Source organism: Leptosomus discolor, chromosome 2, assembly GCF_034619465.1.
Source record: "Leptosomus discolor isolate bLepDis1 chromosome 2, bLepDis1.hap2, whole genome shotgun sequence".
In the NCBI taxonomy this organism is placed as follows: domain Eukaryota; kingdom Metazoa; phylum Chordata; class Aves; order Leptosomiformes; family Leptosomidae; genus Leptosomus; species Leptosomus discolor.
Genome location: NC_141392.1, coordinates 86,153,532 through 86,214,479, shown reverse-complemented (window position 1 = coordinate 86,214,479; position 60,948 = coordinate 86,153,532). Strand labels below are relative to the sequence as shown.

Genomic DNA, 60,948 nt, shown 5'->3' with positions numbered 1-60,948 from the left:
TTTTCCACTACCTTTTTGTTCCAGAATCAGCTTGCAATGAGCTTTAATTGTGTTCAAGGCACCCCCAGAGAACGCAGAGAAACAAACACATTATATAGTGTAGTACTCACCCGACAAAGCATAACAAGCCTAAATGAAATGAGGTTTCCCGGTGATACAAGTATCGCAGTGGCAAAGGAAAAGGAGGACTAGATACAGACTGGACAAAGCTTCAAGGACTCGCACGCCCCTGAGAGCGGTGCAGTGCCCAGAAGGGAGATGGGGCCTCACCACGCCATTCCCAAGCAACGCCCGGCAGGACCGATGCTGCATGTATCCTCTTTGTCAACAGCAAAGGGATTCTTACTTGAGATCATGGTGACCGCCGGCCAATCTCTTAAAATTCATAAATACTGAAGTCAGCTGCTTTTTTTTTCCCTTTCCAATGGTATTCTTGTGGTCAGTTGTTTTGACCTCATGAGGCAAGAATGGCTGGGTATGTCAACTGGCGTCCAGATCTGCAACTAATTCTCCCAATGTCCTCCTTTAATGTTAGCCCAGTAACAGCTTTGAGAGCCGTGTGGTTCGAGATAGCAAAAAAAAACCTCAAAACAAAATAGAAACAAAAAACAACCACCACCACCACCACCACCAAAAAAACCCCACTGAAAAACCATGGTACATGTAAATATAGGAAGCAATGACACAAAATCAGCCACTTCTAATGGGAAAGAATGAAATCAAACATCTAGAAAAGCTTGCGAGGGAGGGAAAGAGAGAGAGAGACGAGAGAAAGTTTGAGGAAGAGACACTTATTTGAGCAGTGGTTTTAAATATCAGTTCCCAAGGTAGAGGAAATCAAGAGACCCAGCACCAGTATGAAGCCAGGTCAAACCTAAGAGCTGCAGCGCAATGGGTTGTGTGGGTGGGTTTTTTAAACCGTTGGAATGAGGTCAAGAGTACCAGTTGCACATGAGTTGTTAGTAGAGTAAATCTTCATGTCAGGAAGCAAGTTAGAACTTGGTTTTATACTCATAAAACATTCTATCTATTCATATATATAGGAGGTCACTTAAAAATAAAAAAGGCAACAGAAAAACATCTTTAAAATACTGTGTCAGTTGACCCTTCCCTCCCACCCGCCCCCAGCCCCCCAAGTAGCTATGACTCTATAATGTGATTCACATTTAGTTTTAAATTCTAGCTTTCACCATGGTCTCATAGAAACAAAACTTCTCTGCGAAGCACAGAACTGCTTTGCAACGTCAACAAATTCAAAGGAAAACCAAATCCACCCCCTGCCAAAGAGCTTCTCAGCCAGTTACCTGCAAAAGATGGCTGAGAGGGGGGTTCAGATATTTTTAGGTTAAGCTCTTTTAAAAAGAAAGGATGACTCCCCCCCCTTTTTCAACCGTGTGAACTAGGAGTTTATGGCATTTGTATATTTTTGAACATTTAAAGGTAAAGATTTTGTACAGTAATGATTAATACTTAAACATAAATATTCTCCTACATTATATACTAGTTTTTCTTTGTACATGCGGGGAAAAAAAAGTATTTTCAACAAACATGGCACATGCTATATGCATTTCCTCCTCGGTAGCTTGGCTACAATAGTTTGGGTGAAGAGGATAAAAGCAAGACTTTGTGGCAAGTGGGCGACGGTCCATGAGCACAGTCTGAGGATGGAAGAAGTGGAGAGAGGGAGCTGATTCCTCCTCCAGGGTCAAGATGCTGATCTACTGAGTGCCTCAAAAAACCACCAGTGCACACCTCTAGTGTAAACGTTAGCGCAGAAGACCACATTATCGCTTAGTGCTTCTGAGAAGCTGCTTCCCCACACTTTTTTTTTTTTAAAATAGGTGTAAACAGCTGGTCATTTTTTTTCAGCAAGAACAAACAATATCAGCCAGTAAAGCACACGACAGTTGTCATCGATAAAGCCACGCAACCTGGCACACGTAGGGCAAAGAACCACAAAATAAAAACTCAGTACACTTAGAATAATAATAATAATAATAATAATAATAATAATTATTAAAAAAGCATTAGGAGGGTGTTCTTCTGTCTACACTGTACATACAGATGTTATGCTTGGAAAGCTGCTGTCTCACACAGTCATAACATGAGTCAACATTGCTTAAGATACAAATCCAATACAGTTACAACTAAGCCAATTCACTGAGTAGTCTCCTTTGAGACAGCGCTCTTCTAGCTGCAGTTTGTGCTGAGAGGATCCTGGAACACAAGAATCTGACGGGTAAGCGACCGAATTGGCTGTTGGCAGGTGTATGTTTTGCCCTTAGTGGATACAGTGCTAACTTGACTTCTGCAAGGAAACCAAAGCCAACAACTAGGGGTCTGATCCTGCAATTCTGCCTACCCAGGCAGGATCACTGACTTCACCAGACCCACCTCTGCCACTCGGGTCTGGTGAGGAAAACATGTAACGTCTGAAGACAGCTGAGGTGAGGCTCTGGGGACTAGCCAGAGCAGCAGTTGCTTCCATGAGTAAAGGATGCAGAGCAGGGCTGGAGAAAAAGCCCCCCTCAAGTGTATTGATGTGATCTCCGTTTGCTTTACTTTGTGGAACGTATGATGAACTGATCCAGTTGTCAAATACTTTTTTCTCTAAAGAGTGAAATACACTTTCCCCTATAAGAATCCAAAACCATCATTAACAGCACTTAAACTTGGTTTGTGAAACAGAAAGAAGTCTGAATATAAAAATAATTCAAGCAGATTCTCTTTACAAATTGTATAGTGAATTCAGTATTTGGCAAGACCGTTTTTACTACATAATGAGCTCCTGAGTGTTTGTCTATTAGCTAAAACTTTTCTATTTTCTTTAAGCCATAAAGCAAAGAAAACCATATACTCAAGTTATACTGAAGTCATGACTTCATTAATGAAAAGAGGTTTGACCAGAAACTCAGTGCAAGTGGCAAAGTTGACCATTACTGTACAGTATCTGCAAGAAAATAAAATAACTCCACATTGCTCAAGTGGCACGAAATGGCTGTGCCAAAAAAACTGTCTACAATAAAATCTCAAATAAGTTTCCAACATTAAAATTTTATAAATAAGTACAAATCGAATGATATTGCTGAACTGCGAACCGAGGAAAAAAAATTATCGTGTAACAAGTTACCAAACTAGTTCTAGCATCGAAGACAAAAAGGAATGTTGGAACTTGTTTATACAATAGAAATGAAAGCTTCCAGTTTGTAGGATGAGAAAAATTGAGGCATGCAGGGACTTTTGCATATGGATATATATATTTTATATATATTATATATAGTATGTACAGTTTAGCTATAAAACTTTGATGTGTAAAGAAGCTGTCTTCAATGAAAAATTGAACATTCAGAGGAAATTCCTGAGTTAGGGTTTTGTGACATGGGCCACTGAGAAAAAAGCTGCGGTTGGGTCCTCAGAGGTGTTATGTCCATCCCTGTTAAGATTGAAATCAACATACAAAAACAGACAGTGTTGCCACTGCTTCGTTCCCTGCCTGAGCAAGGGATAGCACCATTGTGAAGAGAACTCCTGCTTGTAGAGAGGAGGGAATACTTAAAAACAGTATTGCTGCTAAGACCACTGTAGTGTGCACCAAATACGTTCTTCTAGACAACAAATGAACACTGCCACTGGCTGACTGAAGAACACCTGACCAGGTGTAACGTTAAGGTTACAAGTCACTAGGTGTAATCTTTCCTAGGTTGTTCATCTGTTGTACATTTATCAGTCATTTCCTGACAGAAGTCTACCGTGACCGTTTGGCTGCTCTGCTCTGGTGGAAGCTCTCTCTCGGGGTAAGTACCTGTGTCGGCTCCATCCAACCCCCCGCCCGCCGAACAATTTTCTGAGATGTTGTTGGGCAGCCAGGGCGCCCCCAGCTGCACTGAGCCTTGCTCCGAGCAGCACTGCATGCTTTCCCCGACGCACTGGGAGGTCACCAGGCTCTGCTCCACACCAGCTGGGGAGGGGCTGATGGTGGTGGCTGGCTGTAGATCCATGGGTCTGAGAACGGGGCAGTATCGGTGGAGAGCTTGGATCTGTTCTGGGCTCTGCATGTCTCTACACACTTCTTGGGAAAGACACGAGAAGTTGTCTAACAATTCTCCCATGCTTGCTTTCAGCTGATTCCTTTCTGAGAGCAATTTCTCTTTCTCACACACCTGAAAAAGAAAGACAGCATCTCAGGCTGAGGAAGGGCCATCCGCCGGCTGCACAGCCCAGGCACATATGCAGCAGTACCCAAGAACACCAACACGTCACAGTTAGTTTTATGTGAGTGGAGGAAAAGTCACAAAGACATCAGGTATTTCACCATGAGGCCTGTGTGGACTGCAGTTTGGGAAACACCTGGAGAAAAACATTTGAGTTGGAAGAGGATAGAGTCACAAGTTATCCCCAAGAGACTGTTAGTTCCCTTCACAGACTAAGGCTGCTTGATGGATGACACAAAAAACCTCTGAAAGAAACATTTTGATGTGGAAATTCATTACCCATCTGAACATCAAGAAAACAGGGCTTAGCTCCTGAAGTTAGGATATGTTACAGAAGTTGGGTTCACCCTCTAACTGCTGGGTCAGTTGGTCATGCTGGGTGTACCCACTTTGGCCCATGTGCCAGCCAAACCCCCGTTACCACTGAGAGGTGTGTTATTCAGAGAAGAGGACTGGAGTGTGTGCTCTGTGGCCTGCACCATGGCTTGTTTTCTGCTGTCCTGGTGCTTAATGGTTTGGGTTTGACCTAATCAAGATATCTTTATGAAGATGTATGTGAAAACCCTGAAGGCCGGTGGGCTCCTTAACACTTAGTACAAGCTCAATGTCATTTCCCTTTTGTTCTGCTCAGGCTATGCCTCTTGTGCTCCCAAATGTCCTGCCCTACCAACACCCAGCTCAAGCATTTTCAGAGTTTCACTGTGTCAGCGGGCTGCTCTAGGAAGGGGCCAGGTGACAGGCAGGACAGTACTGGTGAGGAGGAAGACTGACAGAATCCGGTGGGGCTTATTTTTTCATGCAGGATTCAAGACCTGGGAAAAGGAGCTCAGGTGATTCTGTATCCAACAAAGCACCGGTAAGGCCCCCAGCCCTAGCTAGCACAGGGTGCTGTGCGACATGCTGTGGTGGGAGTCAGCTCCACCTTAGACCTCATGTGGCCAGCAAGACCCCCGTGGGGTGAGCGCTGCCTTCCCCGTGCTCAGGAGGCAGACTCGGGGGAGGGGGTTAGGCACAGAGCCAGACCCGGTCTGGGGTTACACCTCTGAAAACCAGTGTTGACTCAGTGCAGACTGATTGGGATGGTCCTGCTGCATCACTTTCTGTCCCAGGAAGGTCGGCATACTGCTTGAGGAAGTAGATAAGATTTTGTAGAGCACCAGAGCTATTTCTAGACCTGAGCTGGCCCCAAAAGCAGCTCAGCTGTGTACCTCACCTAGTAACACCGCTAAACCCAAGCTGCCTTGGCATCTGAGGTGTAAAAACTCCACAACTCAGATAATCCAACTATGGGTGGCTGTTGACAGCTGATAGTATTGCCCTGGGTCTGCAGCCTGCACTGGAAGCCTACAGCTGTGCGGATGAGAAAGAGAGCAGTGTAGATGAAAAGAACCAACTGCTAAAATATTGATAAATCTATCAAGAAAGCATAAAAATAATAAAAAAATAAACAGATGCTCAAGTACATCTTGAAATAATGAATTATGGAAGAGAATATGCTGTGAGTTTGCAGGGAAAAAAGGGAATGTGAGTGGGCAGACGGACGACTGAGGAAAAGCAGGCAAAAAAACCTACCTATCAAAGTTTGAGGATACGACCATTTCACTGTCTGCTATATGGTTTCAAGAAGATGGGTGACTTACAGGAAGTAAGTGCAGGGGGGGTAAGGGGTCTTTCATAAAAAAGACCTAGCCAAGTGAAAAACCTTAAACCCTAGTACCATTACTTAACTCAGGAGACTGGAAATTACTGGTCACAAAGTGGACAGCAGATGACAAGGAGTCTCCAGTGGTCACGTATTGTGTAGGAGTTTCACTGCTGGTTCTCCTAAAAGTAAGATCTTGAAGCAGATGACCTGCTTGGACAGCATGTGTGTGGGGGGAGGGCCAGAGCACTTCAGAAGCGAAGTTAAAGTTGCATGAGTTTAATTTTGCAGCTTTTTACTCCTGCAAACCTTGTGACTGTCTTTTTTACTAATGCCCTTTTTCAGAATGATGCACCAGATACCATAGTATATCACAGAATGACAGAATCGTTCAGGTTGGAAAAGCCCTTTAAGATCATTGAGTCCAACTGTTAACCTAGCACTGCCAAGTCCACCACTACACCACGTCGCTATGCACCACATCTACATGTCTTTTAAATATCTCCAGGGATTAACCACTTCCCTGGGCAGCCTGTTCCAGTGCTTGACAACCCTTTCAGTGAAGAAATTTTTCCTAATGTCCAATCTAAACCTCCTCTGGTGCAATTTGAGGCCATTTACCCTTGTCCTATTGCTTGTTACTTGGGAGAAGAGACCAACACTCACCTTGCCACAAGCCTCCTCTTCTCCAGGCTAAACAACCCCAGCTCCCTCAGCCGCTCCTCACAAGACCTGCTCTCCAGACCCTTCACCAGCTTCATTGCCTTTCTCTGGACACGCTCCAGCACCTCAATGTCCTTCTTGCAGTGAGGGGCCCAAAACTGCACACAGCATTTGAGGTGCGGCCTCACCAGTGCCGAGTACAGGGACACGATCCCCTCCCTGCTCCTGCTGGCCACACTATTTCTGATACAGGCCAGGATGCTGTTGGTCTTCTTGGCCACCTGGGCACACTGCCAGCCCATGTTCAGCTGGCTGTCGACCAGCACCTCCAGGTCCTTTTCCATCAGGCAGCATTCCAGCCACTCTTACAGAAGTAAGAGTATCATAGAATAGTTTGGGCTGGAAGGGACCTTTAAGGTCATCTAGTCCAAGCCCCCCTCCAGTAAGCTTTAGCTAGGTCAGGTTGCTCAGAGCCTGCATGTTTTGAGGGATGGGACTTCTAGCACCTCTCTGGGCAACAGTTCCAGTGTTTAATCACCCTCATTGTAAAAAATGTATTCCTTATATTTAGTCTAAAGCTATCCTCTTTTAGTTTAAAACCATTTCTCCTTGTCCTATTGCTACAGGCCCTGCTAAAAAGATTGCCCTCATATTTCTTATAGGCCACCTTGAAGTACTGGAAGGCTGCAATAAGGTCTCCCTGGAGCCTTCTCTCCTCCAGGCTGAACAACCACAACTCTCTCAGCCTGTCCTCACAGGGAGGTGCTCCATTCCTCTGATCATCTCCGTGGCCCTCCTCTGGACTCACTCCAACGGTTCCATGTCTTTCCTGTGCTGAGGACTCCAGAGCTGGACACAGTACTTCAGGTGGGGTCTCACCAGAGCAGAGCAGAGCAGAGGGGGAGAATCACCTCCCTTGACCTGCTGGCCATGCTTCTTTTGATGCAGCCTAGGATATGGTTGGCTTTCTGGGCTGCGAGTGCACATTGTTGGCTCATGTCCAGCTTTTCACTCAAGCCTGTAGTGTTGCATGGGATTGTTGTGATCCAGGTGCAGGACCCGGCACTCGGCCTTGTTGAGCCTCTTACAATTGGCCTCAGCCCATCAATTCAGCCTGTCCAGATTCCTCTCTAGAGCCTTTCTATCCTTGAGCAGATCAACACTCCCGCCCAGCTTGGTGTCATCTGCAAACTTACTGAGGCTGCACTCAATTCCCTTGTCCAGATCACTGATGAGGATATTAAACAGAACTGGCCCCAATACTGAGCCCTGGGGAACATGATTTGTGATCGGCCACCAACTGGATTTAACTGAATTCACCTCCGCTCTTCGGCCCTGGCCATCCAGCCAGTTTTCTACCCAGCGAGGAGCACGCCCTTCCAAGCCATGAGCAGAGTTTCTCCTGGGGAATACTGTAGGAAACAGTGTCAAAGGCTTTACTAAAGTCTAGGTAGACAACATGCACAGCCTTTGCCTCATCCACTAAGCGGGTCACCTTGTCACAGAAGGAGATCAGGTTAGTCAAGCAGGGTCTGCCTTTCACAAACCTATACTGACTGGGTCTGATCACTTGGTTGTCCTGTACGTGCCATGTGATGGCACTCAAGATGACCTTCTCCATAGCCTTCCCCAGCACTGAGGTCAGGCTGACAGGCCTGTAGTTCCCCCGATCCTCCTTCTGTCCCTTCTTGTAGATGGGCATCACATTTGCTAACTTCCAGTCAACTGGGACTGCCCCAGTTAGCCAAGACTGCTGGTAAATAATGAAAAGGGACTTGAAACAGGCTGCCCAAAGAGGTTGTGGAGTCTCCTTTTCTGGAGACATTCAAAACCCGCCTGGATGTGTTCCTGTGTGACCTACTGTAGGTGGTCCTGCTCTGGCAGTGGGGTTGGACTAGATGATCTTTCAAAGTCCCTTCCACCCCCTAACATTCTGTGATTCTGTGTGATTCCCTCAGTACCCTTGGGTGGATCTCATCCAGTCACAGAGACTTGTGTGTGTCTAAGTGGTGTAGCAGGTCGCTAACCATTTGCTCTTGGATTATGAGGACTACATTCTGTCCCCTGTCCTCCAGCTCAGGGGCCTGGGTACTCCAAGAACAACTGGTCTTGCCATCAAAGACTGAGGCAAAGAAAGCATTAAGTGCCTCAGCCTTTTCCTCATCCTTTGTCACTGTGTCTCCCCCCACATTCAAGAAAGGATGGGCATTCTCCTTAGCCCTGGTTTTGTTGCTAATGTATTTAAAGAAACATTTTTTACTGTCTTTTACAGCAGTAGCCAGATTAAGTTCTAGTTGGACTTTGGCCCTTCTGATTCTCACCTTGCATAACCTCAGGACATCCCTGTAGTCCTCCTGAGTTGCTTCTCCTTACAACCTGGCCAAGGAGCCGCTCTTTCACCCTGCAGAACCTCTGACTCATCCCACATGTAGTGTGGATTATGCTCAGTGCAGGAAGCAGTTGCTCACTGTTTTGTTTATCTTTGATGTTTTGTTTGTTTTGCATCAGTGGAGCACTACTTTGAACAATGTTTTGATTTTAATTTCTTTTTTTTCCCCCCCCCAGGGCTTCAGCAGCATGGTATCTGAAGGCTTCGCCAGTCTCAATGACTTAAGCCTCCCAACCAGCTTGTGGGGTCAGTGTCACCTCCATGTTACAGATGGGAAGCAGACAGGCACAGGCAGTGAGTAAGTAACTCAAAGTCATGCAGCTTTCTGCAATTTGTGAGGTGACGGTAACTCAGCTTCTTCTAACAGATCCCTGCCTCTTTCACACTATGTTTGCTAAAGCTTGGGCAGAGAATGAAGCATGACGAAGCCTACACCAAAGGCCACTTTCAACACACAGCCTGTTGCGACAAGAAGTACCACGCTCCCCAGACCCACTAAGTTCAACCTACAACTAAGTGTGTTTTAAATGTGCACACAGACGTTTAAATAAAAGACTCCAAATAACCTTTAATTTTAACGGAAAATGGGTACACAGAGATCTCAGTAAGGAAATCAATTTCAGCTCCTTTTGTTTTACCTATGTGACTGAACTCAAACTCTTGGATATTTAAAGGCTGGGTTTAATGCTGGACACCTAAATCTATACTGTGTAATGCAACTAAACTGTCCAGTCCTGCATGCTGCACACCCACACTTCTCACAACAGCTGAACTGGGACTATTACATTATTTTTGATGCCTCAGAAAGCTTTTAAGACTTTTAACAGATGAAGAGGTGCTAACCCATTTTGAAGCTCCAGTGTTGCTTTTCTCCCGCTGAGTGACACCCTGTAGACATGTCTTCCTCCATGCCCCTTGTCTCAAGCCTTTTTTTCGTTGTGTACCAGCTTGCTTTCTTAACGGGCAAGGGATGTCGGGGAAGAGAAGCAGCGCCCTCAGACCACAAGGGCACCATCACAAAGGAGGGGAGTTTCTTCAGATAAGGTGCTTATAGCTAAGATGTCTAACATATGCCATGGTTCTCCATGTTTTGTTTAGCTATGGAGAGAAACGGGCACTTCTGGGCTGTATGTCACCTCCTCTGCTGCAGGATGAGACAAATAAGACCCGACAGATATCTACTTCTCTTTACTGACTATAAAGGAAGCCAGGACAACTAGCTGCAGTGCAGGAGTCTGTATTGTAGACATTAGTGTTTAGCCACCCAAACCACATCTGAGGTGTCCATACTATGACTGAAAGGGAATTTCCTGAGAAGCCATTTAGCCTCGCTCCAGTCCCTCATTGCCTCAGATTAAAATGTGATAGCATTGTCCACCAACACCTTGGCACACAGGAGACCTGTCCCAGACATGCTCTGGCCATTGAGCAGGGCATGCTTTGCTCTTCTCTCTGCAGAAGACTACTGTGAGAGACACACATCAAGGAGGGTTTGGGCAAACCAACAGTTGCCGCCAGAATCCAGTGCACGGGACGTGAAGGCCTTCTAGGTTGCGAGCACACATCGCCGGGCCATGTCCAGCTTTTCATCCACCAGTACCCCCAAGTCCTTCTTGGCAGGGCTGCTCTCAATCCCTGCATCTCCCAGCTTGTGTTGATATTGGGGATTGCCCCGACCCAGGTGCAGGACCTTGCACTTGGCCTTGCTGAACCTCATAAGGTTCAACATTCTCATTCCTGGCTTTTCACTTCTCTTGCCATTTCTGCCACTTGCTCAGTGAATAAAGAGCTGAGGAAAAGGCATAGTGAGCTGAAACGTCCTGAAAACGCTGAGCTGCCTTCTAGCACACCAAAGAGAAAGAAAATCTCTATGTAGAGGAGAAGCTGGCCCTGCCACACCACTGCTTGGACCAGACAACCTCTGAAGGTCTCTTCATGCCTATGTCTTTTGAGCACTCCACAAATCCCTGACCAAGAGGTTGTTACGGCAGTTAGGCATGGAAATGGGGCTTGGATGAGAAAATGCCTTTGTGGAAGCATTGTAAGGACTGGAGGTAAGTTAAACTGCAAGAAAGGAGCTGTGATACAGGCTTCCCTCCTCTTCCAACTCATTCAACAATCTGTTCTTGAGATACCAAAATAAAGAGATACCTAGGCCTCATTCCACAGGAATTTTATGTTTTTCTTATATATTATATACACATACCTATTAACATATTTTTGTATATCAAATTTTCACCCTACTGGGTCCACTTACTTATGTACAAACTGAGTGAACCCACTAAACTCTGGACAGGAATTGCTGTTGGTGCCCTGCAAGCTGCGGTATGAGGCGAGCAGGGCCACATTGAGAGTGCACAACTCACCAACTTGCGGATTTCACATTCTAGGTTCTGAATACAGTCCAGTTTCCTCTTGCGGCAGCGCTGAGCTGCAATTCGGTTCTTGCTGCGCCGGCGGACGTCGTGGATGAACTCGAGCTGCTCTGAGGTTAGCTTGTGCATCTTTATCATCATCTGGAAATCATTCCTTGGAAGATCTGTGATTTGATCAACAGGAAAAGGAAGTTTCACCTAAAACAAACAAATACAAGACAAAAGCAAAGAGTCATATTTTGCTTGCTGAATGCAAGCTGAACAACAGTGAGCGGAAGGACAATTACCTATGCTGGCGCCTCCCAAATAAACAACACACCAAGTTTTACATTGAGCAAGTTTTTAACACTCCCTTGTGGCACATTGTGCAGGTCCAGCTGGTAACGATCAGATTACAATTGTACTGAAATTAGCAATATAGATGAATCCCAGGCAAAAATTTCATCTTTCTAAAAAGCTCTAATAATAGATCTCCTTGCATTAAAAGAGGGCTTCAACCACTGTCAGACACGGCATTTTGGAAACAGGGAAGTACTTTGCTGCTATTAATTTCAACCTAGTTTCAAGGAACAGGCTATTACTGCTATTACCTGTCTCTGTACAGCCTGTAGGACTGAAAGTTTGATTAGGTGTGAGGTCAAAAATGCAACCTGACACTTCAAGCGGATGAAAAATACCATATCACAATCAGGAAAGGTCGCCTCATCAGCATTTCAACTGAGCAGTACACCATATAAAAAAAAAAAGGATCAGAGGAGTATGATGCAACATACCCTACCCTGCTAAAATATATGCACTTTGACATAAACCAGTATTTGCTGACATTCTAATATTTTTGTAGATTGAAAAACACTCAAATTGAATTTCTTGAAAAAAACCCCAAGTAGTCTAAAACCTCAGTTACTTGCAGGAAAACATTCTTCCTTGAGGCCACGAACTGCCATCCTATTTTGACCATAGACCATACAACAGCAGCTCCAGGTTTTGACTTCAGGAGTTCCACCCATCTCTCCAACTCCTACCGATTATTTGCATTAAAGCAAAGCAAAACACAAAGCTCCTGACAGCTTGGAGCAACAAACACACACTGTCTCAAAACCATGAGAATGGCAGATGTGCTCAAAGACTTCTGTTAGGTTTTTTCCCCCAAATTTAGCAGCTTGCTCAAATCAAAGTGAGCACCTCTCCCCACAAACCTTGCTTCACTTATAGCTTGAGACTGATAACATGACTATCAAAAAATAATGTTCCTGGGTGGACTGCTGTGTTTGGTGGTCAAATAAGAACCAGTTGACAAAGCTGAAGGAGATGACAACTGACCCCTTCTTTTTTTGAGTCATACCCACACTGCCCAAAAGATGGCAGTAAATATTTACATTTCTGTCCCCATTTGGTACAAACCAGCCTCTCAAACAAGGAGACTATTCTGCATGCAGGCTACCAAGAAGATACGACTTAAATTGTTACAGCCAAGCAAAAGATACAGGTTGAAAAGGTTCTTTTGATATTTAGAACATGGTCATCGTCTTCAAACGGTGCAGTTTAATTATTTGGAGATAAAGAATATAACAGCACAGATTAGAAATAAGTTATTCTCATTGGAGAGATGATTTTGCTTATGCAGAACAGTTTGCTAAGGACACATACAAACACACAGCAGTGGCCTCTGGCATTGAGTCATGGACCCTCGCCAGGGACCCGGACCTGCCAATAAGCAGTTCCTCGCCTTGTTCATGAGCTTGTGTTTTCTTGTGCTCTTCTATCATTGCTCTGTGCATCTCCAAGCCTCAGCCATGTGAAATTCAGTACAAACACCTATCACATCCTTTCAGATGGTTTCGTGCCCTGAACATTGCCCCTCTGCCCCACGCGTCCAGGCACTGCTTCATAACACACTACTTGACAGGTCAATTTAAACCAGCAAGAAACACTAAACACTGCCCTAATCCCCCCAGATTCCTGCTTGTACACACAAAGGCTGACCTTAGGCACGGTGATGTGGACTACCTTGTTTACAGACTGCTAACTAATGACAGAAACCTGTTTGATTTCCCCACCATAGCCTTTGGACGGTCAACATAAACTTGGCGTCACCTGCTTTTCTCTCAAGCTTCAACCAGGGTCTGAAAACGAAAACAGCCTCTGCTTTCCTCTGAAAGACATCACAGTTTCACTGCAGAAACACTCCTTTCACGTTCCTAGTTTTTCCTTATTTTCTTAAGTCCGAAGCGGAAAGCAATGTTAACTTCATTTCTCCCTCCCTCTCCCTTTCAAAACATATTTACCTGCAAGGAGGAGATGTGCTTGCAGCTGGAATGGGAATGAAAGGGAAGCAACTTAAATCTGTCAGGTAGAAGTCGCTGAAGGGAAATGGGAAAACAAATAGAAACACATTCATAAAAAAAAATAATGGATTGAAAATAAAACCATCTACACAGCAGGCCAGAGACTGCTATCAGTAAACCCAGCATAATCCCACTCCTGTCATAGGCAGCACTGCGCAGGATTAAAAACGTGAAAGGGAGAGTGGAAGTGAGTCAGACTCATTTCCTTCACCATTCACAGCATTTTTATTGCCTGTCTCCCTGTCCACAATTAGCTGTCAACTGAAAAAAAAACCACCAAACCTTTGGCACCAACACAGTGAGTAACTGCACTAGGGCATTGCTGCAGAGAGAGGCTAATGGTGTTTTACATGAGTACAAGGCAAGATTCTCACCTGGAATTTATCACAACAGAGCAGTAAGTTAATCTGTAAGAACTGATGACTGTGCCATGGGTGGGATTCATCTGACCCACCTGGAATTGTCTGAAATTATGGGTTGGGACTAACTAGTGTCCAGGTCCCTGCTGTTAGCAACGAGGACAGAGAGGCCTTCAGATGGCAATGCATCCCGCATGGCTTCTCCCTTCTCCTGGCAGAAGAAGGAGCAGAGATAAGACTTAGAAAAGATGCTGCACCTTACTGTATCTAAAGTAGGTGAGAGAAACCTTACCTGAGGACAGTCAATCTTTCCTAAGATGTGTAAGAAAAACCCAGCAAGTATGTTTTCTTGTAACTTTTCTTTTTAATAACTATGAATTTTATATAGGAAATGACTGTGTACTCTTTGGTTCGAACTATTTCAAATTAGAAATGTAAGTGGGATCCCTACTCCTTGCAGGAGTTACTCCAGCCAGAGCTAACCTCACAGCGCTCTAAAACCTTCCCTATCAGCACAACTACTCTTTCCCTGCATTTTTACACCAACAGCAGAAGCTCTGTTTCCACCACACAACAAATCAATTGGTATCGCTGCAGCCTCTATTGCCCCTGACTCTGGCTGATGCACCCCTGAGAGGACAGTCAAGCCACCCTGGTGAAAAAGAAAACTTGTTTATGATTTTGTGGCATTTTTTCTCCTGTATTAGCATTAGGATGCCAGTGTAAATGTCATTGCTTTGAGTGGCTAAGTAACAGCAGCGATCTAGACAGACAGGGACTGTCAGCCATTGACTCAGCACATAAAAGGCTCATATATAACCAATTAATTCCTTCAAGCTTCACTAGTTAGTGCCAGCTTGGATCATATGCCAGTTACCGCTGTGCCACTCATGTACTGTACTACTGCTGATGCTGCTCTCCCCCTTCTCTTTTTCTCTGGAATAAAGGACCAAGGCTCCATACTCACTCACATTAAAATATAAATGTCAAGTGTTGGGAATTTCCTTATCTCATGAGTAACATTAGCTTTTTTGCTCTTTTTTATATCTAAATTCCAACATCACCTTCCTTGAGCTGCCACGCGCTAGTAAAGACAACGCACTTCCCAAGCCTGGCTTAATATCACAATAGCTAAAAGGATTCATACATTATCCGTAAGAAAAATTAATCATTATGTATTGGGCATGGGAGGGGGGAACTCAAGGTACCAGCTTGACCTTTATAAACAGTTCAAAATCTTCAAGTTGCTCTAGAGTTGTAAGAAATAAAACTGTTGCCTTAATGCCCTTAAATTGAAAGCCAGAGTTACTGAAAGCCTCTGACACTTAAAATTGCCCAGCCCTCGGAAAGCTCTTGGGACCCACCCAAGCAGTCTAACAGAGGGAGCTGAATCACGTCAATGCTTTTTTTGATGTAGAAAGGAGTCATGTGCTTCACAGAGAAGAGCCCAACACATTAATGCTGTTTTTCCTAGTATCTTCCTTAGCATGCAAGTCTGTGTTTCACAAATGCTCAGGAAGAAATTCATCCCAGGACAGGAGCTGAGGCGCGTCCACCTGTGTTAGGGGCGTGATTGCCTACACACTATTTCAGGTATGACTTGTGGTCCCACAGAATAGGGACCTACCTGATTTCACTTGGACAGAGTCTATCTAAGAAGCACAAAGCCAATGGCCCACACTTCGGGTAATATAGAGGACAGGCAGGATGCACTCTCATTTGTTTCCTCACCCTGCTGACTACTGGCATAGGTAAAGCCTTCAAAGTACCTCTTCTTTTCAGGTGTTAACCACATCAAGATGGCAGAGGACTGCAAGGGGAGAACAGCGAGCCCAGGCACCAAAGATCTACCATTGTGTCAACAAACAGGGTCTGAAATGGCCTTGATCAGCAGGTCCCACTGCAAACAGCTTGTCCTATCTGCCACAACACAACTGATGGCCACGCTGTTGCCTGAGTCAACTCCAGCCTCACCTCCTGAGGGCCACAAGAGGTGTTTGGGCCAGCAAATGCTGCCTGAGAGAGCACTGCTATGCACTTAGTCGAGGCAGCCTGGGTAACCTTTTGATTTGCCAGCTGCCTCAGTGAACTGGGGGAAGGGACTAGTCCCATGGCTGAGGGCTTTAACCCAACAATCAGGAGATGTGGTCAGAGTTCTCATCCTTTAGCCATGACTTGGACTTTTATTCAGATCACACGTGCTGGTGCTTAAAAGGCTGGGCCGACCTCTTCCTGTTCACTGCTTGCAGTATGCCTAGCTTCCAGCCCTTCAAAGGGCACACAATATCATACCCCTGCCCATGAACAGGCTTTTCTGAGACCAGGGATAGCATAGAGACCCCGACAGAAGCTGTAGGTGCATTTGAAAAGGGCAGATAGGCAGTGAAATGAGGGGGGGATAAAGTGCAGTATCTGCCTGAAGAATCTGCTTTTGCAGAAAAAATTCAAGAACTGGGGAGTCCCTTCAGGAGCTCCAGCAAGGTCTTCAGCTCAGGCCATAAATGAATTGATTGTAGGCTGCAATGAAATAATACAGTGTTTAAAAGGACCTTCCTGAAATTTCAGGCTTGTAATGGAACACTCTCACTGTTGTAATCCAGTAATTCTCTGCTACCAGCATGGATACTGCTCCTACTGAAGAGAGGAAAAAACCCCAAACTGCCATGAAGTTTATCTTGGAAGACTGATGTTTGACAAGACTCCATTTAATCAGATGTTGCCAAATACAACTCCCAGTGCTCTGCTTATGCCGTTCAGGATCCCAGTCAGGAGAACATCCACCAGAGAAGAATGTGGGGAGTAACCTTCTCATTTTTGTAAACCTAATAAGATCAGGAAAGCTGGGGTGACCGATGACCAAATTCTGGGGAGGAACTACACACAAAAGCAAGTTAACACCTTAACATATATTTTTCTTGGTTGTCCTTCTTTCTACGTAATACTCTTGACTAAGTAGAAATATTAAGCAGTGAAGAAGACTCAGTTTAGGTGACTCAGCACAGCTCCAGTAGACTTCTAGTCAGTCAACAGTCAGAGCAACTTTGGTTTACTCCCTTTTACTGGGGACTTCTAGTACTTTGCTAAGCATCAGCAGACAAACAGAGAAAGGGTGGCTGCCTGTTGCTTAACATGGAGGGGTTTGGACTCTCTCTCAAAGTTATTTGCCCACAGTGTCCTCAGTGGTCCAACTGCATTAGCTTTGCCTTTATGAAAATTTCCTCTGAAAAGTGAGTCACTAACCCAGGTGGGAAATTCTTTTGAAATACAAATTAAAGACACACTGAATACAATTCTCTAGATAGTAATAGTTCTTGAAAACTCCACCTCTTACCTCTTCCTACCCTTGTTTATTCTTTTCCTAAGAAAACTCACTTGTCAAATTAGACTGAGCTGAGATTTCTTTTTAACTGGTTTAGTAGTACAATATTTTTTACAAGTTTTCCAGCAGAAAAAAAAAACCCATAGATACTTGCTGAAGAAAAGGAATATCAAGAAAAGTAGGCAGTGCTGAAGTTTCTGTTCCAAAGCAGGTTAACAGATTGACAGACTACTTCCTTCTCAACAATTCACTATTTCAGGGCTTATTGTTTTGTTGTTGCTATTTTAAGCAGGACTGTCAGAACCTGCATGCAAGCACTGAGCATAAGTCTCCTTTCTAGTACTATATCCCTATAATTGATTTTTAACAACCTGTTGAGAAAAGTAACACAAACTGTTAAATATTTCTGCAAAGTCCCAGCAGCTCAAGTAACAGCCCCATTCCTGAAACATGGGGACACCCCACATTGTACTTGCTGCTTCTATCACGAAGCCTTAAGAAAGGGAACTCCCAGAAGATTGTAAGCGGCTCTCTTAACAGGAAGGAAAACGAAAGGCAGAGACATCCCAGAGAGGATTTACCAGGGGTGTTATAGGGACCACCACCTCCTCTGACACTGGCAACTGCAGTCTACACACCCTATGGGACAAGGAGGCTGGCCACAGAGTGAAGTCACCTTCACCCACATGGCATTCATCCAAAGTCCTAGCACCCCACTTTTGGCACCAAACAACTTGGGCAATACTCTTGAATGGTATCCATCTGCAGGAAAGCAGAGTGCCCAAAGAAAGCAGAGAGAAGCCTTTCACCTACTTCTCACACAATCAATACACCAGCAAATGATGTTTTGTCACATTAATTCTGGCACCGACAGCATTCCAGGACCCAAATCAAGACCAACAAGGTCCAAATTCCAGGGGAACTGAGCAGCCCCATGAGATAAGCAAGGGTCAGAGTCCATCAGGCTTATTCCCATCAGGCCGTCCCACCCAAACACAAGCCCACCTGCAGCAGAAGAGCCTGCATGGCTGCTCTCTGGAGGGGTGAGCGCCTGTGTGCCGCCCCCAGCTATCTTATCAGGTGCTTTTTGAAGAGAAGCCCAGCAAACATTGTGATCTGATATGGCAGAGGGCAAGGGACCCGTCTGGGAAGTTGTCAGGTCAGCAAGGGCAAACACAATTTTGGGAATAGAGAAAGATTCCCATGCAGCTTGCAGGGAGGGGAAGGACAGAAAGCAGTCCATTTCAGACTGCTGTGAGTCTCTCCTGCTGTTTTAATGGCAGCCAAACTGCTAAAAGTAGGTAGAGCGACTTCTACAAGAACTTCCTGCTGCTATTAAGTATTTTCTACTGCCTGGTTTAACATATCCTTCACTGAGGTTTCCACAGTGGCAGATCTTGCAGGATTGCAGGATACACACCCCAAGTAGCTGTATAAATACAACATTGTTTAATGAGGCTGTAATGTCCTTTCTTGTATTGGTAACAACCTCTACAAATTCATTTTTCAGACAAAATCTATACCGTATCACTGGTGTGTTCTGTTTAACCTTGGCTTATTCAGGATAGTGCAGTGCAACCGCATGGAGCACTAATTTCCTCACCACATTTTAAATGCCTTAGCAGTCCTAATCAAAATGCCCTAAAAAAAAAAAAAAAAAAAAAAAAAAAGCCTTATCAGCAGTCCCAGGGAGAAAACTTGTTCACAACAGTGCAGAAAAAATTCTCTTCTCGGGAGGAAAGTAGCAGCAAAACCAGGAGTGGAGCAAATCCTTCCTAGCTCTGCCCCAAGCCAGACAGGTCTGCCTGCTGGCAGCACACCAAGATGGCCTCCTGTAGCCCACCCATTTGCTCCTCTCGTGAATGTCCATCCTCTCATCCACTGTCTCCTGCACACAGTCAAATACTTTCTTCGGGAAACCACCATCAGTCCCCTATAACCTTCTCATTTGACTCTTCCAGGCTCATTTCTGCTGCAGCATCTCCACACAATTAGCCGATTACGACAGCTAATTAATCACCAAACCCCAAAAGGCTAACCTCGCGCCCTCTTCGCTGCCTCACGCTGCGCGTTAGCCCTTGCTGAGCAAGCATCACACATGGGCTGAAATCCGACGCTCCTCTCGGTCCCACTCCCGGTTCCCTGACACCCCTTGTAAAGGCAGGACTTCACTGAGTAACCTTGGCATGGCCAAGCAGAGTGGTTCTGCTGTAGGCCTTCCCGAATGAGGTTCTATGCACAGTATCCCAGGCAGCCTCCCAAGGAGACTCCTCACCCTTCTGCATTGTCCCCAGCTCTGGACATGGGGACAAACCAGAACCACTGGTACAGCGTGACAGGGATTAGGACACCAGAGGCTCCCCAGGCTTTTCAGCCCGTCCTTAGAGCTAGCAACCAACTAAAGGAACCACCCACATCTGTCTGAAAGGTCCAGAGCCTGGGATGTAGTTGGAATAAAGATTGAGGGATAAAATAATGTTCACTCTTTTCATCCCTAGCCCACACCTAAGCCCACCTGGTTCCGAACTAAGTGCTCACAGCACGTGAACTGCCCAACCTTGCACTTGCTGCTCCCTGTGCTGAAGCACAAGCTCTCAGTGAAGCATTTCAGCATTACTAGAGAAGCCAGATAATGATTTCACTCAGATGCTATCCAGGTCATGCAGTTTCCTAATGAGATGCTGAAAACATCCAGTCTTTTTTCAGTTTCTGGGTCCACAACACATCTCCATGATTTAAGTCTTCCCTCAAACTAGTACTTCACACAGTTTATTCAATCAAGTTAGCCAGTTAACACCCCAGCATCTCCAGCTGGCCCATCTCTAGTTTTAGAGTAGGCATTCTTTCTCCTCCCTCCTGTGCATGGAAATTCACAGCTTGCTCTTCAGTCCCAGACTGTCCCCTGCCATTCTCCTAACAGTCTTGGAAATGAAAAGATAACTTCTGTTTGAAACCATTTATGCAACAGCTGCTAGAGCTCACCACCAAAGTGGGGTCACGGGCAGGCAACATTATCTCAGTTGTCACTTAATAAAGGCAAACCCCATTACCTGCATGTGTGAGACACACACCCCCCCACACACATACCCCTCTGAGAGACGGAAGATGACTTGAACACCATTTCCACAGCCAAGGGTGGCCAGCCATGCAACTGTTCAAGTCATTTCACACCTCCTTCTCCTCCCACTCCGTCTGCCTCCTCTATTTGGGCTGTTAGCAATATGCAGCAGGGACTCTTCGAGCAGGCTGCCCGACCCTCGGTGTCAGCGAAGGCACGGCTTGAGGTTGCTCAAACACACAAGAAGCAATAACAAGCGGAGCTGGACCCACCTCTGCAAATTAAGGATCAGGAGCAGTGCTTTATGCCATGCAAGTGGGTGAGGGAGAGAAGAGGACAGGACACTGCTAGCAGACTCCTAAGCACATCACTGTGCTCTCATTCATCATTCAGCAGTTTGCTATTGTCCCATACCCAAATTCTGGTAAGTGCCACACACCTCGGAGGTCAAGCAGATCTATTTACATGAAGTCAACCACGCGCCCTCAGCTGATGAGGGAATTAACAGAAATTACTCTTTGCCTCTATAAACAAAGAAAGTGCTGGGGAAATGCCAAGTCATTCGAGAGAATCAAGGAGCGATTAATTGGGTCACAATAACTGCGATATATGTACTTATCTTAAATCCCTACCTCATGCCCTCTGTCTTGCACAGGACATGATTCACTGTCTGCTTCTGAGAATGACCCAGACTCATCGCTGGAGTTTGTTCCATAGGATGGCTCACATTTAATCTGGGCTCGGACTGGGTTGTACAATCCATCCCCCACGACGCCAGGCTCCTGGTGCTCAGGCGCCAGGAATCGGGGGCCTTGGGAGCAAGGGGAAGAGGAGAGCTCGCAAAGACGCAGACTGCAGGGAGAGCCGCCGCTGCCGTCCTCTGCGTATGAGTAGGAAGAGCACGAGCTGGAGGTCCTGGTTCTGGTTTCCAAAGGAGGAGAGCGAGGGCAAACTTTAATTGGCACCGGACAGCTGGTGTTCGGCCGCATCCTTCCCGGCAAGTGATCAGCTGTCAGTCCGCTGTGCGAATAGGTCTGAGAGCTGGGGAGAGACTGGCTACCACCAGCCCACAGACCCTTTGGCACAGTCTCAGTGAGGTCTTTGTCCAAGCTGCTCACACCAGAATATGAATGCACCGAAGTGTTTACTTGGTCACAAGCATTTGAAGAGAATATAACACTCCTCCTGTCCAGTTCCCCTTCTTGCTTACAGAGAGTTTCAAAGCCGGGCCCCCTGAGTGGCGATCCCACTGTGAAGTTGGAAGCATCCTTCTGCATGGCATGTGACTGTCCATAGTTCCCTGTGAAAGGGACGTAATCAGTTTTGTGGTCACCCTGAGTTGTCCCTTTTTCAAAAGAGCATGCTGGACTCCTGCCAAAGTGCTGTTGGGAAGTGCTGGGGAAGCCAACCAAATCTATGCTTTTTGTTCTGTTGAAGAAAGACCGCAAGCAAGAAGGAGAGGACCCACTTTTTGGCCTGTCAACGCAAGTGGGGCTTGGCTGTTTCCTGTCCATTTCAACATCCCCTTCTTTATCCCTGATGTCAGGTTCATCTCCAGACAGGCAAAGTGTGATGCTTTCTTCATCGTTCTCTTCATTCTGAGGCTCGCTTTTTATCTGCCCCATAGCAAGTCCCGATTTGAGGCCATTTCCAGAGCTCTCTTCGCTGAATGTGCTTGCAAAACCTGAGGTACTGATGTGTGATGTGTTGTAGACATTCTTGGTACAAGCAAGCTGGTATTTCTTGTATCTGGGGTACCGCGTTACTGCATCTTTGTCCAAATTGTCCTTGCTGTCTCTCAGCATGTCAGAGTCAGGCAGCATCCCTTCGCCTTTGTCTGCTCCAGCAACAGTGGTTTCAAAATTGAAGGGCTCTTGGTGCATCCTCTCTCTTGGGCAAGATATTTTTGACGTCTCCGATTCCATCGTCTCCTCCTCTTCTCCATCCGAGTTCTCCTCATCGTGCATGCGCTGACAGGTGGTATCTTTTTTGCACAGGAACAGGCCATCTTCGTTGTTCAGCAGCTGCGTCTGAAGGAAGCTGAAGCAGGAGTCCTCCAGGTTGTGCATGCGCAGGAATTCAGCACAGTGGATGACCTCCTGGATGTTTTCTCTGCTGAGTAACAGCTTAGCAGTGTAGGCAAACTGTAACAATGGACCAAATCCCCTGACAGTGACCTGCAAAAAGAAGAGAGGGAAATTGCCAGCATTACAATCAGCTCTTGCTATCATCCCAAGTCCTCCATTGCATAGACAACCTAACAGATCTAGCATCCAGAAATAAATATTACACAGTACCAGTTATTCTTCTATCATGCCAGCAATGATGTTACATCCAGTAACTAGCACTGCTCCCTTTATGCTGCTCCTGTACATCATTGTACAGGTTGAGCTGAGTACTGTTTTTCCCAAATATCTTGAAGACCTATGAAATAACCCTCTGCTCTAATAAAAGACTTAAAAAACCAGACTGGTGTGGATACTGATAACTGTTGGATGGATCTTATTTTAACTGTGATGCAACACACTACCATGAAAGTACCAATTCAATTTTGATTCTTCTGCCCTGATGGAAGCTCTGGTGAACAGTGGTTTCAAGCTTAAGATACCACTTAAATCCCCAAAGTGTTGTGGGAACGAAACTTTTAATATTATAGCAAAATCCAACAGAAAAATCCTTCTGCCTCTTTCAAGAGCAAACCAGTTTCTTTTTTACTTCACCAATTTTTGCAAGCCATTGCTGACTAAGCAATAGGTAAGTACTGACTGCACAGCTCTTTTCTCCATCCCATGGAGATTATTCTCCTCATACTGTTCCTGCTTTTAGTGAGTCCAAGGTACAGCTAACAGGAAAGACATCCACATTCACAGTTCAAGTGACACAAATAACTTCGAGTTCCCCCTCAGTACTTAAGTTTCCACCATTTTCTTTGTTGAAAGAGTAACAACTATTTCCAGGAGAGTTGTCTCCAACCGACTGTTCCAGGTCTGAGTTACGCACCAGTACTCGTCCTTTTTTCTTATCATATCATCCATACTTTATATTCACATATCATATATTAAAAAATATACACTTTCTCCCTCCAGATTTTTTACAGTGATATCTTCACATGTAAGTATCAAGGAACTCGCTAAGCTACATGGTAAACTATAGACACTGTCTCTTTTTTGACCAAAAATGCACTGGCACTAACTTCTGTTGCATTTTTTCCCCCAACGGGCAGGACACAAAGGTACTGGAAAGGTACTCTGTTCTTCATGAAGCAGCAAGTGGCTGCCTCAAAACCGGGGCTCACCATCAAGGATACAGGTTTCTCCCCAAGGAGATTCAGTGATTTGACCACAACGCAATTTCCCATTGCACCAACCACCTTCTACATGACCCTAGCAAGTCACTTCAGTTTCGATTCACCAAGACACCTTCTTGCCTCGCTTGCAAGTGGTATTCAGAAATCTGATTTCCCTGTGCTTTGCATACTGAGGACAGGCATCTAGGTGGGATTCAGAGCAGCGAAACACCTGCATGCCTAAGTGAGGTTGGCTGCACAGCCCACAACCTCCTTCTGGCTGTAGGTGTCTCTGGTAGGTGTTCCCAGCTCAGTTTCTTCTTTTAAAGCGAACAAGAGCTGTCCCCTTTTTGTAAAATAGCCTAAAGAACAGAAGAGGGACCTAGAAAGTAGGCGACCAGGTGCCTTTACCCAGGCTGTGGGGATTCAAACTTACGTTTCCCAGCTCCTCAGAAGGATATCCCATCCAGTAGCTATAGGATACCTTGAAGCTGAGCTGCTTTTCCCTGTCCTGCCAAGTGAATTAACGCCACTGAGCAAGAAGCTGCTCAAGAGGTTGGTGATACATCAGGCCATGAATTTGTGACGGTCTATTTCGTGATTAGCCTAAATCTGAGGGAATAATTTGATTCATTCCAATGAAAAGCCTACAAATTTCCTACGCTGCCTCAGGACCAGTGTCAGAACTCACAGATTTTTATAGAAAAGCCTGACTTCCAGAAACATGCCTTTGTTATTCATAGATCTGCACTTGTGATGCTGGATTATGAAGATACCAGAAGCGGTGCAGACTTTGATGGAGAGAAAAATATTTTAAAACACCTCTAAAATTGCTCCCAATAGTTTTTCCATACATAGTATTACTGCTGTATCCGCTATTTTAAGAAACAGGGCATTTTCAGGCACATACTTACACGCTTGCACATTCCTGTTTTACAATATGCCTCTGGTACAGAATTGCCTAGATTTACAGCTGGCTATTAAAACGATCTCTGCTTTATCAGTGTTACACTTTCTGCCTATTTGTTAGATTATCAGCTCACTAAAGGCCTATCTGCATTTTATCTATGCAGCATGATTAACAAAATTGCTCAGGAACTTAATGAGCTACTCGCAGGCCAATATTTTCCTTTGATAAGATCTTCAGTGTGGGGGCTTACATATTCCTACACATCTTTTACGCTCAGCAGCAGCATACGTCTGCAGGAGCAGCCATAAATACCATCTGGGGTTTGTGGGCCCCTTTTGATGAGGAAGGACTCTGGAGCACAAACCCAGCTCTCCTGGCAGTTGTGTCACTTGGCCACTAGGTGGAATGACTGGAAAGCAAATTAAAACCGTTTTCTGTGCTGGGCCAGGGTTTCACCTGCCTGTCCCTCGCCTCATAGCAGGCATGCTGCAGAGCCTCGGGCTGACTCATACCACCCCACAGCAAGGCTCTCTCCCACGCTGACTCAGGTTTTTGCTCCCAATATACCGCTGTGATAACAAACAGCAGCAAAACCGCTGTTACAGCTGCTCTGTGCTGGATGGATCGGAAGCAGAGCCTAAGACTGTGCCGTGGGTTCCCCACGATGCCCAGCACTTGCCTCAAGTGAGGGATGATGACAACACTGGTCAAACATGCACCTTGCCTTCCTTATGAGATCCTACCCAGTGACTCAACTTCCCTCACTCTCACAATCTTCAGATCCAGAGGGGGAAAGTTTCTTTTCAAGCAATGGGTGCTTGTCATTGCCTGCAGGGAGGAATCTCTCAAGTGCCAACGCTTGAAACTGCACAAACGATAACTTTGGTAACAAACGGATGCAAAGCTCGCTGCCAAGTGTGAAAGCTAGCACAATCTCTGTCGCCTGAAGCTGTCTATGTATTGATTCGACTCCCATGACAGGTCCCCTGCCTCAGCTCCACCAGCTTTGGGACCGCCCGCATCTGATGCGTTCTGGCAAGAAGGCTGGAATCAATGCGCTGGAGCGTGGCTACAAACACCGCATACTGGGAAAGAAAAGGCTTCGAAGCTGCGTGTATTACCATCACACACGCATTTCTGTAGGAAGAAGTAAAAACAGTCTTTTAAAATGATGTGACCTGACTGATGCATCCCAGTGAAAACAGTGAAACCAAGTTGATCTGTGTTGCAGAAGGAAACAGATCATTTCTCTGATATAACAGTCTCCATTTACACATGAGAGAGACCTTTGCTGGATGGGTAAAACACATGTTTACTTTTTCCCCTACTGTAAATAAGATGCTCTATGTCCAAAATTTGTTTGCCTTTAAACCTTATTTTCCATATAAATTAATGTTTAAGTAGACAGGTCAATTTGTGGAAACCTCCACCTTTCCCAAGCTTAGATGCCAAGGCCCTGTTTCCCTGCCCTCTGAACATTTGCCTTATTCCAACTTCTACCCATTTCTATTGTTTAAATGGAAATGACTGGCTACAAGAAAACCAGGCAGAGAGCAGGTAAAAGGTACATACAAAACAATGCCCATGCAGACAAGAACAGCAAAGCAAAGATGTCAGCTTCTTGGAGGCTGGCTTTCCCTCATCTTTCGAGGCAGGCCAGGAGGTGACTTCTCTTGCGTACCTGAAACATGCCAAACAGCCCGCCAAGTCTAAGGATGAATCACTTTGTCTTGCTCCTGTCCCCAGCTGGTCTTGTACACATTAAAACCCTTCTGCACACCTAGCGCACAGAAGACACGGGTACTGCAGCCCTACCTAAGCCACCTGGAACATCTTGCTCTACAGCTATCCAAGAGATCAAGCACCGGGGGTCCACGTGCAGCTCTTGCCTCTCTGTGCTGCCACAGGTACACCATGCTGAGCATGTGGTGTGGAGGTCTATGTCAATTCAGCGTTGTGGTGATAACAAGCCTGACCACCGCTAAGGTGAAAGAAAGTTCTCCAGCCCTTTATCTGCTGGTTGTCTTTCAGATGGAGCTAGCCAAGGCAGGGGACGTGTTTCGTACGTCCATGTCCTCATGAGTTTATGGTATTGAGGAATGGTCTGGAAATAATGCAATGATATAATCACCATCAAGAGAGTTGTTAATCAGCATTAGCCATATTGAATTTACTGGCAAAATACAAACAGCAGCTCTGCACAAAATAAGCATGTGAAATCTGCTATAGTTCAGTCTGACACTGCCTTTCTCCTAACAGTGTCCATTGGAGTGCGATGCTCTGGTTAGTTTTAATTGATTTAAGTGACCAGACTTCCACTACTTCCTTTGGGAGATCATTGCCAGACTCTACTTAAAACCTCCCTGTGAGGAAATCTTCCTTCCCTTATTTTCCTCCATCACCTCTCATTAGATGTCCTTGATGGATTCCAGGTAATGCTTCTTCCTTGCGGAGAAAAAGTTGTATCACTGTTGTACTCTCTACCTTCCCTTCTCTGGTTGATATTATATCATTAATGAAAAACTGGTTAATTCAAGAAAATAACATTGATCACTGTCAGATGGGAGAATAAGAAGCTGAGATGAGAGTCAGCAATGAGAAATGCTAGTAAAGGAGGCGGTATTACAGATGCAAATATAGACTGTTTTTAGCACAGCATTTTTCTAGTACCGGGCATGCACTATTCTATCAGGAGGAGGGTTAGCTCACTTCCACGTTAGGAACACTATATTTTCGTAAGGGACTTCTAGGGCAGAAATTCTATGTTAAATGTAGTTGTATGCACACCCACAGGTGCCATGGGAGATAGAGCACTGTGGGTGAACTCCCTCTGGCTCCCCATTCTATCGGGTCTCCTCCATCACGGCTGATCAAGCATGCTGTGGAGGCCTCCACATTGTTTTGAACACATGGGACGTGGCCTCCGAGCACATGCAGAGGTCTGACATTTCTGTGGATGGGCTGGACTTGCTGTGTGCTGCAGAGTTCATCAGTGCATGCTCATTAGCTGGCTGCCCAGACTTCCAGATGTCTCAAAAACCCAGACAAATAGACAAAATCCTCCAATTCTGCACAGACAGTATTTCTTATGGGGGGAAAAAAAGGTTATTTCCAAAGGAAACATGGATGTCTGGTAACCCTGCTCCAAATGGCATCTGTATGAAAAGCTGCATCTGGAGCGAGGAAGGTCAACCCCTGCAAAATGCCAGCAAATCTGACTTCAATTTAAAGAGGGGAAAAGTGATTAAGGGCAAGGAAAGATCACTGTAAACATGTAGGAATGTAAAACTTGGCAAGGCAATATCTAAAAAGGAGCAAGGGAATGTTTACAGTAATCTGATGCATACTAACACCAAGAACAGAGAAGAATCGTTTAGTTTGCTATGGGGTGCTATTGCTGATTGCAGCGAGAAGAAACTGAAGAAATGAAAAACGTAGGGACTTTTTCCTTACTCTCAATCTAACAGTGAATGCAGTCCTATCTTGGAAGGCTTTCCAGGGAAGATGATGGATACTTTATGTCTGAGTCTGCAAAGCAAAACTAACAAAGCACAACCCTGTTCTGGTGAGGTGGGCTTTGATAATTTGGGAGACTTTCCCAGCCCTAATTTCTGTGTTGATGAGGACACAGTGCCAATGATCTAGAAAACAGCATCAAAGTTCAACAGCAAACATACATGCAATTGTTCCATTTCAAATAAAGCAGGCCTGGGCCATATCCAAAGAACAAGCTCACTGGTGGTGGCATGGGAGGGCAGAGCCCCCTCCTCTGCTCCAGGGATGGAATGAGATCTGCAGAACATTAGTTGCTAAATCCCACTGAATTGGGGGCAAATTAGATGGTCAGACCTTCAGACCCACCGAGAACACAGAAGTCCTGACGGAGCAGCACAGGTGCAGATTATTATCTTTATGCGTTTGAGCAGTCTTGTTGAAATCAATAGGAGAACTGATGGGTTTCCTGTGAAGCATGCAAGCTGCTTGTAGGGTTATGGATTGTACTTCTAGTATTTTGATTTTCAGGTTAAATTCATCACCAGGCACCTAACACCAGCTAGAAACCCCTCATCTCCAACCTCCAAATATTGATTTAATTATTAAGCCATTTTGTGGGGAAGGAAGAAAGGAAAATTGAATCAAACCTCACATGCTGAATATCAAATCCCAAACTAAATATTAATTCAAAACAATTGGATAGAAACATAGAAGAAATATGACCGTTTCTTGCAGAACCCAAAATCAATCCGATATTCACATACTGTTTTCACAGAATCATAGAACAGTTTTGGTTGGAAGAGACCTCCAAGATCATTGAGTCCAACCTCTGTCCTAGCTCTACCAACACCCCTAAACCATGTCCCTAAGTACAACATCTGCCCGTCTCTTAAACACCTCCAGGGATGGTGACTCCACCACCTCCCTGGGCAGCCTGTTCCAATGCCTGATAACCCTTTCAGTAAAGACATTCTTCCTAATATCCAGCCTGAACCTCCCCTGGTGCAGCTTAAGGCCATTTCTCCTTCTTCTATTGCTTGTTACTAGGGAGAACAGACTGACCCTCGCCTCACTACAACTTCCTTTCAGGTAGCTGTAGAGAGCGATAAGGTCTCCCCTCAGCTTCCTTTTCCCCAGGCTAAACAATCACAGATCTCTCAGCCGTTCCTCACACGAGACATGCTCCAAATCCTTTGCTAGCTTGGTAGCCCACCCCTGTACCCTCTCCAGCACCTCAATGTCCTTCTTGTAGAGAGGGGTCCAAAACTGCACACAGCACTCGAGGTGTGGCTTGACCAAAGCTGAGTACAGGGGCACGATCACCTCCCTGCTCCTGCTGGCCACACTATCTCTGATACAGGCCAGGATGTTGTTGGCCTTCTTGGCCACCTGGGCACACTGCTGGCTCATGTTCAGCTGGCTGTCGACTAGCACCCCCAGGTCCCTCTCTGCCTGGCAGCTCTCCAGCCACTCATCCCCAAGCCTGTAGCACTGCTGGGGGTTGTTGTGGCCGAAGTGCAGGACCCGACACTTGGCCTTGTTGAAACTCATGGAACAGGCCTTGGCCCAGCGATCCAGCCTATCTAGATCCCTCTATAGAACTTCCCTACCCTCAAGCAGATCGACACTTCCCCCCAGCTTGGTGTCATCTGCAAAATTCCTAAGGGTACACTCCATCCCCTTGTCCAAATCATTGCTAAAAGATGTTAAACAGGAGTGGTCCCAGTACTGAGCCCTGGGGGGAATGACTTGGGACCAGCCGCCAACTGGATTGAACTCCATTGACCACAACTCTGTGGACTCTGCCATCCAACCAGTTTTTCATCCAGCAAAGCGTATGGCCATCCAAGCCAAGAGCAGTCAATTTCTCTAGGAGAAATTGTGGGAAACAGTGTCAAATGCCTTACTAAAGTTGAGTTAAATGACATCCACAGCCTTTCCCTCATCCAACAAGCGGGTCACCCTGTCATAGAAGGAGATCAGGTTTGTTTTGTAGCAAGCCTACCGTGGTATCCATTTTGTTAATATTTTAGTGTTGCTATCGCAGTCTAGAGGCATGTGTGGAGACCTTTTAAATCCATCTCGGCCTTGAAGTTTGTCTAATAAGCTCAAGGATGTAGCAAACAAACTACTAACTTCTCACTCAGCCAGCGTGTTCCTGTCACTACAACTTACATAATCAAACACATGCTGGAAAGAGGAGATAAGATTAGTGACAGTTAACTGCTGCTATTTTTTTCCACTGCCTGAAGAAGGTCTCTGGGATTAAATATTAACTCTAATCTTATTTGCTAAAATTAGAGCACACTGTATTCTTTTTCTTTTACAGCCGATTGTAAGTATAGAGCAGAAGTTATTTTCAGAGTGTAATCTGATAACCAAAATCAGTCACCAAAGCTGTTATTCCATTAAGAGTTAAGAGACTTCCCCGTTATTTACGTAGTTATTTTTACTTGGGATGGTGGAGCCTGGCAGATCCTGTTTTTCCTAGCTCAAGCTCATTTGGTTTTGGAAAACTCTCTGAAAGATTTAAATACATTACTAGGCTCAAACAGGTCAGTGGCATGTGCAAAATCAACAGCGCTAGATATCATGGTTTGTCCCTATATATGCACAAAGTAAGCCTGCGCACAGTCAGGAATTGTTTTGAAACCATGATCCTTTTACACAGGGTGGGAACATGCAGGAGGCAGGAAAAAGTCAGAAGAAGAGATGATGAACAGCAGAGTACTTTTGTAAGCCAATGCCACACCAGTATTTTACTGCATTTCCCCCTCTTTAAGAGCATTTAAATGTCCTCTCACCAGCTGCTTACAGATGAATTTCCCCTACCTGCTCATAAAGTCATGGAGCTCCTAAAATGAGTAAACACTCTTTAAAAAATTCAACTTGGGTGAGAAGCATCAGATGCAGGCATTTGTATTATCTGGGCTTTTAAACAAGAGAGGAATGTACAAGTTGCTGACGGAGAAGACTGATGAAGAGAGGCCTTTGTTTTTGCTCTAAAACCACTTTACCACTTTTTTAATTAAGCAGATACCCTGCTGGCCCCAGTTTAACATTCTGCCACTTCAAGTAACATGTACAGATTTGGGCAGAAGAATGATCCGAAGTCCAAGTGACAGTCTGGCATCTCCCACATCGCATCACATCACATCACATCGCAGGGGTGGGAGGCCACCACAACAGGCACCCCAGGGCACAAATGCACACCAGGGGAAGGCAGAACCTGGACACACAGCTCCTTTCTTTGAGAGGATGATTTACCTAATTTTATTTATTTATTTATTTATTTTCAGCAAAAAGTCCCACTGAAAAAGCTGCCACCAGCAAAGCCACACCAAAGCTGGGCTAAGGGGCATCCCGATCTCTTTCCAGTGCATCTTCCACAAAAGCCTCTTGAGGCATCAGGCTGAGAGCTTCAAGGAGATGCTTAACTCCCTTTAGCAGTACTTCTACAAAAGATGCTACATTAGAAGTGCTTGTCCAACTTCAGATTTTCTGCTTTCAAAAAAAAAAAAAAAAAAAAAAAGCACAGGTGCCCCCCTCAGCCTTCCCCCTTGAAATCCCAGCTTTCAGCCAGATGACCAATTTACACTAGAAGCCCTGACTGCCTGTGTGAGAGTATTAACATATCGAAGGAGGAAACCAAGCTACTTCTCATTTTCCTCTCTCTGGCATAATGAACACATGCAGGGGCAGCACTTCAAAGGGCCTCCTCCCTCCCCACTTGAAAGGGAGGGAGAGACCAACATCCCTCACTGCCTGCAGATCATCACAACACTCCCAGGCAGCAGGTGCGACCGCAGGAGGCAAGGCAGGGAGGAAGGGGAGGTCATTCACGCTAGACTCGCCTTGAGGATGGGGAGCAATGATTGCAAACTGCGTCCATCGCCCTGTGAGAAGTGCGTCAGCACTGACAGCGAGGCAAGTGGCTCAGAATTGATTGTCAAGCATAAAGATGGCGTAAACAGCCGGTGGATCGATGCTCACGTTATTGGCTATGTCAGCATTCGACCACACGTGACTTAGGGGTAGAGTGCAAGAATTAAGGCACACGCATACTTGGGTTTTTCCGAATCAAATTCACTGCAGTAATGGCCCCAACTTTGAAGCATTCTCCAAAATCCTGGCCCCCAAGCCTGGGGCCAATAATGTCAGATGAACCAAAGGGGAAGACAGAATCAGAAGACATCTAAGAAATTAAAAAAATAAAATTCAGAGTAATAGAAGTAAAAATAAAGTAATCTTTGATCCAACTGCAATGCTTACTTTAATCCACAACTTCAAGTTTTATTTCAGAGTTATTCAAGCCCAACTGAAACTCTTTTGACCTTTCAAAAGTCAGACTGGTTTCAAATCAAAATGAAGAATTTACTTTTGGAAATCCTGACAGTTTCCCTGGGCATTTTCAGCATCCTTCCCATCCCTGATAATTTTAAGGGGAAATTATTTTGCTGACTTTGTCACACCTTTCACAAAATACACCTGGAATACTGCATCCAGCTCTGGAGCGCCCAACACAAGAAAGACATGGAGCTGTTGGAGTGAGTCCAGAGGAGGGCTACCAAGATGGTCAGAGGGTTGGAACACCTTTCCTATGAGGACAGGCTGAGAGAGTTGGGCTTGTTCAGCCTGGAAAAGAGAAGGCTCTGGGGAGACCTTATAGCGGCCGTCCAGTACCTGAAGGAGGCCTACAAGAGGGCTGGGGAGACCCTTTTTACAAGGACCTGCAGTGATAGGACAAGGGATAATGGTTGGAAGCTGGGAGAGGGCAGATTTAGACTAGATACCAGGAAGAAGTTCTTCACCCTGAGGGTTGTGAGACACTGGAACGGGTTGCCTAAGGAAGTTGTGGATGCTCCATCCCTGGAAGTGTTCAAGACCAGGTTGGATGGAGCCTTGAGCAACCTGGTCTAGTGGGAGGTGTCCCTGCCATGGCAGGGGGGTTGGAACTGGGTGATCTTTGAGGTCCCTTCCAATCTAAACCATTCTATGGTTCTATGATATGAAGGTAGAAATCATCAGACATAAGCCTCCATACTTCGCTGCTGACACATCCCAGTGCAGTAAACAGCAGGCATCTTTACCAAATGTAGACGAATATGCTTGCAAAACTGAAAGGCTATAGGACAGCAGGGACGCACCACCTGAATCACATCTACTCCAGCCATCAGTCTTTGGCAGATGTCCTCCAGTACAGCCCTTTGGGCAGCTCTGGGGTTTACCGTCCACAGCAGTTTACTGAGCATAAGGGAACGTTTGCCTGTATGGCTGCTCCTCCTGACACAGCCAAGCACAAGAAGCTCGGCAGCCAAGGGAGGCAGGTCTGCATGGAAGCGAGGGGCTGCCAGCGGGGCAGCCATGCGGGCACTGGGGCACACCCCTCTGCCACTCCACCGTGGAGCAACACCTTCAGCAAAACAGGTCTTGGTCTGGAGCCGCGAACTTCTTACAACCCTGCTAGCAAACCTGCCACACGATACCTGTCAGAGCCCTTAATTTAAAACCTCACTTGGTAACCTGTATTCAAGTAAAACACTAGTTTATTAAACCACTAAGAGAATATCGTCTATAATACTATTCATTAAACTGGAGGAACCACAGCTGAAGTGCCACTGTTTGGCGAAAACACCTTAATGAACAGAAGGAGACCGTTTTTTCCTAACTAATTACGTAGTTTGGGGCATGTTGTTGATGTTAGAGGCTGCCCATGGCATAGCTGGAGAACACAGAAAATTCAAAGTTATGGCCCAGAGAGTACCTGCAGGCAAGCATAGGTGAAAAAGCCTGGAAGAGAACTTTCTGGCTGCTGAGGTCAGACTCTGTGTGAAGGTGTTGGAAAGAAAATTAGAGATGAGCATGTTTCAAATCACCTTTTCTCTGAAGGAACAACTCGGCTATGACATGACTGAATCAACAAAGAACACATAAAAATCAGCGGCACTAATTAGCAGTTTAAACGCTCAGGCATGAACTGGAAGATAAAGCAAAGGGAAATATGGCTGTGGTATCTGATACTGCAATACATTTGGTTTTCCAATTCAATTTGCACCTTAAGGAACCTGGAACGCAGTAACGAAGGGTGACACAGGAGGTTGGCTCAGCAGAAATGCTGCATTCTCTCCTTGGGTGCCTGTGCAAGCCATGCTGAAACTGGCGGGGAAGAAACGAACAGATTTTAACCCAAGAGAATCACCAGAATTAAGTGTAACTGTAATTTAAAATTAAAATCAGTCCCATATTTTTGCAAAAGGAAAACTAAACTGACCCCCAGATCAAAAAAGAAAAAAAAAGAAGAAAGTGTTGCGCAGTGAGGAGGGGGGAGGAAGGAGTGGGAAAGCTTTCACAGAATATAAATTGTGAGAGAAGAGTCTGTGAAAGATCTGTTTAGGTGCATATCATGAGCCAAAGTGGGGAGAAAAAGGGAAAACAAAAAGCAGTTTAAGAACTTCTAGAATGGAAGAAAGAAACTCTAGTAGCCTCCAAGTTACATTAGGAAATACCAAAATAGACAAAAAATGTAGATGCGTGTTGAAATTTCTAATTCAGAGGGTGCTTAGAGGAGTGGTTCAGACTTTCCGAAGCTGCAATTAATACACAAGCAAACACAACAATACAGAAAAATTACAAAGACCTGTAAATTACACCAATACTCCTCTTTTCCAAACACAGCAGAATTTATTTATGTGAATAAACTATATAATACAGTGTATTAAATACACAGTGCATTAAATACACTGTAATTACTTTATATAAACAAGGAATACTTCACAGCAAGGCATCTCACTACAAGCCCTACTATTATACTTCGCATAGCGTAGGAGAGGAAGAAACAGGCTCTGTCAGAGACAATTTAGGAAAACACAAGGCTGCACTCTGAGGAAGAGAACTAAATCAGAAGACAAAGGAGCTGGAGAAGAAGGAGGCTCAGGAGACGGGGCCGGATAACATCCAGTGCAGCTCACGGATGCTCTGCTGTGGTTTCCACAGGGCTGACGATGCCAGGGCTTCCGGCACTGCCCGTGACTGCGTGCCAGCATGGCACAGCATATAAAATCACTGGCATCCTTACACCGGGGTAGTAGAGAGTGCAGCCCAGAAAATACCATAACATTTCAAATCCAGAGATGCTTTTGCTGGGCTGTGGAAAGAACTCAATGTCAAAGGCTTTACTATTGCGCTTCACGAGGTAACCAGGCAATTACAATTATTAACTGCTACGCTGAAACCCTGTATAAATAACCCGGCTTCCTGCAGGCATCGTGTTTTTAAGACAAAACCTGCCAAATGCTGCGTTTGTTCCAGTTTTCCTTCCCCTCCTCCCCCAACTTGCTTTTTAATTTCCGGTATTTGGACACGCAATTTTTCTGCATTCACCTCGTTTTTGTTCTTGCATGGCTACCAACAGATCTGAGGATTACAGTGGCTTTTGTTCCACTGCTTGCTGTTCATATTTCATCAATGACGTCCGCTCAGCTCAGCAAAGCAGGTTTGCAAGGAGAACTAGACACTGCTGAGCTGGCAAAGTTGGTCCCCTCCTGTCCTCCATGAGGAGCAGTGAACTCCTCCTGTGGCGGCCCAAAAGGTTAGCCAGCCTCCATAAATCCCACCAGAAAAAATCGGAGGCATTTGCCTTCTTGCTGAGATTTCATGTCTGCTGCAAGCAAAGGTAAATGGCTCTTTTAGTCCCTAAAAGAGCACAGGCTCAGCAGAAGCATCCTGCAGCAAAGCAACCAAAGGCAAGGAAGGACGGGAAGGACGGGCAACAGCATCCCAGCACAGCCACAAGCCTGTGCCTGGCTCTGGGCTGTCCCCAAGGAACTGACTTCCCCCTTTCCAGTTCACAGTGGGATTTTTAAGATCCACACAGAAAATGAGGGGTAGAAAATGCCACCTACCCTAGAAGCCCTATTGCTCCACGTAGAAAAAATGATGGCATTTCCAGCTTGAAATGTGACTTCCTGGGAAGGTGGAAGTCAGGACTTTACAGATATTTGTGTGTGTGTGTGTGTACATATGCTCACGTGCACCCACACATGCTAGTGTGAGAAAGAGACTAGAGAACGTGAACATGTGTGAGAGGGACTGAATTAGCCCCATCTGCTCCAAAAAGATCATTTTCTCCTTGGATTTCTATTACTGTCATTGCCACACTAGAGTGCTTCTAAAAGGCTACAGCTCTGGCAGCCACCATCATTACAGCTGCTCAGATTATTAACAGTATAAATAAACTCTCAGAGACACTACTAAGAAAATATTAACTACAATTATCACTGTCTGATAAAATAATGAACAGTGAAGTGTTATTCTGCTGCCTCAGTCACCAGTGCGCATTTATGTGTGCCGTGAGTAATGAAAAACAGTTTATTTGCATACTGAATCATCCTGGAATTGGTTCTTGCTATTTTATTTTATTTATTTTTCTAAAGATCAAGCAGCACAGGCTGAAGCTCTGTGTTTGCAGAATTCAGTGTACCCCGCCTCCTTTCCCGTTGTATATAATCCCATTAATTCCAAGTGAACAGAAAGCCATGGCTGTAGCCATGCACACGTCTGTCAGAGGAGGGAGATGGGGTAGTGTGCAAGCTACCAGCAGCAACACTAAAACCTGATGGACTTTTATTCTTGGGCCTCATTGCTTTTTCTCCCTAGATGAGGAGCAAAGGTGCACACAACGTCAATGCCGTGTTCGCTGCGTGGATCCTCCTCGCCTTTGCTGCCTCTGCTGGCCTGCACTGCTTTGGCTTTGTGAGCTTGTTTTTCCTCACGTTCCCCAGTGACGCTCCTGAGTCCTGTCCTTTCTTGACAGCAGTGGGGAACTCGTGCTTGCTTTCTAATTAACAGAAGTTCTTACTTCCCTGCAAGCACTGGGGAAAAAAGTTCTTAATCACCTGGAGAGCAGAAGATGGGTGCAGGAGCTTCTCACCCCATGTTCCCAGGCGGGGCTCTGTACCCGAGCAACACCTTCTCAGCCGTCATCTTGTCTTCACTGTCTATTCGTTGGTGGAGCTCAGTAAAGTGAGGAGAAATAAGCTATGTGGGCCTGAAATCACCCAATGCAGGGCAGACAAGATGCTGAAGCTCCAGTCCAGGCAGCCCATTCTCATGGTCCCAATGAGGGAGAGGCTGCCCCCTTTTGAGCTGGGCCCTGTGGATTAGTAACCACCCAGCCCCAAGGCATCTGGAATGCCTTCCCACGAAAGCGCTGAGTAAAGCCCCCGTTATGTTCAGCTCTCCTCTACAAGGCCACCACAGCAGGAGGTAGACATGACCACTGGTGGGGAGGGACAAAGGCAAAGGGGCAAGCTGCCAGTGGGGAAGCGGTGCGGGCTGCTCCGAGCCTTTGCCTGGTCGCTTTTCCTCATCTACAAGCCTTTTGTTCCACCAACCCCCCTTTCTGTGCTTACTGCCAGCTCCGAGCAGCTGGCCACAACGAGACCATGTTTCGTTCTGCACTTGCCCCCTGCACTCCCCTGCCCCAAGCTCTTGCTGCCCACATCCTTATGGCAGTGACAGAGGAAGAGATGCGGGATGCAGAGACAGGAGGGAACATCGTCCTCGCATGTCCCCCTCTGCCAGCTGCAGGGGAAGGACAGCTTGGAGGAGGCAATCTCCTCCCTCCATGCAAATCACTGCTAGGATGAACCTCTGCTCCTGGGAGGGGAAAGAGCCAAGCCACAGCCTTCCTTGCTGTTTCCCCCCCAGCATCCTCTCCTCATTCCCAGCAGTTGGCCTATTCTGGCTGCCAAAGCAGGTGAGATGTGGCTTGCCCCAAATAAGTCATCTACATTAGTTTTTCCTCTTTAATTAAAGAGTTTTTCTGTGAAACAACTTATGAGAACTTCTTTGCTAAGGGAAAGAAACCAATGTATTGTTCCACACACATTTACAAAGACAAACATGCTCTCTCCAAGTGAATTTTGTTCCCCAATAAAGCCGCTATGGAAGGCAAAACAGAAAGAATGGTAAAGGATTCGCTGAAGAAGAACTGAAGTTCATTTTAAATCAGTGTACCATGTACAAATGCTGTCTTACAAATAGGATTATTTAATTTAAACCTTAGATCTGTCAAGTTCCATTACTTCAAATGGAGCCTGTCGTTTCTTGACTTCATTATAAATCAGGATTATATTACGATTTATGTTAGGTGAAGTCACTGCTTTGATAGGAGGCAGTGAAAAAAATTACACAGCAGTCAGTAAATAGAGCAAAGTCATTGCACTGTTCTTGAAAGGCAAAAAGTCATCTTGCTAAATGAGGGTCCGAGCTGTCCTGTACCAAGACTGTTCCTAATAAATAAAAGACCTCTGGGAAAAGTGCTGAGCATACGCTGGATCTATTTTCAGCTTGCATCAGCAGCTGCTGCCCCTGGGATCGCATCTTTGCTCATACCCTACACCATATGTAATCACTCCAGTGCTGCAACCAGTAAGATAATGAAAGAGCATGGCATAAATCTATACTTGAGTGGAATGCTAAATGAGAAAAATAATACAAAAAAGGGGGAAATAAACCACATTTTCAAGTCATTAGGAAGAAAGACTTTGACATATGAAGTGTTGCAACCATTAATAGCACTTATCATATAGAGTGGAGACAAAGAGACAAATTAATCAAACTGACAGAACTGGGACATTTTATGCTAATGCAGGCTCCTGGGTTTTCGTTTGTATTCCTCTGTGTCTGGAAAACTGATACCATTACAGGGCAGGAAATTGCATGAATAACATGCAACAGATCATAAAAATTCACACACCAAGTGCAGAAACACTGCCAAAAGCACTGTAAAAACAAGGCTAGAGACCTCAACAGAGGAACTACCAACAGCTAATGAATGCAAATAAGTACAGGAATATTTCCCACCATGCATAACAATGAGACATAGGCTGTGACTCTGCAGTCTCCAATAGTGTAGGCAAAATAAAGCCTGGAGAGCCAACACACAGATAGCTGGGGGGAACTTCTGGCCAAGCCAGGGTCTGAATTTGTTTGCAATATTGCAGCCAGCAGTTTAAAGCCACTAGGGAACTGGCACAGCCAAGTGTCGCCTCTGTCTAAACGTATTGCTATGTTAGATTTAATTTAATGTTTCAGGTAGAAGAGAGAGGGGGAGGAGGATGAAAGAGGAAATAAAACAGAGCCACAAAACAGCGAGCACATAATCACACAAAACAAAAATCCCCTCACCCCTGTGCAAATCCACAGCAGTAAAAACCCTCACAGATAAAGACATTTAAAACATAACTCGTTTGGGAAATACAAAATGCACTCGCTGTCCAAAGCCACAGCTGTGTTGTAAGGGGCAGGAAATGGCAAGAACTGCAGGAATGCTGGGCAGGGCACGGTGTAACGCAGGATCTTGCCAAGGTTATTTGCCGTAAAGGCTTCTCAAGGACCTTTAAAAAACCCTGGCAAAACAGAGCACTGGTAAAGCGCAGAGAGCTCATCAGCCATATAAACACCAAATGACATACACATTCACTTGACGGGCAGCCACAGCGTTTCTTATTGTTCTCTGTTCTTCAAAAAAGTGATGCTTCCCCCTTGTATGGTAGCTACCGTACAAACCTAAGGCAAGGACTAACTCTGGAGGGTAAAAGGAGTAAAGCTGATACCTTTTGGAGCTGCGTCATTTCCCGCACTACTCTCACCTTCCCCAGAATAGAACGATATACAGCTGACAGGATTGAGTAAGAGCACTTACGTGCTAGTACCACATGCATAAAGAGGGTGAGGAAATGCCAGCCTGCCCAGGGGTGGCTGCTTTCCTGCCGAGCAAGTGGAGTTCAAGTCCTTCTCGCATCTGGTGCTCAGAGGCGGCAGGGGAGAGATGGGCACAGGGGGCACACAATACAGAGCCCAGCTCTCCATCCGCTCTCCAGCAGACCGCTGTGGAGGTTTTCCACAGTTTTAGCCATGTGAACAGGGTTTCTTTCCAAACCTCAATATCTCCTTCTGTTCTTTCATTCACTACTAGAGCCTCAACAGGGTGCTTGGCACGGTACCAAAAAATGGTGTGCATACACAAAAGCAAGCTGGTCCAAAAGCTTTCCAAAGACAACGATGGTGTAACCTTTGTTCTAAGGGGAGAAATTAGAAACAGGCATTCATTAATTCCTGTAAATACACAGATCTGACAGATGGACAAGGGTTGCAAGCTGCAAATGGAACGGCTTTCTCCCTTTCCTTAAAAAAATTTTTTTTTTTTTTTAAAAAAAGATAGCACAGACAATTCGCTTCAAAAAGTCCTCATGAAAACCTCAGCTTTAAGAAATTTTAGTATCAGGAGGAAATAATTTGGTCAAATAGCTATAACGATGTTGATTTCTTCTGCTCTTTACAACAGCAGAGACACCTTTGAAGTCCCTCAAGAACACATATGACAGCTGACCCTTTCTTTTCCTCTACGTGCAATCAGAGCAGTTTGGGAAAAGAAAAGCTAGTTAGAGTAAAACATCCATTCCTGAAAGAGAATACTTAGAGAGGTCTTTACTATCACCTTACCATTCAACCAAGAGATAGAAAGCACAGTGACAAGAAATGACCATGAATTCTCACACTCCTTTACTCATGCAATTCCTCTTTAGAAAACCAGTTTCAGAACTGGACTGTAACCTTACCAAATAATTCAGATTAAAACTGTATCTGAGAACTAAGATGAGAGTGCAAGACCAGATGATGCAAACACTCTGGGCCCCCAAGGCTGGGATTGACTTGAAACCGCCTGAGCTTGCTGTGAAGAGCAGCTTATGGTCTGCAGCACCGGTCTGCTCTACAGAGCTGCTTGGAGGAGGCCCAGCACAGCAGTCCTGACACCAGCTCCTGCTAGGGTCACCTCAGCTGTGCACCAGCAGCTGAAGACATAGGGCAGAACGTGATCAAATGCTTGTCTTTAACAATCTACCTGCCTATGCCCTCTCAATCGAGGTTTCCAATTGGAAACTTCATGCATAATAGTGAAATTGAGCATATAGTGAAATCCGAGCACTGGAACAGGCTGCCTAGAGAGGTTGTGGAGTCTCCTTCTCTAGAGACATTCGAAACCTGGCTGGATGCAGTCCTGTGTGACCTACTCTAGGTGGTCCTGCTCTGGCAGGGGGGGTGGGTTAGATGATATTTTGAGGTCCCTTCCTACCCCTAACATTCTGTGATTCTGTGAAATAAATCCCGTACGTGAAGGACTATGCTCATCTTTGAAAAGGAAACAAAACTAAACCAAGGCCAAGGTAGCTCTTACTGGGTATTCTTCTCAGTCCTCCAACTGCAAGATACATTGAAGACATGGAAAGAAGAGAAGGAGTTATTGATTTAAAGGCTTCTGCCACTACTGAAAGCAACTCTTTTAGCTTTCTGAATGTTATGACAACTTTGTAAATGTGAACAAGTTCTTTGTAGAATGTCCCAATGCCTATATATGTCATGGACACCACTTCATTCTTCACTTCCTTGGACAACGGTATAGGCATTATTTGTCCTCAATGGCTACTGTTCATATAAACTGGGGAAAAATTACAAGGATAGATGGCTTTTATAAAAGACAAGTAACTCTCTATTTTTTGTGCCTTGGATTTGACAAATTAATTCAGACATTTAAAACATAGCCTTGGTTTGATGTGTCTAGTCTCCTGAACACTAACAAGTTCAAAGACTAGGCAGAAAGTGCTTGGTTTGGCTTTATGTCCAGACAAAAAAGCCATATGCAGAAAGCCATCCATGGGAGAACATGGAAATACGCAGTCAGATAAAAATAAGGTTAAAAAAATTGTTCAATTCAACAGGCAAACGGAATGGCTGAAGACTCATCCACCTCAAGTCCAGTTTCCCCTTCGGAAGCAGAAAAGAGTGCTAGTCCTCTGTGGAAAGCAGAAGGGAAGTTGTCAGGATTTGTCTTTCTCCAGCTTTTTCCTGTCTTGAAAACTTACTGGCTCCAACTCTGTCCTTTGAAAGAAACAGGAAATAACTTGAACTTACTGTTTTTACTTGACCAAGAATCCCTTGACAGGGAAATTTTCTCTGAAGGCTGCCTGTGTATCTGAGGAGGGAGGTAGCTAGGCATGTTGTACTACTGCTGTGTGGCCAGAGATGGAAAGATTTTTTTGTTTTGTTTTGTTTTCAGAGTTGTTTAAGACTTGCTTGTCACTGGCTGCAGGCCCTTCGAACAGACGACCGCAGGTCAGAACTTCAAAGGTAAGCAAAAACCCAACACATTTCCCACAAGCAAAATCTTTACACAGTCAAAAATGTAGCCTCGGACTCCTAGTTGACAGTCTGATAAAAATCTCAGACCACTTCATCAAAAGCCTTTTTTCCTGAAACTGAGAACTGTACTGGTAAAGTCTGCATGGACAACTTTTTCTTTAAATCTACTCTTTTTACCTTGAAGCACTACCACAGGCTGCATCCCCACCCATTCTGGGAACATAAAGTAAGAGATATATGCACAGACTAGGGAATTTGGTCCTACCACAATTCAAAGCCAGCAAATTTCAAGGAGAGTATTAGCAACTATTTGACACACAATACACTGGATGCCCACACCTCTTTATTAGCACTGTTCAGGTCCCTTTCTAGGTCAATTCATTAATTTGGATGGTCTCCTTTCTATTTTAGTACTCCCATAAACCCACCTCAGACCTGGCTTCAGGAAGTACATCTGACACCACAGGAGCAGAAGCAAGCACTGAGAACACAACACATCCACTGAGTCTGTCCTGGGTCACACCTGTCAAATCTCTCTGCAGTCCTTACAGTAAGTCTGTACACTTCCACTTCTCGAAAGTGTTGTTCTGAAATGATGAGCAGCTGCTGCAGGGAATTGTGTGGACTAGGTGCAATATATATACTCAACTCAAAATGGTTGCTTTAACACCAAACCAAAAATGTCTGGTTTCTGAGGTCCTGAAAACACACAGCTTCCATCTACCAAGACTGATTAGCTCTCTGCGGAAGAGATCAAGTCTTCCTAGGCATCTACTTGCCTACTGTTTAGGATAAACAGGATGCCCAAAAGCTACAATAATACAGGAAAAGTTTTTACATCTTGCTTTGAGTATCAAGATTTTTTTTTAAATCAAGAATTTCTTTTTGAACCTGGGTCTGCACCAGCCCTGTCACTTAAGCAAAAATTCCCAATTAAGCATCCTCAAAGTGCCCCAGTCTCCTGGTGAGGGACTGGGAGTCTGTAGCAATTCACAGTCTCTTTCTGATCTGCTCCATGCCTCCAAGTCTACTTTCGCCTCGGATGTGGCAGTCTCAGCAGCTGCTACCGATGGCTGTGCACAGGACCTCAGGGGTGTTGCAAGAACAGGTAGAGGACACAGAGTGGAGCCCATCAGTCACCCAGATAAGGCAGTGGGTGGCTCCATCCTACACCAATCGTTTTGAGAAATGCTGCAACTGGTCTGAAAATCCCCTCAGTGCCTCCTGCACACTTAAAAGACACAAAGGGAAGAAAACGAGACTGAAACTCTGGCTGAGGAATGATAAGCTGGAAGCTCTGGGTTCAGATACACGGGCTGCTCTGGGCCCAGCAGCTGTGCCAGCTGTGGGTCAGTCTGTTCATCTCTGTGTGAGGTAATGTGAACCAAAGCATCTAGAGAGAGGTAAACATAGCTGAGTGGTTCACACAAGGTGATTTAATCATCACTGACCTGATGCACAGATCTGTGCTGTAATTCCCATCTGATGCATCAGCTTCCACTCCGGCATTCACAGAGAGGTGATGACAGTATTTTATTTGCTCACAAGAGACCTCAAAAATCTACTGCTGAAGGTTTTATGTTACCATTATTTAACTCCAGAGCTGATACCTTTCAATTCCAGCTGTTTGGTGACACCTTGTTTATATATCAGTTTTACTGAAAGTGCTAGTACTGCGATTCTCTGCTGTTCTCAGCCCAGCTATGGCTGTTTTAACTGCGGATCTCCAGCTAGCAGCAGTCCCTGGGTCACAGCAAGAAATTCCCGATGCCGTTTCAATTACGAATTAACTTTCTCTTCTCCACAAAGTCTTCTAAAGCCTCCATCACTGACTCCTAAGTGACCCAAAAGATGACACATTGTGCAAACTTTAAGCAAAAAAAAAAAAAAAATTATCCCAAAACATAAAACAAAAATTAAAAAATAAAAGATTTGAACTACTTCTGTGTAACAGACAGTTACACTTAACTGCACACTTTGATGCCATCTACTCTTACAAGGTCAGATCAAGTAAAGCGAAAGACAGAAAGGTTTATTAGCAAATCTGAGCTATGTTATCTTAGGATCTTAAATTCCACTCAATTGCATCTGTATTGAGCACCAAACTTCTTCAAGGGGTGTCTAACGCTCATCCCTCTCCAAGGCCATTTGCCTTACAGTTATGAAACAATGTGCAGTCATACACATCACTGAGCAGTTTGTTGCTAAAAACACATGCCAAGTTTTTCAGTTGATTTTAATCCGGCTCCAGAACGACTGCCAGTGGCTCTCATGATCTCTTTCCCCAGTAAATTAAAATACGCTTCCTAGAGATACGCCTGATACTTTCTTTTCATTTAAATCTTTAAACAACCACATAAGCCTCCTCTCAAGCTCTTTCAGAGAAATGCAATCTCATTTTTAAAACAAACCAAGCGTGGGCTAGATGGATCTGTAGATTGACCAAGTACAGCTGCTCCTATTTATTTATTTTATTAAAGTAAATAAAGTGCCCAAGGACACAGCTTGTAGTAGTGTTAGACTGCACTGGGACTCAGATGTGTTTGCTGGCAGTCTCCCATCAAAGTGGGACAGATGAAAATTCAGCGCTGCACAAAAATCCTGAATAAGTCAGCCATTTCTCTCTTCAGAGCCTGCATCAAACATGTAACAAAAAGTGTGTCTACTTGTTCCTCTATGAAGCTCAACAGCCTGCCTGTAAAATTCACAAAGAGCATCTCATTCCCAAATCCTAGTACGATTCAATTGCCTTCTGCTCACCTAAAACGCGTATATCACTTCCAAATTGAACCACACTTCCTAGCCTTAATGTTTGTTGACTGCTGCAATGCATCATTTGAATACATGACATATTCCACGCCATAACATGCTCAACTTCACTGGTAGCTGAGAAAAACAGTTGGTCTAGCATTATTCACCAGGGAATCCTTGTCAGAAAGTGCTGTATGGAGATAAAACCTTACCCTCTTTGGGTCTTGGGAACACTAATGAAACAAAACTTGGTACTGGGATCAGAAAGTACCTCACAGGTTGTGGTCTCTGATGTGGTAAAGCTGAGATGTGTCTTATCTGGGCCTTATCTGTCTGTTTATTCAAATGGCAAATACTCAGCTTGTATTTCTGGACTCTTTTAAGAGCAGACACTTAGTTTGCTGGCATGAAAGAAATTCAAAACTTTTTTAGAGGGAGAAAAAGCAAAGGTAAGAGAATCAAAGAGGGAGGGAGGGGAGGGGGAGGAGAGGAGGAGATCTCTCAGTCGGCAGGGCCAGAGTGCTCAGTGTTGAGACACAGTCATGGCTCAGCCATCTCATTTTCATTCATGCCCACATATGTATTTGAATACAACAAAACCCCACCTAAATTAAAAAAAAAAACCCACAATAAAATACAACTCCTGTTACACATCCTTATTGCTTCTGCTCATGCCCTTAGCATAGTCTACCTCTAGGACTTACTCTTTCAGACATCTTTAACATTTTAGATTCTGTTTGTCATGTTTGAGTGAAAGTTTCCGCACTGCAAACTGCCTTTTCAATAGCGAGTGCAATCACAGTCAATCAGCCCGATTTAGCACTAGCGGCAGGCAGGAGTCTAACAAAGGCAACGAAATTGAGTCCACTTATCGCAGTGGTGAATTTCATTCTGTGCATTCATCTCCCTATCCCCTTCAACAGTACATTTTTATATGCTTACTTGAATAAATAAATAAACAGTACAGCTACCGCCAAAGGAAGGGAAAGGAGTTATTGCAATATTTTATCTCCTCAACATGCATGTATGTGTGGCTTTTGTTTTGCTTTTTAAAGCCTAGCTCTCCCCACAACACACCAGAGATGTATTTCGCTTTTCTCCACTGGAAAAGATCAGAGAAACATTATCAATAGCAAGACAGCCCTCATCAGAAAATAATGTAAGTTACACCATGCGGAATGAAAGTATGCGGCTAGTTTCTTCATCACACTCAAGGCATGAAAAATCAGGCAGTGTTGGAAGGCTTTGCAGTCAGACATGGATGGAATTTCATATCACATCTTGATGGTCTCATTTCCGTTTTATTGCTCACCTGCTAGAAACAAAGTACGTAGTTTGTACCTCGTACTGTGCTACATAAGCAACGTGCATAAAACAACGTCCATTTCTGTCTCATCGCTTCTCCTGAATTAGTAGGACTTCGAAAAGTACCCGAACGCTCAGTTTTACTCTCACTACAGATCTGCAGCCTCCAGTCATCCTTCTGTGCTGGCAGTGTCAGCATTGTGAATCAGCATGAGAAATAACACATTCCCTAGGAGGAATTCAGGAAACCAAAGACCCAACTTCCATCATATGGACTCAATTAGGTGCCATTGCTGAGGTAAGGCTGAAGTGTAAATGAGTTTGAAGCCTGACTTTATTAGAAGCCTGATCGATACAACCTCTTGATACAAAAAGCTCCACGCATGAAGAGAGTGCTGGCTTTCAGGTCATTGCTGCCTCCTGAGCCAAAGAAGAAATAATTCTGACCAGTGCTGCAATCTGTGAGGAACATCAATGGATGATGCAGTCATGTATAGAGAAAACCACATTAATGTTTCCTGTTTTCTGAGAACTAACCTTAGCTAATCCTAATACATCTCTGGGGTGCCAAAGAAAAAGGGTCTTTCGTTGTACCCTACTGCGTAATAACACCCCTCCAGCTGGGAAAGAAACTTCTAAGCATTTTCTTCTTGCCCTCTTGCACCTCTTTCCCACGTTTATCACCTCTTCCACCCCACACTCCTGTGCAGTGCACTCCCAGCTCAGTCCCTGCATTCCTTAAAGATATTATATTCATACATATACACAGTACACAGAAAGGGAAGAGACAAAGTAAGAGAATATCATTTATTTCTAGAGATAAAAAGGAATAGTAATCGCCTTTAGCCAGCAGGGTATGTAATAGCTGACGTCCTGCATCCTGCCTTTGATTTTCTCCTCATCGCAATCGTCTTTTGTTGGCTAATTCCCAGCATTTTTTCCTCAGGCTGGCGAGTTGGCATGGATGGTTAGCAGCTGCCAGTATTTCTCCTCCCTGTCAGCTACGAGCCGTACTAATGTTAGATGCCTGGCTCAGTCCCACCCAGGGTGCTGCATGCCTTCGCTTTCCAACATACTCAGCTTTTGCCAGCTTTGAATCTGAATCAAGGTCCCGTCCTGCCTTTCTCCTTGCAAAGATTAACCGGGTGAGGGAGTTAACCCACATCAACTGAAGAAGCAGATGACAGATTTCACAGGGCTAGACCTTGTGGGGAAACGGCAGGTTTCGCAGCAGCCGTCAGGGAGCAGTAAAGCAGTAAGAACACAGAGAAATCCAACCTGTGGTGTGTGCTAACATCTACTTTGAACACCATTCTCTTAATAGCAAAGAAAAGAGCTGTGCAGATAAACAAACAAAAAAGCTTCTTAAGCACATCCCCCCCCCCGCCCCCCACCCCCCCCCCCTTCTAAAAGAGATGCAAAGATGCTGCTTCCCTTTGCCCCTTGGAAGATTTGTAAGCCACAGACAACTCTGTTTAATCCTTTTGGAAAGCAACATTTTCAGCAAATAGTTCATTGCATTAAAAAAAGTCACCAGTAAGCACTCTTTGAAACAGATTCATGAAATTCGAGGGTTACAGGTAAAACTAAGCAACCTACTTGAGAAGCAAGTATAACAGAAAAGGCAGTATCAGACCAGTGCTAGAGAAAGCTTGGTCTACTACTTCAGAAGACCTGCGTTTGACATTTCACCAGAGAGAAAGGCATTCGATGCTCTCATGGCTGGAATGACCAGGTGAAGGTTTTTTTCAAATGTACACACCAAAGTCAAAAAAATGCAAGCAAGGTTGGGAATCTCACTTCTACGCTGTAGGAATCTAATGCAACTGAGGGGCTTTATTTGTTGTAGTTGTTTCTGTATTTTCACCATTTAACTGCAGCCTCAGCTTTCAAAAACCCAAGTGAATAAGGTGTTTGCACAGACGATGCTCCTCCATCCAGCACCCAGCTTTCAGCTTGCCCATGTAGACTTGCTGAGCACTTTTATTAGCAAAGCCAGGCAGGTAGTAACAGCGAATAAAAAGCCTATTTGACGAAGCACTGGCTCCTTCTCAAGTAAAGTAGAGTACCACTACAGCATGAATGACTCAATCATCTACTCGAGAGCTATTACTTGCAGCCATGAAGCAATGTTAATTGGATAATGGCCTGCTGCCAGCTAATATTGGCATGACCTACAATACCCCTGGCTGACAGCCGTGTCTCTCTCTCTATCACACCTTTTTTTGTAATCTGGATGGGAAGTGGAAACCATTAAAAAAGCCTCATAAGTGCCATTTAACTTCTTATCATGAATTAAAAGCTTAATTAAGTGCCTTGTTAAAGGAAGGAAGACCAGTTTTCTCGATTAAATAAAACAAAACAACAGTTAGGGGTACGGAGTGAATGACTAACTTTACAGCTTTAAACTCAGTTCTTGGAAAATATTAATTCTGGGTTGCATCTAACAGCAGCTGCTAGAGGAAAAATTGCTGAAAAATACCCTGGGTGAAAAGCAGGCGAGTTTGTAGTTGTTTACCAAAAACTGCAAATGAAGAGAAAAGCACAGAAGTTAAGAGCTAACAGGGTCCTTTTTTTTTAGCTGTAGGCAGCTGATACGCTCCATTCCTCTAACTCTGCTCTAAGGGCTGATAGTTCACACACCATGGCCACATCTGAGCCCTTGTTATTATGTGGCTGTTTTTCCAAGCACTTATCTATCCACTAAAATACATGTTGCTTTAACAAAAAGGTGTAGTCTGAAATCAAATCACCAAGGCTAGCACAAAAGGGCTTATGGAAACTCTTCAATCAGTAGAGAGTTAGGTTCACACTGACTTAGTTTAAGTTGATTAGGGAAAGGTTTGAACTGAGTCATATTAAGTCACGCTTGAACTGACCTGAAATGTCTAACCCAAAGCTTTGCAACAGTTTAAAACCCTGAAAGTTCAACCAGTCCCAATTCTCTGTGTGCACAATGTCTCCATACTGAAATGACTGGCGTATCATAAGGACTGCTCTCACTTGTAATTGGATATGAACAAGAAATAATGTGAAAAACATCTGTCCCCTGCTCAGCTAGACAACAGTTAACAATGTCTGGATGCCAGATTAACAAAAAGACTCCAACACATTATGAAGTAAAAAAAAAAGTCTGCAATTTAGACTTCAGAGTCAGACTTACTGCTTTGAATAATCAAAAATAAGTTCTTTTGTTTTGATGTTAAGCTCTCTCACACCAATACTACCTGAGTGTAAAAAAATTTATATATAAAGCTCTATCCAGCTCCAACATCAAACCTTTGACAAATAATAATAATAACGCCCTTTGTCCACAATTGTGTACTTCAGCAGTTTTCAAACTGCACCAGAATTTAAAATGCAATGCTTGTTATGGTTGACTTAAAAATAGTTTTGTTAATTTATGAGTGGTCATCACCTTTGGAAAAGTTTTGAACTGTGAAGACTGTATTTAAAAATGACTTTCAATCTCTGTTTTTCTGTAACAACTATATGCCAACATAAATGGTCTCTAAGCCTGAAAAAAATACTGGCTCAGGACATCAACTTTCAACTTTTGTTCGAAAATTTTCCACTGGAGGAATAACCCCCTACACAATAGATTAAGTCAAGTCTTTACAAATAACTCATGGGCTGCCAGAGATCTGCAGACCACGGACTAAAAACAATAGCCTTGGGAAGAGCCATTAGCTTGTGAACTGAAAAAGACCCTGCTAACTTCTTTTAATGCAATATAATTGAGATGGTGTTTCCCCTGCTCTATCAGCTCTTAAAAGCCAGGAGGGTTTCAGTTCCTTTCCTGGGGAGCTCTGACACTGTTCTTTGTTGGAGGCGTTTCCCATATCTACGCACAGGCATCTACCAAAGCACCCAGCACTGAAGCAAAGCAATGCCAGAAGCAGAGACATGCACCTTAACCAAGGAATAACTGAGACAGAATGAAGTGCATCAGGCAGCTCTCTTTACCCCAAGTGACTACCATTTGTGAGGAAATTATTTAACTGACCACCCCACATATAGGTATTCAAACAATGCAGCAGCTGAGCAAATTAGATTCAATGCAGTTAACAGCAATTAATTTGCACGTGGAAAATATCTGTACAAGTAAGCATTGGTTAACTGCAGGTACCTTTTTTAATAGGCTAAGGGACTTCTTTTCCAGGACGAGAAAGTTAAGGCCCTGCTGCTCTGCAAGTAATAGAAGCACATGGCAAAGTAAGAGTAGTGGTCTTAGGTGAAGCGTGGTAATTTCAGACACTGGGAAAAACCTTAAGAACTAGATCCACTGCTTCTGTAAATCCACGGACTTCACTGCAGCTGTAACAGAGGCCAGTGTAATTCTAAGTCATCTCATCTTTCATTGAGATATATTCTAAAATGTAAAACTCCAATACTTCATTTATCCAAAGGAGATTCACTGAAATAGAAATAATTTATGGTTGGACTGGAGGAATTTTTTTAATGGAGTATCTCATATAAAATACATGGAAAGACAAACCTTTGTGTTTTAAATTTTTAGCATCACATGAACATAGGAATAGGTCACAAAGTGCGGACACATCATGATCCCTCCACCACCCTGCTTCTCCCACTGGCCTGCAGCTCAGCACCTCACTGGGGCTGTGACTAGAAATCTGCTAATTTCCAACCTACTTTTACTAAAAGCCAGTTGAGACCAATCAATGCTTGTGTCAACACTGTCTTCTTGCGTTCAAGGGAAACTCCTCCTCTCAGCCATTTCATCTCCTCTGCCTACACAGAGCTGTAGCATGTCACAGTTGTCACGCCAGCAGTATGAATCTGAAATGGTCTTGTCTCCTTTTTTAGGACAGGCTCCTTCCTCTGAACACCTCAGTCACTCTTCTATATGCTTATTTGAATTTCAATTATTTTTCTTTATCTAACAGGACCTGAATCATACATGAAGGTCTCACCAAAGCTTCGTAGAAGAGTGCTGATACCATCCTGGCCTCTTTGCACCTGTGCACCCCTGGGCACGTTTTGTCACCTCTCTGCTCCTACCCTTGCTTTGTGGTGTGAAAACTATGTGACACTGAGACTCAAATCTTCCACTGGAAATCAGTAGTGGACACTGCAGAATCATAGTGTGCATCCTAGCGCATCCTCTGCGATATCTCTAAACTCCTATGCAAAACGTCTGGGTTGAAATTTCTTCATGAGTAATATTCAGCGCCAAGACTCATGAAGTCACACCCAGTGACCTACTTCTTCTAATGCTCCCCAACTTGTGCCATGACAACATCACGCTGCCGCTGAAGTCTCTGGAGAGCTAAACCAAAGGAGGAAAAATGGTGCATGACACTTCGGGACCTGTCATCATCTAAAAGCACACCGTGCTGCTTCATGGGCATTAAGCAAATGATGGTGAAAACCCCTCTGTGTGCCAGAGTACCTTCCCACTGAGCAACTGCCGTCCCGTGCCCATGGTACATCATCACCCTTCTTGTGCTGCGGGTCCCAGCCCGAGACACAGGGCAGGCAGTGCCAAGGTAGCAGGTGATGGCAACCCTGGCCAGCGGGCACATGCCTCTCCTCTGTGGGCAGCAAAGCCACTGGCGTGTCCCACAGTAGCTGTGCCGTCACAGCTGTATGGCTGTGAGGAAATTACAGTGGGGGTGGAAGCCAGCCAGCGAGATTTTGTGGTAAAATAAAGTAAACTTTCCAGTGAGGTATGTATTTTCTATGTTCCTTGGCTTCCTGCTGTGGGAGCCATGCTGCATGAGAAAAACCCTGCTTTTTGACACACTGCGTTCATGTTTTTTCAGTGGAAAACACACGGCCCAAAGCAGTGAAATCCCAAACTCGTCATGAGGGGAGGCAAGAGGAAGCGAGGCTGAATGAGGTGCAGGAGAGGGGACAGAGAAGGATGAGGATATGAGCTGCCAGAGAGGGGTGGACAGCATTGAGACTCCCAACAACGTGACATGATTTTTCAACAACAACCTGCTGTCTAGCAGCCACATCACCCCTTTCAAATTTCCTGTCTGGAAGAGCAGAAGAATATCTGGGTGCTGACAAGGCCCTGAATGAAGTTACGGTAATTAAGCTTTTGGGTGTCTTAAAGCTTTGCCACTGTAACCGTTAGGAGTTACCACCAGCGAGGAACGATGGCATGAACATGTCCATCCTTCAAGGATTTGCAACCCACCCGAACACAAAACCCACACCCAGAGCTGTGCCAGGGCAGGCACCAACACCTGCTCCACGCTCCCCTTTGCCACCTTAGTGGACCGCGGAAGTCCTCCTCACCGCGCGGGATGGAGGGGGCTCGTGTTTACGGCAGGGGCGTGGCGACATACTGTACCTCTTCCGGCAGGCTGACCACCAGGTCATTTTCCGTCTGCCCTACCAAGGCCTGCAAGAAGTACTCGCTGCAGGCAGCCAGCACAGCCCGGTGGGCGCGGAACTCCTTCCCCTCCACGATCAGCGTCACGTCACAGAGAATGTCCTGCTTCCGCTGGTCATTTAAGCAGAGGAGAATATTGGTACAGTGCACCGTTGACTCATACACATACATGGGGGAGTCAGTCTTCTCATCCACAGACATGCCGTTCACACCCTGCAGGGGAGAAGGGAGGAAGAAAACACAAATAAAGCGGTGAGGAGCAACACAGCCACCAGGCGAACGTGGCGAGGTGGGATGCTGCCCAGTTTTTGGATACTCTGGGACCATGGCCAAGCAGCCTATTAATTCTTAAATCCAAGCAAGTTGCTTGGCAAGGGCATCAGGAAGGGTGTTCGTTCCCACTGTCTTTTACTCCACCATGCTTCCACTACCTACTCCCGCCACCCCCGCCAACTTCCCCCACCAAGACCAAAACAGGTTTTAGATGGACTGCTTTCCTTCAACCACCTACTGTGCATCTACGATTTTTGATTTAGTAGAGGCAATAACATGGGGACATGGGAAATTTTAGAAGATTTTAGCCAAAAAAGCAAGAGTGACTGTTGGGTCTTCTAATGGTGAAAAAAGGGCTTTGTGCTTGCTTCTCTAATTTTCAGATTAAGGGAAAAACCCCTCAAAACCCCAGCCCATTCTCCAGCAGAGAGGCAGTGCTTTGCATTTACAGTGAACACCTCAGCTCAAGTGAAGGGCAAGGTGGAACCATACCCGACGAAGACAAGCCACTAACTACAGTGACTTAATTTCTCAACCAGAATCAGAGTAATTTTAAGCCTTAAGGAAGAAAGAAAAATGTTCAGTGGCTTCAGAAGAAATCTGTTTCTAGGTATGGCTAAAGACAACATCCCTTCACCAGCCGTTTAATGCCATTTACAGAAAAGACCACTTTCTGAATTCCAGACCCACAGACCCAAGAAAATCCTTGACCCATGTGGAGGTCCAGCCCCAGGTGGCAGGGCAGCACATGGGTGCTGGGGCTGCTCCTGCCTGCAGATAAGTTTCCCCCTCCTGACAGCAGAGCAGAGGCTGGAAGGACATAAGAGACTCGTTACAGCTGTCTGAGCTAGGAAGTTCTCTGTCTGATGTTCTGCAATTTCTGACACACATAGAACTGGCAATGCCTCTGAACATGGGGACTGGGCTTGTGGTGCTGATGGTGGTGGCGATCAGCTTCTCCCAACACCACATGAACCCCCCTCATACTTGAACACATTGAAGTAATTCAATAACTTTCTGTCCAGCACCAGATTGAATTCTCTTTGCATTATTTTCACATTTCAGTTTCTCTGAGTAGAAAAGTGCAAAAGCCCGTGCTGTGTTTGAACATACTATGTACCTCAAAACAAACCAAGCACGCTTGTTTTAGGGCTTACATGGGAAAAAGGATTATTTGTATGTATTATTCTACCTGCTGCTGAAAGGAAAGTCGTGCAGATGCACAAACTTCAAGTATTTTAAGGAATTGTTTTTCCTTATTGTGAACAACAACCGTCTTCTGAGAAGTAAGATTCAGAGGCATACAGGGCTAAGGACAACAGACGGCAGTATTTTGGTATAATACTGCTGCACAGTAAATCTCTGAGCAGTGTAGCAGGTAGAAGCAAAATTCCTCCTACTTTTTAACGTGGATCTTTGCAGCATTTTCTTTTGCTAGTACAATATACAGGTACACGAGTAGACACAACATGACTCCAAACTATTTCTCTTGCCATGAGTTAAAACCAGGGTGCATTTTCCTACAGTGTAATTTGAAAGACACTAATAATCTCGACAAGAATGGACTTAAGAGGACCCACTTGTTACTTGCAGGTATTTACTAGACTTCCCACCTTTAAAAGAGTATTTTTAAGCCAGTGGCTATGATAATTCTTTCTACAAAACAGGTATTTTTGCCAACATTACAAAATTACAGTATTACTGGAAGTCTTAATGGGATGCTTATGGCTTCTCTTTCACTGATATTTTCAATATTTACTGCTGACTCATGCCACACTTCTGAGTACCCAGCTGAAATGCCCAGATGAACAGAAAAAAACCAACGAACCAACCCAGATTAGCCCTTCACCGACTTTCTATCTAGAGAGAAGATACATAGCTGTTTATTGATCTGCATACAGGTAAGGGAGGCAGACATTTTGGGATTTTTTTATGCTACTGGTTGGACTTCTTAACTAGAAGAAAATTCTTTTTTTTTTTTCCTCCTCATAAATTGAGACTAACGAGAAGAATTGACAGCAATCATTTTATTAGCACTCTGGTAAGGTAAAAGGGAAAATGATACTTAGTTCATCCCACTCATAGCTTTCTGTGCAACTGAACTCTGATGCTAATGATAATGTTATGATGATGTTCTAAGTGGTCACTCTTGCATGCTATGAAATGCAAGAGTTTACAAGAACAATCTAGTGGGAAAACCTGAGAGTCGCAAATGACAATGCAAAGGGGAAAGCGTTAATTTTTTTTTTCTTTTTTCCCAGGCATGTTTTATGCCTGTAATGTCTCAGATGATGAAAAAATGTACAAGAAACCTGAAACCTAGCAGGTAATGAACAGAGCATCAATTATATTTTCAGTGCCTTTTTTAAAAAAAAACCCTAAAACCAGTGTTTGCCTGAAACTGCAATCCTCTTTACTGTAATAGTGCAATTTGTGTGAATCAAACCCTGAATTACTTGGTTACTAATTAGTAATTTCCCACTTTTTAACTACAGCTCTCATCAAGTCATCAAGTGTATTTTTTTAAAAAAATCATCGCACGTCCTGTGAAGTGCTGAAAATACCACGGTATATTTCCCCCCTGGCAAGCGAGCCTGCCTCCTATGCTAGGAAACCTGACCGATGCGGTATGGAGATGCTGGGGCTGTAAATCGCACCATCTGCTCCAGTGAATCCCTAGCTATGTTCCCGGGAAGGACCTCTACCCAGCTGCTTATATCACTATGCTTTCCCAAGGCTACTGTGGTGACTCCAAGGGTTTCCTGAAAGCAAATCCATGCCATGTCCCTTCCTGCAGCCTCTGAGAGCCCGTGTGGATGCCCTGGCTGGCGGCTGCAATCTCAGCCCGAAACAGACTTCCCCTGGCCATGCCCCTGGCTGCTCCAGGAAGCACCTCAAGCCCTGCATTGCGCACAGGGAAGCCGGGGCTGGGCTATGGCTCTGGACCACCTATTTATCAGCTTTTAATGTTTCAACAAAAGTGATTTACGGTCTTCCCTTTTCCACGATCTGCCATCGACTGAATGACCTCCAGGCATGAGGTGTTTCCTCTCCAAGAGGGTTTTATCTTGCAGGACAGGAGCAAGATGGTGAAACCCTGCAGTGGGAAGTATATTGTGCATTTTCACAGGGAAAGGGTTTAGAGCGCAAAGAGAAAAGGTCACCATAGGGCTTTGGCATGTAGGAGCAAGAAAATTAACAAAATTCAACTTTTTTTTTTTCCTCTCCTTGGAAGAGAAAAACAGGGATCTGGTATTAACTCTGAACTCTGAGGCAAGCCAGGCTGGAAGTCTTTTACACAGTGCTAATTCAAAGTGCATAATTTTTTGCTGAATTCAGTATTATGCTGAGTTTGCAGAACCTTCTTCATGGAAATCATTGCTACACACTTGGTATTTCTTCAAACTGAAGAGAGAATGTCTTAGCAAGCCTTTCTCTGGCTCAAAAGAACATGCTGTGCATTTGTTTGCATATAGGTCACCACATTGCCAGAAAAAGCCTCTCTGAAACAAAAGTTTCCTGAAACTGGCACCAACCATTGTGGGCAAAGAAAGCACCATTGAAACCTCGCCAAAAAAAGTTGCTGGTAAAGGCTAGCGGCTGCAGTGAAGTAAACTGGAACGTTGCTTACATAGTCCTTCCACAGCGATGAGTGGGAGACCCCACCGACCCCTTCTGCATGGGCAGCATGGAGGAGGCACAGAAAACTTCAGGAGACCATGTTGCTCATGGAACATCCAAATCACTTCAGTTTGCAGCATGTCATCTCTACTGGCTGGCACTCACTCAAAACTCTCCAGGAACTCATAAACACACTGCCTGAGCTGCTACCAAAAATACATTACCTATCACAAAAAAAAACCCAGCTCCTGCTTCACAAGACTAGAGGGCAGGCAATGTGGTGTCTGTTTTTAAAGGGAAACACTGGAGAGAGAAAATCTTATCAAGACAGACCAGAAAGTCCTGCATCAGACCTGGGTTAATTACATGAAAAGGTAAATCTCGATCATTGCAGAGCTACAGAGTACTTAACCAGGCAAATTACCATTGTGACAAAGCAGCACAGCTTCTGCAAGGGGAGGTCATGTCTCTGATGGGCTCTATTAGAATTCCTGAAGTGTGTCAAATTAGCAGTGAGGAACACTGGTACGTGTAATTAGTGTTGACTTTCAGAAATCCTTTGACAAAACCTTTACAAAAGGCTGCCAGAGAAGCTCAGTTGTCATAAAGTGAGAAGTTGTATCAGACTAGAAATCACTTAAGACCAAACTGTATTCAACAGAGAAGGGACGCAGGGACAATTTTCAGCAAGTTAACAGTGAAATTCCTCCAGAAACAAAACAGCAGCACTACTGGCTCGCATCTGCCTGTGGTCACGCCACGCAACGTCCCTGAGCTCCCCTGATCTCTGAAACTAAAGCACGGTTGGGCACACTCAGTACTTGGATGGGAGACTACCCAGGAGCACCAGGGTCCTAACAGCAACCTGCCAACTCCTACAGTGAGGTCATCAAGAAGGTGGAGCCAGACACTGGGAGCAATTTGAAACAACAGAGGTTTAGAACCGGATATAAGGGAACACTGACGAACAGGTTGCCTGGAGAGCTTGTGTCATCTCCATCCTTGGAGGTTTTTCAGGACCAGACTGGATATAGTGCTGAGCAACCTGCTCTGATCTAAGAGCTGATCTGCTTTGAGCAGGAGGTTGTGCTAGGAACCTCCCCAGGTCCTTTCCAACATGAATTACCTGATGATCCTCCATTGATTAGTGACCTAGAAGTCCACAGACCATGACAGGAAGACTGAAACTGATGAAATTAGGTCAACTGTCAAGGGTAATAGAGATTGTTGGGAATTTAAAAAAGACTTAATACAAAAAAGAATTAGACACTAACAAGGCGACACATTAAATCCAGGGCACTCTGTTATACGCAAATGTCAATGAGAGGAAAAAAAAAATTGTAGAATGCTTGAGGATGGACAGCAACTCTAGATTTCACCTAGTCCAGCCTCCCTGCTGAAAGCAGGGTGACCTAGAGAAGGCTGCTCGTGACTGTGTGCAGTAGGGTTTTGAGTCTTCAAAGGTGGAGACCCCACACCATATCTGGACAACCTGTTACTGTGTTTGACCACAGTCACAGTAAAACAGGAACTTATTCACTTGAAATCTCAATTCCAATTTGGAGTCTCTCATGAAAAAGACAGACTGGAGACAGACGGACTGTCATCAACCAGAGACAGATTTTAGAAAGAGAGAACTATTTTAATACGGAGATATATTTTCTAGTTACTTCTGGTATAGTACACTGTTGTGTAGTGTCTACATCTGATTACTGATGTTGAAACAGGGAGAAAAGAAATCCTCAGGAGAACAATGAAAGAGATTATTGGCAAGGAAAGAGAAAAAGTCCTCCTTAACGTGTATGACGAATTGAATAAACACTACACAAATAAAACAAAATAAAAAAGGTCAAAGCAGCACTGCTATTTATTGTTACTGGCATTGCAAATAGAAGACACCCAAGAAAAAGAAGCAAGACAAACGCAGAATTTGTAAAAAAAAAAAGAGCTGTGATTCCTGACCATAGAAAAAAACCTGAAATTGTACCCTGTACTCATAGGAAGACACTTGTTTTGTTTTCCCTGAGATTTCATGGTCACTGCAATAAACCATAGGTACAACTGACCACCGCTGCATGTTACTGGGCAAAGAACTCACTGGATTTGTAAAAGGATTAGTCATTCCAAATAAAAAATATTCAGGGACACATTACTCAGGGTACAAATTTACACAGGATGAGTATGCATATGCTTCAGCACAGTGGTCACTAACGAACTGCCTGTGCAGAGGAACATGCCTGCATTGTCTGTCTTTCCTGACCTACTAACCACTCTCTCAGAAACAAAGAAATTGATGGATGTCAACACAGACGAAAACCCAAACCTATCACCTCCACGTATGCCTCCTAGACCCCTCGCCCCCTCTGCCCCCAACTGCAGGATACAGAGACAGGCACACTGCCCTGTGCTCACCTTTCTTGAACAGGCACTAAAGTTGCATGGGACCAAGCTGTTGAGGGCAAGCAGCAGAAAGCATCTGTGGTGGGTGCCACTGACACCATGGGCTCCTGCTCCCACTGGCTCACAGTGGAGCAGTGGGTTAGGGCATGAAAAGCCATCAGATACTAAAGTCAACTCATAAAAGGGGCACAGACTGCAGCGGAAGCCTCTCCACGGCAAAACACAAGCCAGGAAGGTGATGAGGGAAAAAAGGGGCCTAAAGGCATCATCTCATCCCATGAAATAAAAGCTCACTTATATCCCAGGAGATGTAAGCAGGACATCAGATCTACAACAGTGCACAGAGGACTCCCAGCAACTTCACGGTAAAGGCCTGAAAAGGTTTATCGGTGTCTCCTCGTTATGTCTGTAATGCTACATTTTAGTACAGAAACCAACTGAAAACACCGTGTGATTTCTCATTTAGGAATCACAGTACCTGACCTGGTGTAAAACAAACCGCAGATTTTGCTTGGAAAGATAAGCCAGAGCTCGCATTATATCCTGCTTTATGAGGTGACTCCCGGCTCTCTCCTGATCGTGTTAAGAGAGGATCAATACTGAACTGGGGTTATTTTTAGTTCCAGCTCACATTCTTACAATCAGCTCCACTAACAGTAAAAAAAAAAGGACACTTAGGGATAACTTGAAGTGGTCATCTTGAACGCATCTAAGGCTCCTCAGACAGAGGCAGCTGGAGAGTCTGCATCGCAGATTTGCATGTAAGCATCTGACAGTTTTTCTGTTCAATAGGATGCAGAGAGTGTGAAAAAATGCTCTTTTGTTCTGAGGTTTTCTGTTGTGGTTATTTTTTTTTTTTTTCCCCTAACAATTTAGCAAAAGGTACTAGGAAAAACACGGGGAGAATGATGATAAAATAATGAAGAAGTTGAGAGGAACTTGTACTTCTGACAAATGGCAGCAAAAGCACATCAAACTTGACAGTTTTTAGGGATCAACACGCACTGTTTTTAAGTGGCAAGTGGGAGGAAAATAATTTTCCACGCTTCCTTCCCCATCTCCTAATAGTTTTTTTTTTTCTATGAAAAGACTCTTTCTGTGTAATCAACACTTTGGTTTTAAAGAAATTTATCAATAACTGACACTTCAGAGCTCCTAAAATGACCATCCTTATAATTGGTTATTACGATCTCTCAATTATAGCTATAACAACAAAGGATATGATTATATTGTCACTGCTTCCCTTTAAAAAGAAACTATTGAAAGGCCTAATGATTAATTCACCATTTTTGAGAGCTCACTGTAATGACGGAAGACTATATACAAAGGTCTCTTCAGTGAGCCCATTATTCAATTAATAAATGCTGAATACCGAGCAGTCATAGTCATATGAAACTCCCAAGAATTGTGTGAATTTTTAACCAATTAATTATCAATTACAACATCATAAAACACTAGCACAAAAATAGAAATAACGAAATTTAATTATACATTATTCTTCTGAGTTGCTGCAAATACTATACAAGACTGATTTTGATTAATAATTCATACAGCAATAAAGTATCAGGAAAGATAATTATACTGTGCCACAATTCTCACGCTGATTTCTGTAATTACAGATTACAACAGTGTTAGCAATTTAAAAAGGTTAGGGAGCAGTAGTAATTTGCTATGTCATCCTCAGCAATATTAATGTCTTCTTCTCTGAGCACCCCAGATAATTGAAAATAGACTAGCGGGCCGCCAGGCTACACGGGCTTGCCTCCTGCCAAACATACTGCGGGTGCCAGGCCTATTAGCAAGAATGTCTTCAGAAATGAGCTTTTCACATTGTTCAAGTAACTTCTGCCATAAAGCAGAAGATACACGGACAAGTGGAAAAGACATTGCGGAGCATTCTTGGCCTGCAACTGTAGACATGCGTTGCGGCTGAGAGTGACGGCTGGTGCTTCTGTTCCTACTGCCTCAAAGCAAGAT

At 44.6% G+C, this 60,948-nt stretch overlaps 1 protein-coding gene across 1 annotated transcript; it reads right to left on the bottom strand.

Annotated features, from left to right (window-relative positions):
* Nucleotides 1-3,680: 3,680 nt before the first annotated feature.
* BACH2 (BACH transcriptional regulator 2) lies at nucleotides 3,681-52,878 on the bottom strand. The gene is made up of 4 exons (XM_086461372.1): nucleotides 52,636-52,878; nucleotides 20,994-22,538; nucleotides 11,272-11,478; nucleotides 3,681-4,160 (listed from the first exon to the last, which is right to left on the bottom strand). The coding sequence occupies exons 1-4, from the start codon at nucleotides 52,876-52,878 to the stop codon at nucleotides 3,681-3,683; spliced, it is 2,475 nt and encodes an 824-aa protein (XP_086317498.1).
* Nucleotides 52,879-60,948: the final 8,070 nt, after the last annotated feature.

What these genes read in the sequence shown, in the direction of transcription:
- BACH2 (XM_086461372.1), bottom strand. Translation starts at nt 52,878, where the DNA reads ATGTCTGTGGATGAGAAGACTGACTCCCCCATGTATGTGTATGAGTCA. An exon ending in TGGTCAGCCTGCCGGAAGAG is followed by an intron (nt 22,539 to 52,635) that starts GTACAGTATGTC and finishes TTCTTTTTGCAG; the next exon opens with GTCACTGTCAGGGGATTTGG. An exon ending in AATGTGAAATCCGCAAGTTG is followed by an intron (nt 4,161 to 11,271) that starts GTGAGTTGTGCA and finishes TTTCTTTTTCAG; the next exon opens with GTGTGTGAGAAAGAGAAATT.